Raw genomic sequence first — 72089 nt, forward strand, 5'->3', positions numbered from 1 at the left:
CAGGACTGTGCCTGGAGAATAAACCCGACTGTTTGTCTTTCAACTTTAAAGAGGGTGTATGCGAGCTGAACAACAGTACGAAAAGCAGTGCGCCTGGAAATTTTAAGAATGACACAGGATGTAGCTATTATGAGCCTGTTTTGTATCAAAAAGACGAATTGTGACTGCGAATGACTCAGTAAAAGCTGCACGAAGTTATCGGTCTTTGGTGTTATTGGCGTCTGCCACTGTATAAGAAGACTGAGATTTTAAATCTCTTTATTTGTGTTGTTAAGGACAAATTCACCTCCATAGACATGTGGGTTGAGTGAATGCAGCAATATTAGCAGAACACATCATTGAGAGTTTGAGGAAAAGCGGATAATCTGTTCAACAGTTTTGAATTCTCGAAGTTTCAGCTCAGTCGATCATGGCTGGATGAGAAGACTACTATATATAACTTGCGATGTCACATAACATTGTGTACAATGATATCAAGAAAGAATAAAGAAAAATCAATATATTTTCCCTTTTCTCGCATAACAAAAGAATACTCGACTGCTCTCTTTCAGAAGGCAGGGGAAATAAAATTACCCTAACATATGTCGGTAACATTATTTGACGAAATGTGCACTTCATTAAAAAGGTGAAGTTTTGTGAAATTATCTTTATATTTTCCTTATATCGTTGTACGCATGTGACATCATACACTGTAGTAGTCTTCTCATCCAGCAGTGACTGTGCAGATACTTCAAAAGTTCATAACTTTTGAACGGATTGTCCAATTAAGTATTATTGCATTCACTCAATCCACATGTATATGGTGAACTTGTCCTTTAATCGAAGAGAGAAATTCTGCAAATATTCATCTCAAAATTATTCTTCCTATCTAAGCACGTCTCGGTTGTTTGCACCCTGGTCTATGACTGACAAACTTTTGCGCAACAATTTCGTCACGTCATCACGGTCCACAAGCAGATCGGACATATTTTTCCCTGAATTCTATGGCTGGGGACCTTAGGGAGTGAATCACACCGTTTACGCAGGAAGAAATTCATTCTACCGTGACAATTCTTTCGAAGATATGTGTGTGTGTGTGTGTGTGTGTGTGTGTGTGTGCGTAAGAGAGAGAGAGAGAGAGAGAGGGAGAGAGAACCTTTCATGGATACAGTGAGTCAGAGAGGCGGTCAAAAATTTGATATCATTAGAAATTTACTTTGACCAATGTCTTTCAAAATAATTGCAGCATTATTAACCTCGAGTTTGCCTATCACATAATAATTATATTTCGTCATGTTTATTCCTGCATGTTTATTCCATAAGTTCATATCATCCTACAATCGTACCTGTGTTTATTTATAACAGGTGGCTGAAGATACAAATGACTCGGCTTGTGTAAGCGTGGGTAACACGCGTGTAAATCGATATTTGTGGACATATTTATTATGCACAAGTCGACATTCGCGTTAGTCGACAGATGTCATTCCTTCTCTTGCGTATCGACTTACGCGAGGTTTAATGTTTGCTTTATAGGAATAAAAAGTTTTGATACAATGTGCCGGGATGCAGCATAAATTCATGATTTTAAAATCTGTCTTGAGACAGATTCATATTGAAGGGCATAAGAAAACTAAAAAGACGTTACGAATATTTTATTGGTATAAGGGTATTGCTGGACGATAGAATTTTGCGATTGCTCATTTTATTTTCATTTCCTCGATCATTATTCTATAGTGGTTACGAAATCATTTTCAACTTCTGTAAAATATTTGTACGTTTCTTCTGAAAACAAGAAAAATGCATGAATGAATGAATAAATAAATAAATTATTTACATTGATATACAGGCAAATTTGTTTCGTGGTACAGCCACGACGAAGTCTATTTTTCCTTTTTTTCGCTGTTATGCGGACGTTGACATAACTTCTAAAACTTCTAAAACATGTGGATTGCGTAGCATAAAAGAATCATACAAAAAAAGTAGGTTGTTATATTCATTACCTTAGTATCAAGTAGACTTGTAAACTAGATTGTTTGAATTATTTCTGCTGGCTCTCACGCCCTTATCATTTACATATTGTTACACTGCTCGTATGAATATACAGAAGTGTAAAATGAGCTTAAATGACCAGAGATAGATTAAATCCGCTTATGTTGTTTTCGTGATGAAGTCTGTTGTGTTGGTTATTTTTGTCATTCTGTTTTATCAAAACTGATTCCCTTCATTCGTAGCTATATTTATATGGATAACTGAACATTGACGAATTGCAGCAGTCTCGTTATGCGCTCTTATGTAAATCAAAACGCACACACGAATATAATTCATCTGCTAAACATAGTATCACACACACGCACACACACACACACACACATATAAACATCATACATGGTTATACACGTTGCATGAGTTAATTTGCAGCATTGAAGGGTGTGTACAGTTCTGGTCGAGGTGAGGATTTAGCTTTTTAACGTTTTGCGAGATATTCAGAAACCACTCTATTGAGATGTCAAAGAGCATGCAAGTCTAAGGGGTATCAAAAGTTTATTCGATGAAAATCGGTTTTGAAATGGCTGAGATATCCAAAAACAAGGTGACACAAAGAGAGCTTAAAGTTGTGGCATGTCGCCTTTTATTATTAGCACTTTTTTGGATATCTCTGCCATTTCAAAACCAATTTTCATCAAATAAAACGTTGAATCCTTCTTAAAATTACATGCTCTTTCATAGTTCATAAGAGGCTTTTCATTATCTCACTTAGGGATGTTCAAACATGAATCCCCACCTGAACCAGTACTGTACAGTCCCTTTAAGTGACTGTCATAAAATATGATTTAGTTTCATTCCACATGTATTTCATCACTCTTTTTTTTTTTTTTTTCGTACACGCGTGACGCGGCCATCGTCTGCTCAGGCAGAGTTTATATCAACCACCAATCAATGCTATAACACAATTAAATTTCAATCAATCATAATAGAATAATCTTCTAATGAGTTGTGGGGACGTCGTTACATTCTCACACACGTTTATTTCATAATCAAAATTTTTAAAAAGAAAATCTGTCGCAAGAGAAATGCGTGAAACAGATGGCCTGGTGCCTTTGATTATTTTTCTTCATGTTCCTATGTGCATTCAGGAGCATTTATGGTAGTTGCTAAAAAATAATGTTATGAATGTGTATGTATATTGACTCAGCGAAGGTACTGTATGTCTGTCTGACTGTGAGTTAATGGCATGTTTGTGGTCACGAGTGCATGCACATGTCAAATATCTGTGAAGTTGTCTGTTAATTTGATATCGGTCATGAAGAAAACTAAGGGGAGTCATAGTCACGTGGTATTAGAAGAGACAGCTAATTTATAACACCGAACCAACACGTTACACTCATCTGCCTTGATAGGAAAGACACAGACACTACAGCAAGAGAAAGCAGGGCTGGCGGAATAATTCATACGAAGACATGGTCTAATCACTTGGGGGTCTCTCACTTTTCCTTTTTTTCTTTTTTTTAACCCCGGAAGTGGCACCAACGGAAAAAAAAAAACCCACTGCGTTAAGTTGTGTGTGTATGTGTGCGTGTGTGCCTGTGTGTACTGTACCAGAGGGCTTATTAGGAGTGCAGGTAAGTTTTGTTTTGTTTTGTATTTCTGCTTGTCAGCTGGAGAAATCCGGTATTGGCAGCAGAAATTTGCTTGTCAGCTGAACAAATCGAACGTGCCAGCAGGAGGCAGGATGGAATCTAAAAGAACGTCCATCCCTAAGACAGACCAACAGTATTAAATGCGCCTCGAGTTATATGAAAGATAAAACGTCATGAGTATTGGTTGCCGATATACAACCCAGACTGATTTCGATATAAAAGGCTAAACTAACCCTCCTCAAATAAACAAACAACTATGAAAAAGGAAAAGAAATTTTTCTTATTATTACACGCATATTCACTTTTCCATACGAGTTTTGAAATGTTACATGTAATATGAATGAAATCTTTTATTTCTGGTGTTGCTATCTTATGCAGCAGTCACGTTCCCGACGGATCGCAGCATGCACATGTGGAGTCAAATTTTCTTATTGGGCGGGGGATGGGGTGGAATAACTTGTAAAATGCTGATGTGGACTAATGGTATGTATGAACCAAATCTACCTACGGCCCGGATAATGTCACAGGGATTTACACTTTCTGCATGATACTAATCAACCATAGATCATGTTAATATTCAGTTAGGAAATGATAAAACCTGCAAAATTAGGCTTGATGTTTCAGTTTACTAGAGTAATAACGGCGACTCGTGTTTGTATTCTGTATTCAGTGAACCTAATGTTAATCGGACATTCATCCACATACATCCTCCCCCCCCCCCCGCTTCATGAGAAAGGTATGATTAAATACACCTCACTATAAAGTAACCGTTTTCTTATAGATTCATCTACTGTCTATAGGGGAAACAGTATCCATGGTGCTTCCGGTCACTCACTGAATTTCACTGTTATGACGGCGTCATGGTTAACTTACAGCGGCAGCCTTTTCATGACTTTAATTGTACACACACACACACACACACAAACACACACAAATAAAAAGATAGCCACTACTGGCATAAAGGACCATGTCGCTCCCATTTTCAAAACTGAAAACGATGTTAAACAGTGACGTTCGGTGTTTCCCACCAGCCCCGTCCTGTGAAGGGTATAGTCTCATATTTTGGTCGCGGGAGGTACACCGGTTGTTAAAGATATTCTACAACAGGATTTTCCACGTTGTGACTTCTACCATCGTTCTATCGCGGTCGAGGCGGAGGTCTTCCGAGGAATTCATAGTCACGTGACCTGTTGTGAAGAAAGGAGAAAAATGGAAGAGACGCTTTTGTGTCATGGTATCTCCCTGATACATCATCGCCAACAGTAGTAGTGCATACACGTGGCGATTGGCGCTGTGTTTGACTGATCCATGTAACATTAAGTATAACCCTCTTTACATTTTTTTCTTATTCATCTTTGATAATGCTCTCTTGATTAATTAAGTCATGGTGACCTTCATCGCACGGAATAGGAGGAACTTGACCCATAGCTCATCGAGAGTTGAAAATTCCAATGCATCGTGTTATTGTAAAAAACCCTTCATTCGACAGCCTGAAAGTGACGCCTGAATTAGACCAAAAAAGAAGAAAAACGGAAATACACACTCTCATCTGAAAACGATATAACAGTGCACTGAATTATAAAATGAAACAAAATCTAAATAACTTTTCAAGTTCCTATTTCGATAGAGTTTGTTCGCAAAAACCGATAAGTCCATTTTTTAAGATTTTGAAGTACGGTCTCTGTCATAAAGTACAAAATAATACCTTTTAAATGATATATTGGTCACTACATATTATAAAGGTACATTTTCGAAGTTATGGTCAAAAGAAGCAAAATTTTTCTTATTATTCTCTTTATTTTTCTTGACCTTTAATTGCAAATATCTCCATTTGGCAAATATGGACTTATCGGTTTTTGCAAACAAACTCTTCATATATTAACGAAGGTTCATCATATCAAACGTAATAGACATGCCACCATTATTGCATTCACTATTGGTGTCTACATATGAAAGAAAAATAACAATCTCAATAGGTCCGTAATGGGTACGTATAAGCTAGCTGTACACATACGAAAAGTATTTGACTTCCTGACACACATAAACATGCAGATGAACACAGAAGTACACGCACTTGCCAGGTATGCTCTTAAAATACAATAAAGTTAAGCAAACAGTCAAATATACCAACAACAAAGCACATAAATCAATGTTTTTGGTGTAAGTAAGGCCTACAATGCTCCTTTTTTTCCGACTGCTTGAGGGCTTGGTGTCAGATATGTATCATCATCGACTCCGCCATCGGCGAGGACTTCCATGTACTCATTCTCGACTTGGTCATCCGTCTCCTCATCGAGTGAATTGTAAATAGGCTCTGGATCTCTTTTCCTGGAAGGTGAAGAGATAAAGTATAGAACCACCTGACTTTGTTTAGACTCTACAATCCCTCTCTTCTCGTGTTATTTGGACCCCCTTGTTTTATCGTATCAATGTTACGTATTTTCGATTGCCATTAGGTTCTTGGCAACTGTTCTGTATATGGATATTGATATGGAACGCATGTAATTATTTCTACAGATGTACATTATGTAATGGCAACTGTTAACATCATGCAAAATAATGAATACTGTTTTATTCCAGTTACTTGTACATAATATTCAATGAAATTGTTGAAAATTTATTTAATTCTAAAGCAATGCCATGTTATCATATCAAATCAAATCAAATCAAATCAAGTAATTCGACCCCTATCGTTTACTAATATGGTATTACATACGCAGTGAATTGTCTTACCAGTATACAGTATTTTTATACAAAGGGTCTTACAGTTATCATTACTAAAGCATTGCAAGGTGGTCATTTATTACGTGTCTATCAAAAGGAACACGATGGGCAAAACCACTTGTCCAAGGGTGCAACCACCAGGCAAGATTCGATCCCCGGATCCATGGTATAAGAACACGGAGTCATATCCTCTACACCACAGTGACTCGTCAATGAATATGACAGCACTATAACATGAAAGCTGCTTTGCCCACATCTCCGCAGCCGACCTCTTTCACTTGCAGCAAGAGTAACAGACTGCTAATCAAGAGTTGGCCTATTTACTAGTAGTCACTGCAGGAAATGCTCCAGCAAGAAATAAACTGGTCTTTCTATGCAGTGTATATACATCATTGTCTCACGAGACAGTCGGATGCCAACCATGTCAGGCAGCAACATTGCATGCCACACTATAATTTTCGTCGGTACGAAAATCTTACTGAGAAAGACATCGACGGGCAGTTTCTTCACTCGGAGTGACTTTGGAGCTCAGCATCAAGACAGAACGGCGATTGTTGAATTTTGAAAGTGTAGAAGTTAGGGCATTATTTGTTAAATCCGCTTGACTCGTCCGGTCGGGAATACGAAGTACGGTGTAACAATATGAAATGCCTCCACCAAACACATTCTCTTATCCACGACTCCATGACATTTGCTCCCATGAAATATCTGCATGCTAAGCAAAACATTCATCTTACCCACAAACATAACCCTAACTCCTAATCCTAAGCCCTCACATCAAAATAAACCGTGTCACAACCCTAACCCTAACCCTACCCGAAGTCCTTGGAGAAAAATAAGACCGGAGCAACTGTCACAGGAGCAAATGTCGTGTCGCTCGTATCACGTATCAACTGAATGCACTAGTGGTTTCCATTCTCTCATACACCATGACTGCTTTTAAATCGAGATAATGTTTCGAAGGAAGCACAGATGAAAGAGACATTGTGAATAAAGATAAAAATACTCACGCGACTCTTTTGTCTTTTTGTTTTTGTGGCGTCTTACGAGGGCTACGGGACACTGGTAGATCGATTTCAATGTATTCCGGTTCTTTATCATTTCTCTTCTTTGGGCTTGATCGTGGTCTGGAAGAAAAAGAAAACAAACAAACAAACCTTAACCATAATTCTTATACTCTCAATAAATAATGATAACCAAACTTACGTATCATAGCAACAGTGATGTAAGATTCAGGAACTACACGCCTCGTGGTAGATATTGAGAGAAGGGAATCTTTAGACAGGTAACAGAAAGAACTCGCATTTTTATTTTTTATTTTTTAAGACTGCAGCAGATTTGCGTTGCTACAGGTGACTCCAATCATGCCAATTATAACGAAGTCCTCGGGATCGGCATTTCTATTTTCGATCTAATGAAATTTCGTTATATCCGAGCAAATAAAGTGCAAAAAGATTATCATGCAGATGATAACTTTGGGCCTTGAATTTTACTTAGTACTTCGTTAGATGCGAAATCTCGTAATAACCGTGTTCGTTGTAACGAGAGTGCACTGTATTCATTCTTAATCGACTAATTAAATTATCTTACTATTAGTTTTCTTCTTTTTTTTTCATATTTAAAGTCTTCTTGCTTTTCCATCTTATTGTTCCTTTATACTTCCACATGTAGTAAATGTTGGAACTATATGCAAATAGATTTAAAAAACAAAGTACACACACACACACACACACACTACCAAAAAAAAAACAAAAAAAAATGTGTTGTTCCAGAAGCCTTTCAAACTTACAGCGGCTCCGGTGGACGTTTATACCGGCCAGGCTCTCCGTAGCGGTAGCTGGGATGATAGGGGTATTGGGTGTGTAAGTAGCGCATGTCGTATGGCGAATACGAATCTTGGCAACATGGCTGGCAACAGCAGCAGCTATTCGCCCCGTCGCAACCATAGCAACAGGTCCCTGTCGGCCTGTCGCTGCAACACTCGCCACAACCGCACGTGAAAGACGGGCATATGCTGCTGATTGAAATTTCGATAAGAAACATAAAATACGCTGTCATACACTTTAAACTGCTCTTTTACTTCTATACAGTTTAAAGAGAGAGAGAAAAAAAGTTGTTAGGTAGGTGCTAAAGGTCATTAACGTAACACACACCAGAATGAACGGACAACTATCCCGTAACTACGATTTGTTAATTGTCAGTAAAGTTGTTCTGGCAACACAGTTTATTTTTCATTATAATGATTATGTTTCACCAATGTTACTGTTATACGTAAAAGGCAAGGTATTTCTCCTATACACTTCCCTGAATAATGTATTTTGGCAAGGGATACATTGTTAAATTGGCAAAATTTGGCTTATAGTATTCTGTTTCATTCCATGTTTCATGACATGAATCGCACGTCACACACTTTCGATTTTAACGTTACGCCAGATGGCCATTGGCAATGATATCTTTTGAACCGGCGATATCTAAGTGAGGTTTTAATTGGTTTTGAAAATGCACTTTGAACAGCGATATCGCTGTGCTGGGATCTTGGATCATAGATCTACGACCAGTTGATTACCTTCCATCTGGCTTGCGGCAACCGTAGAGACACGCACACATGAGAGATACTCCTAGGGCAACACCTATCCCGACAAGCATGCCCAGCAACAGGGTGGTTATGAACTGGTCTGGCGGTATGCAACAATTCGGGGAAGGTGTTCAATGTGAAGTAAAAGAGAAAAATTGAAAAATGAAAGTGACGGTAAATTCGCTTTAATGCTTCACTTAACGTCGACAAATGGAGCTAAACCTAGTAAAGCAAATTAACTAGCTCACGGTTCATTTATGTCGAAAATCTCCATTCGCGATCTTGACCGTCATACCGTTCCACGAGAGCGTGTCAACCTCTCAGTTTATTTAACTCTCTTGGACGTTACTTTTTTTGTTAAATGAGGGTATTTTGTCATATTTACATGCCTTCTCTCGTTTCAGGAAATCTACTTCTTCATTTGAGTGGGTCGTTCCTTTAATTCAGAAGTTGCACCAGGCATTATACTTGTTCTGTGCGTAATTTTTCGTCACAGCGTTTTCTGTAAGTTTGTTTGAACTGCGTAGTAAAGTTGCATCCTTGGTTGCATCTAAGTTAAGCGATGAACATGATGTAATGACCGTAATAGTAACCCCAAAAAAGTTGGCAATGATTATCATGACACTAATTTGCTGATATCCTCATCACTATAATTGATGTCAACTAGTCGATTCACAGGTGGCACAAACCCGGGGTACCATTTAGGACCTAATGGAGGAGAATTCACAAGAAGTAAAAGATGTACAAGCCGAGCAAGAAGAAGCCGAGTTGAATCGAGCGCCTCATCTTTCAACGAATGCAAAATCCTGTTCCACTAATAAAGACTGCGAATATGAAATCTTACTCCTCTAATAAAGGAAAATTTCTCGACTTACAGACAATAAGGCATGCAGTAACATCGCCCATTCACCCATCACGGGTGAATCCTCGCTAGCCTGAGAGAGCTGAGGAAGTGATTCGGACGAGTCACGAAACTGTTCTTTCCTTGATTTTCACAAGTAAGTCCAATAGAACTACACACTTTTACCATCTATGTTTGTATCATCCATGCCACATCTCGAACGTTATCGAATTCGGTCAAAGCCAAAGTACACTGTAGGCATATAGCCACAACAATAACGACACAGAGTAGGCCCTAGACGACGAAATTATTTTTATTACAATCTGTCACACATAATTCTTTAATTAAAAGTTATCTTCTTTCCGAATCATTCAATTATTTTTTTGCATGCTTTGTTTTCCAAATAGCAAACAAAGAAAAAAAACACAGAGCAAAATCAAAAAGTAATGTCGAAGTGATGGCAGAAAAACAAATAATTTCATAGCAACTGACTAATTTATTGACCATGGTTAATCGACTCTCATAGTTACCTTGACAACCTCCGGTGAGCTCCTTGACCGTCTGCTGATCACAGTCCATCCCAAGACATCGCCTCCATTCTTCCTCGCGACCTGTGACCCTGTTGCATAGACCTCTGACTTGTGACATTTGACCCCGGCACTGCCTCCATCTCGACTGCTTGCCTACACCGCACGACACATTGCAGTGACCCCATTCCATCCAGAATGGACCCGGGTCAACACGAGCGCGCTCAACAGTCTCGAGTCCTCGAAAAAGCTGATTCGATCCGTGATCATCAAAGCCCAAGCCGTGGTAATGGTAATTGCCAAGGTCATTGGTCCTGCCGATGACTGGAGCGCCGAAATCATGTCGAGCTTCGAATCCCGTGGCCAGTGCGTTCAGTTCGTTCTCGAGATTGTTGTCGTCGAAGTGATTGAGGTCAGCATCAGAAATTCTCGGGTTGCCAATTCGCCCGAGATCCAAATTTATGGTTCGCCTGGAACCAGCGCTCAGCACCCTTAACTGGTTCCCACCGCCGTAAGAATCGGCGTTTAGGAATTGTCCCCTCGGTTTTCCGTCTGCTAAATTCTCGGTTCGATATTGTCCGATTAGAGAGTTGCTGTAGTCTCCGTTTACAGAATTAATGTTACGATCTACGGCCCGACCGATGTAATCTCGCCGACGGACTCGGGCGTCCCGTGGTTGACTCTCACGATGTGATGGGATCGGCTGGGGTACGTCCGCGTCTTTTGTGTCATTGTTTCCTTTTCCTGACGAATAAATAATCCGTGCATAAATTATACGGAATGAAATTATCACGTATATGTGACCGTGCATCACAAAACGAACAAAAAGTCGCACACCTTGATTTTACGCGAGGACTCAAGAAAGGTGAAATGGGTGAACCGGGTCAATTTTGAGTTTTCCATATTTTCTGAAAGAGCTATCTTTCTTCTACACTATTCATGAGTTTTGGATCATAGATTGAAGGGGAAAGTGGGTTTTTAGCAGTTTTGCTACAACCCCTTTTTTGGTAGAGTATTGTGATCAGGTTTTCCTTTCAGAGGCCCCTTTCATTTCCTGAAAATCCTTTGCACCCTCTTCACTTTCAACTCTAATAACTTTTGAAAGGAAAATGCTATTGCTCTGAAAGTTGACACTTTATCATGGTCAGAATGTGGTAATAAACCATGCTTAATTTCAGCTTAATCTGATAATCCCTTAATTGTTGGTACTACAGTAGTTAACATCATGTTTTGTCCCATTCATGGCACAGGTAGCACGGCTTAATTAAGCACTTGAATAGACCCTTACTTCGGAGCCTCTTTCCTCAGTGCACACTTTCCAGAGTGTGTGCTTTCTTTCCAGTATTTATATAGGTTAGGGAATCCATTTGAATTGAGTTATACTAGTACATCATTTTAAAGCTTAGAGTACATGTATGTTCTTTCAGAATCTGCCCTTAGGCCAAAAAAAAAAAAAAAAAAAAAATGTTGCATTGGCGTAACCCGCCCGACCCTAAAAATTCCGCCGACCCCATGTTTTTTTATTATTTTTTTTTGCTATCGATATCAAATATCTTGTTGATTGTGATCGCGATCGCACAAACCCGGAAGTGGAAACGGCTCTGGGGATATCGGATGTACGAGGGAGAGATCTAGCGCCTCACACATAAGCCTTCCTTGATCAGTACGTCATCTGTTTCCAACACGGACACGTACTCTAACAATACGTAGCATTCAGACTGCGATGTATTGTGCACAGTTTTGCCATAGGTTTCTTGTGTAAAGAACTTACACGAATCTGTATATGTGGGACTGTAATAGAGATCGCCGTGTGCGATGAAAAGATCATACATATGGGTCAATTTGCATATATCTTATCTAGGTCAAAATAGTAAAATATGAAGTGAAAACATTCAGGATAGGGATTTCAACATCTTTAAATTCTGTGAAGGGGTATAATTCCAGTAATATCGGCCTCATAAATGATTTGTAGAATAGATGAACACAGCACATTCGGTGTAGCAGTTGTAACTGTTTACTGAGCTGAGCACGAGTTTTACACGTAAAATGCAAGTAGCAAAAAAAGAAAAAAAAAAAAAATCCGCCCGACCGACCCTATTTGAAAATCTCATGTTACGCCAATGCAACAATTTTTTTTTTTTTTGGCCTTACCTAAAAACCCATGTCTGGTGACTTTTTGTTTGTTTTGTGGTGCACTTTATACATAAACCTGTGCTTTGTAACATATACATGACTTGTTGTATATCCATAGTACGGTTCATAATTGTGCCCTTGTAAATAGTGTATATATGGTGTTTTTGTTATTCTACTCAGCCTTATCTTTGATATTATTTTGTCTGTAATCTGTAGGGGGACTACATTTAACAAGCAGTGCTTCTAAGTAGTCCCCTCCACATTTGTACATGGTGTGATTTTATCTCAGAATATCACGATATTTTATATATACATGTAATATACTCTGTATAGTATTGATATTATATCCACCATGTGTTATACCCTGTATATTTTATCATATAATGTCCACTATGTGGAATATGAATAAATTTCAAATTTCAAATTTCAAATTTCAGGGTCATATATATATATATATATATATATAGTATATGCGTAGTTTTGAGAGTGGGCACTGAACAACAGGTCATGCAGTGAAGATATCCTCTGTAATGCTGAAACTAATTATGCAACACTGAAGTTTGGCGGAGGAGTGACATATGGGTATACACTATGTGACGATGTGAGATCCTCGGCGAGGGAGCGAAGCGACCGAGGGGAAGGGGGAGGGTGTGGGAGGGGGTATCCCCCTCCCACGGTAGGGTTTTTTTGAAAAAAAAAAAAAACAGAGTACAAAAGTCGCGTTTATAGAGCATTTAAAAACAATTTGTAGGACATTAAACATAGTGAAAGAAAAAATCAGTGCGAAGGACTATCCTTAAAACACACGGGGGTACATGACGGCGTGAAACCCTCGGCGAGGAAGCCGCAAGCGACCGAGCGGGGGGAGGGTGTGGGAAGGGGTATTCCCCTCTCACGGTAGGGACGTGTCCCGCCCCCTCCCACGGGTAGGGAATTTTTGTAAAAACAGATTACAAAAGTCGTGTTTATAGAGCATTAAATAGAAAACTTCTAGGGAATTAAACATAGTATACAAAAAATCAGTGCAAAGGGCTGTATTAATGCGGGGGGGGGGTACATTATGTGACGGTGTGAGATCCTCGGCGAGGGTGTGTGCTTAGGCTACATGTGTGTGTGTGGGGGGGGGGGGTTACAAAAAAGACTCTGTAAAAACAGAGTATAAAAGTCGATTTTATAGAGCATTTTAAATCAAATTTCTGCGAAGAACTATGATCAAAACTTACGAAAACTAAACTTATGAAAACTAGGCCTATTGAATTCATTTTACTATTTATAGTATAACTAGCAGAGCGAGCGAGCTCCTTTCACTTTGCCATTCGTCTGAAATGTATTCATTAAAAGCTTAAACGTGATCGCATTGCTCGAGCAAAGAAAATTATTCTTATATTGCTAGAAAGTATAGAAGGAAAGGAGTATAAATGAAAGGTTTGGTAAAGGTATGTATCAGGGAGCACAATGGAGGACGCGAGGCTAACACTATCTATACACTAAATTTGCTCATAAGTAAATCAGTTAGTGTATAGATTTATATAATACTAATAGCGTATATTATTAGTGTATTATTTCAAATTGACAAGACACATTTTTTTTTAGACAAGAAATTATTGTTCATTTTGGTCTTTAAATAATTATTTGTTACAGGGGCAGGGGGGGGGGGGGGGTTAAAAACTCGTTTTGCGCCCGTCGTTTCCTGCGCCCTATAGGCCCTATAGGGCCTATTAGGCTCCGTAAGCTACAGAGACAGAGACATTTCAAACTTAATATTGGTACAGTCCTCACAACAGTAGTTATCAGTTAAAAATAAATAAATACTGTCCAGTAATGGTCCAAATCGGTAAGAAGCCACCCCTCCCCCCCCCCCCCTCCCACACACACACACGTTCCGTGGTCCCTGCACTGTACTTTCACCCGATGTGATTTCTGGAGACTTCACTTGTCGGTGTGTAGGGCCTACCAACTTTGTACATAAACTTAGTTTAAGCCATAATATCGTCTAGTTTGGGGCAGATCAAAATACACATTGCGATCGACTGTTTAGCCTACGTCCACGAGTTGAATAAACAAAGTTAATCTTCAACCTCAACTTTAGTCACACTTACCGAATGAAGAAGAAGATAACAACAGATGTATTACAAAGAGACGGAACCATGCAAACTGCATCATTCTTTCACCCCATCAGCGCACATCGTATGGCACAGAAGTTCCACGTAGATTGGATCCTTTTTGGAGACTAAACATAGGGCTTCATGCTGAAAATAAACCTCCCTAGTATATTGTGCAATTGGGCAATAATTCAGTGTTCTGCGCGCGCTAGATGCAAAAAGACGCATAAAACGTATTCAATCAGGCTACATAAAGGACATGTGCAGACACGCGTACTACAGCCAGTGTATCAAAAGCGCGTGAAATAATGGTGAGCGCGCAGCACACGCACAGATTATTGTGAATGGGGGAATTACGTATCCCCCCCCCCCCTCCCGACGACATCACGGGAATAGCTTTACGATGACAGGGGCAAACTTCTACAGGCTTATCATCTGAGCATGAGGCTACTTTGCTGCTGGGGTTGACGAAGAGATCTACGTGTATCTAAATTTCATTTCATTTCTAGATCTGTGGCTCTGAAATTTTACGAGACCTTTCAAGCCATGAATTCTAGGGGCAGGCATCACAGCATTGACAGGTCTTCGCGATTCGCTGGCAACCCCGGGCGGACCCCGCTGGGCGCTGGATCGGAGAGCCCAAGGCGCTGTCTCGTTGACGCTTCGTGTCACACCAATGACCAAGGCGAGGATTTGCCTCTCTGCATGCTGCGTTTGAGTTCCTTTCCTGACGTCACTAAACCCAGCGAGAAGCTTTGTCGGGCAATCGAAAATGGGGACGTCGAGTTTTGCAGATGTTTCCTTTCAGTAAGCAGTTTTTTTCTGTCCGTTTAAAGTCCTACTAAAGTACAGAGATATGTACGTTAAGTAGACACGACAGCAGAATATCTTTGCTTTCTAGTATAGTAGCCCTACTACATATCGACCACCCTTACTGAAACCACCGCGTATAATTCGCGCACTGAACATTTAGTACGCACTTTTCTGCGCGCAAAGCACATAAAAATGGATTGGCTTTGAATGTAGATTAGGATGGTGTGGGAAAACGCGATAATTCACTGTTCATTAATGGTTTTAATCAAGGACAAAATTTCGAATGAATATTTTCACCGAATCGTAATGATAGCACAATGTAATGTCTATGGAAGTTTCTAAAAGGCTTCTAAAAAGCTTCGTACAACACGGTGTTCAATACAACTCGGTTTACGTGCACTGTCAATGCAAAATCAGCGGTCGATCCTAAAAACGCGATTTACCGCGGGGAGCTGAAACGAGGCCACGCAAGTTCGTCGGCGATATTTTTGCACTGAAACTTCGAATCGAAAAGGGAACAACGGCATTTGATAGAGCTGGATTTTCTCAATCACGTAGGTCAAGTTTTTTACGTGAATTTCAGTGTTAAATATTCTTATCAAGCAAATAAACATTAGGCGGTCGATTAGTAGTAGGTCCAACCCTACTTACAAACGGAATACAAGTAGAGCAATCACGTGGATTAATAGTGCAGTCAGCTTCAAAGAACTCTAACGTAAGCTAAAAGAATATTATTCATCTTCTTATCAGAATAAGAAGATGAGGACGTTCAGACTCTCATATTACAGGTTGTCTCTTTGCCATAGGTAGAAAATGTGTCGGGCTTTCTAGGTTGATATTCAAAACGGAAATTTTAGAAATTGTCAGTGTTTAATCATACAGTAAAACCGCTTGTAACGGCATTACTCAGTACTTGACGATGAACAATGAACTGAGCAGTTTCTCTTCCATGCAGTGTCAAGAGCCCATAGACACTTCTATATAAAATGAGAAAGCAAATGAATGGCGTAAACTTCTCTTTTCCCCCGCTAAATCCAAGGAACAGAATGTTGATTTATTCTGGTACGCATAAATTCTATTGATAATGAATTCGACACTTATTAGTTTACAAGGCCCCTATAGCATCGTTGTTTATATATGTGTGGGTGGGACCCACCACCACTCATAATGCTTATCTAGGGTAAGCGTATTAAAAATGTTCGTTCCCTCCCTTTGAAAGCCCCTCCCCCTTCTGACTCCCTCCTTTCGCAGGCTTTTACCTTTTCCTGCCTTGGGGACCCCCTAAATCCAGAACACCGCTCAATGTACCCTCCAGTTTTGAAAGTACAATGTATGCTCTTATTCCAACCCCATATCTCAAGGCAAACATACATAGTAGCTTAACCCCTCTTCATAATGCAGGTGTGATGTATGACGAATAGTAGGCCCTATGCACGGCCGGCGGAACGTTTTCGAAAGTGGGGGGGGGGGCACTTCCGAGTTTCATGAGCTAACAAGCAAAAAAAAAAAAAAAAAAAAAAAAAAAAAAAAGACTTCAGCGCAACTTCTGGTGCCACTTCGGGGTTTCTTCATCTGACAAGCAAAAAAGAAGAAGAAAAAAAAAAAAACACTCAGCATAACTTGCATGTTCCCTCGCCATGTCTTTTGTTAGTCACATTAATAAAATTTGTATTAGGACAGAAACATGCAAGTTATGCCGAGTCGAGAGGAAGGTGCATTCCAATGTCTTTTGTTAAACATTTCAGTACTTTAGCAATGATTGACAGATGAGGTCATCTCAAGAATATTGATATTGATTGGTTTGGAAGGATTTTTTGTGGGCGGCGTTCCCAAGTAATCTGAAGAAAAATAGAAGAAAAAATCGTTAAAAATAAATGAAATGTTTCTGGGTATTTGTTTTACTGCAAAAGTGATGTTGAGGGTATCATAAATCAACACTAATCAACATGCATTTGGATTTCAGGGCCCCTTTAAATAGCTAAGCTACAACAATCAAGTCGAGGGGGACGGGGGAGGGAGACAGGGTGACGGGGGGGGGCAATGTTTATACTTTACAAAATGAAATTATCTTGAGCAGGCAAAATACCAGGAATTCCATGAATTTGATCATACGATTTGATCAATCCTTCTGTTCTTTTCAAGATATTTCATACCCCTATTTAACATTTCTTAGTAGTTCAAAGAAAAAGAGAGAAAGAAACATCCACTTGTTCAAAGAAATCCACGGGTGAAAAGTCAAATACGTCCTTTTTTATAATTCTCGACCAGAGTTCGTTGCGCGAAATTGGCCCTATAAATCGAAGATTTACGCGCCACGCATACCGTACCTTTGACCACGGAAGGGCGGGGGTTAAGGCCTACGATTCAGGGCTTTGATACAACTATGATCCATACACTCATCAACTTTTTTTTTTTCCTTCAATCTATAGCATAAAGTTGACTGGACAGGAATCCTTCTCCGAGATGGGAGAGGAAGATCCAAAACCAACCAGCTTCCGTTCCACACCCTGTTCCTGACGCGTCACTCCTCTCTGGACAGCCCAGTCCTGCAGCTGCTCCTGGACTCTGGCTTGGACCTTAACCTCCAGGACACCTTCGGGCGCACCGCCCTCCACTGTCTCATCAACCGGATCCACTCCGAGCAATCCCACGCCGCCTCGTGTAGCCAGTGTCCTGGGGATTTTGCGACGGCCATCTCCTGCATAGAGATGCTAGCCCGAGGAGGGGCCAACATAGATTGCCGCGATGGTTCGCGCCAAACGCCACTCCACCTCGTTGCCTTCTACAACATCCCCTCGTGTGTGCGCGTCCTGCTCGAATTGGGGGCCAACCCAGACGCTCGAGACATCAACGGGAATTCCCCGCTGCACGTCTGCGCCATGTTTTGCCACACCGAGACGCTGGCAGTTCTCATGCGGAACGGAGCCAACCCTGCCCTCGGGAACGCCCGCGGGGAGACGCCTCTTCACATCGCGGCGAGGAACTACGCACGGTCGGGCTTTGGTTGTGTCAAGCTGCTCTTGACGGCTGTCTGCGACGTGAACCAGGTGGATGCTGCTGGCAACACGCCGTTGCATCTAGCCGTCAGTATCTGTACCCAGAAGGACATTATTTCTAGGCTGCTCAGTCGCGGCGCCGATCCTGACATCAAAAACGCCCTCGGCCAATCGGCGCTCTTCTTGTACCTTAACAGCAAACTGGTGGAGCAGCAGCACCATACGGTGCTCCGCCCATCTCGCCTACGCCGCATCCAGCTGCCGGATCTTGGGAAGAGCATCATGCATTCCGCTGGCTTCTGTCTCATCATGGATCACACCACTTGCATCAGTATCCGCGACACCAGCGGCGCGCTGCCGCGGTTAATGGCGCTCCCGGAAACTGCCGCGCTCACTGACTGGCTCCTCGACCTGGCCAGGAATCCTCGATCTCTACTCTTCCTCTGTCGCCAGACAGTGAGGAAAGCGATGCGTCCCTACAAACTTGACTGGCCTGCCTGCAAGACACTCGGGCTACCGAAGCAGTTGGAAGAGTACGTCTTGAAGCCGGTTTACCAAAAGGACAGCTTCGCCCCATGGTCGTCGCACTCTGAACAACGCGCCAACACGTAACCGCTCTACGTAGAAGCGACACCCACAAAGAAGAGGCTAATGCTTCTTTCAAGATCACACTGTATCAATCTGGATACAATCATGACGCTGTCCAAGACCGACTGGTACTGAACCAAAGTTAAATACATGTAATACCACATCGTACCTGAATTTAAATTACGGCAACGCACGGCCTAGCAGTGTTGCCTATCCCCCCCCCCCCCCCAACCAAAAAAAAAAAAAAAAAAACCACCAAAAAAAAAACCACCAAAAAAAACAATAACAGGGAAGAGGGGGGAAAAAAGAAAAAAGAGGAAAAAGCACGATAAGAAATGGAACATAAAAATACAAATTAAAAAGCACATTGATAGTGCATCTAATTCGGAAGCAATTTTGCGATTGTAAAATGCTATATAATTTGCTTTTACATAAGACAGAACAGCAAATGCCTGCAAGTTAGGGACAAGCAATATCATGTTTTGTGTAATTGTCACATAATGGTGCGTATTAAAAGCAAAATACTATCAGCACTATATCACATCGTCTTACGGTATCACCTTCTTTAAATTGTGACGTCATTGCGAGAGAAAAAAAAAGACAGAAAGGATCTACGAAAAGAGAGATAAAGAAAGAAAGAAAGACAGACAGACAGACAGACAGACGAAGAACAAACTACGTGTGGCTACTACTGTACAACTGGTATAGTGACTGGTAATCACGAGCATGTAAAACTCGATTTTCCCAGTAGCGGTGGTCCGTAATGAACGTGTACTTAACGCTTATAAGCTTTAGATATCAGTGTATCTTATTTACTGATTCTCTTTTATGGACATTCACTTTCCTATGAAATATCTTTGTTTTCAAGAATAACTGGACAGCCTTACGCCTTACCAAACATGAAAAATATTGTTTTTCATGTTAGGTACGGCTTAGGGCTTTGCTTTATAAGCATTTACATCTAAATGTTTCATTCAAATATTGATAATTGCTAATCCCTTACACTCATTTTTAGGTGAAGGTAATTGTGGTAGATATTATTGTATCCATGTCCATGGAAAACTGTGATATCACGACATGATAAACACATCAAACTTGTCGTATGTGATTGTGAGCTAGACCACAACTTCAAGATAAACTGCGAAGCTTGGAAATTGCATTACCCATCTTTAGGGTGGTAAACAGTCACTGTTTTGTTTGTTTGATACCATCCTTTTCCCTGATAAATTTTCATAGTAAAACATCCCCCCCCCCAAAAAAAAAAAAGAAAAAGAAAAAAGAAGAGGCAAGATTACAAAATTACAAAAATAAGATCAGAGCAATCATCGCAGGAGCAAATGTCATGTCACCCATCACGCTAAAGATTTCCATGTTGTCATAATGGCAATATTTAAAGGGGAAAATCCCATCCTGATAGTATGCTGCTTCGTAAGCAGAAAAATCAGAGAAGTAAATCAATAAGATTTTGTGGAAAACAATGGCGTACATCATGAATATTGTAAAAGAGTAACATGAATCTGCAACAATGTGTGATCTATTATAGCTGTTGAGCAACTCTCCATCTGTTCGGTATGCCAAGTTTCACTTACAGCTTTCATTTTCCCCAAATATTTGGGCACAGACACAATATCCGATGAGGAAGATATGCAAAAATGTACTACTCTTATCACATACAAAACAAACAAACCAACAAATCTCAGGTCTGCTGAAAACACTTCTCTAGAAGAACATCTAAATTGGTGAACATTCGTGTGCAAACCGAATGGAGAGCTGCACACGGCAACGTCACGCAGAATTGCGAATTTGTTGCAATCTCTAAAATATTAGTTAACGTTTGTGTATGTCTGATATTTTCCCAAAATCTTCACCGATCAACTTCGTTAATTTTCCTGTTTTACATACAAAGCACCACAATATAAGGATGAAATTTCCTTGAAGAGTCATCATTTTACAATAAAATGAATACACACCTACGCATAACTTGAAGACGATGAGCTAGAGCAAATAAACACAAAACACGTCACACTTGATGTTTTTGTTACAATCATGTTTAATATAACATTTTAGGGCATTAGTCTGTATGAGCCCAGCCGCCAGCCTGTAAAAGCACCATCGATTGCAACAGGCTTACATCTTGACAGCATGCACGGTTTGACAGCTTTGGATAGGCTTTGGGCAAATTATTACTCGCATGAGCAGATCAAAAAACGCATCTGTATGATGTAGTCAATTAATCTCGATAACTAGCAAGGCTGCCCTCTCTTGACATTACAGACTCAATCATCTACAGCCAAAGTGTAGAAACGCTATAAAACGAGTTTTACACAAGACTCATTCTGAATTTCACTGTGTAACTGTTCGTGCGTGGACTTCCTTTTTGTTTCTAGCATTCCTTTTACTTTGAATCTGTGAATTAGTAACCTTCAGTACAATGAATGAAAATGCTTACAACTAGTTACACAAACCTCACAAAAGACCAATTCAGTATTGCAATCAACCCAGTAACATGCTTTACTCGGGCAATGCAAAAACAGTTTGTTGTATCAATGAAATGTGTATTGTCATCACGCTAACATCTTTGAATACCACCACTTTTCACCACAACTGGTAGTTAAAGACGAATGAGAATGAGCTGCACTGAAAAGCAAAATCTCTACGTCTCCATTTTGTTCTGCACAGAATTGTCTGATAAATATGATGATCAGCTCACTGAAGATGAAGAAAAAATAGATACAATTCCATAAAGCCTAGAGTTATACATTTGTATGTGAAGCTTCAAGAACATTTTTTCTCTTTTCAACATTGACGATCTGATTTGTTAAAACACATACACACACTGAAATATGAAAAGAGTGTGTGAATTTCCCCTAGTTTTGGATTTTTTATTCCCCCCCTAAACTGAATTTGTTTATGAAAGAAGATTGTTTAATGGGGCAAACATGTGTAGAATCCTTTCCATAGAAGGCAAGAGGTTATAATAATATAATAATGAAAATACATATAAAGCACATGCCTCGTCAAAATCTAATATATGCACATTGAACTTTACCCATGAAAAGGACTTTAATTATGCATCATCAAAATAACTCACTTCCGCTATGATACCATGCCAGATGAATTGAGTTGTTTTGTGACATAAGTGCCAAGAAAACAGAAACTTTAGTCAGAAATGATCCACTTGGGTGTTTGCAGCAAGATATTTTTCCCCGTTTCTCACCAACATCCCAGTTCACGATGGTTGCCATTCACTTCAGAACCAAGTGTCTATGTGCTCTCCTTATCTAGAAATAATGCACTGTCAGTATGGAACGAGTTCAGATGCCTCCGATAAGTGAATATGGTATGGTACTTCAATACTTCTATAATCCTCAGGCAACAAGGAATCAGTAGAAAATGGAGTATATATGTCTGGATTCTGTTGTAATTTTCTCAATACTTTCAAACACTGGAAAATGAAAAGCTTACAAAAGATGCTCACACTATCAATGGCATGAGAAGAGTAGTTCCTTCAATCCAAATACTGCTTTTATAACAATGAAATTCCCATGAATATACACTTGAGTAATGTAGGACTTTAAAAAACACTTGAATACACTAATTTTGATTGTTACAAATCCAAGTACAGCTGTAATCTACACGACATGTGTTCTGTCTTTACCGTATGGCACTTACAGAGAGAGTGGGATCTTGCGTGTATCAAATCTGCAACCAATTTTGTGACAGAAATGACACACAAGGGGACTTAGAAATAATCTTTCCTTGAGCAGGGGGATGGAAAAAAGCACAGCATCCTACTTTATCGATTACATATAAACAAATTCTGGAGTGGGAGTATGTGATGATTCTGGAAATAAGGAAATAGGGACAGATGGTTGCTTCTACTATTATACTACATTGTAGTAAGTTAAAACAAGAAACCGGGCTGGCTTGATGGGTGACTGGTTGAAAGTTTCCTCAATAGAAATTACCTTCTCCTCCCCTCAGGTATAGGTATACCTCAAGCTTAGATTTCATAGCTTACTGTCAGTAAATCCAGCCACATGTTAAGCTAACTTTAACTGAAGAGTCCAGCTGTCACATGAGATCTATTTAAAAAAACAACACACACAACAACTACCGTTTTCTATTTAAAAATATACATAGCCATGGTTCATCATATATGGATCTCAGGCATTCTTGTCTGAACAACTCATGCCAAGCGGACAGTTGTTATATCACTGGTGCAGGTATAAGGTATATGCTGGGTATACTAAATACAGTAGAGTCAACCGTGCTGAAGTCGAATAATCGCTGAAATCGAAGTACTTTTCAAGTCCTCTTCTCTTAACCTGTTGAGAACGGTTTGGTTTAGCCACAACACACATTTCCCATAGACACCTGCCCCAGTATACTCGGGACTCGTGCTCAACGGGTTAATATTTGACAATACTCGGGCAGGTGCCAATGGAAAATGCATGTTATACCAATATCAGTCCATCCTCAATGAGTTAATCCCACATATGTCATTTTTTTTTTTTTTTTTTGGGTCTAAGTCGAAGCTATTTCTTCTGTCCAAATAGATTTGACTTGGGCAAGGTTGACTGTATTTGGATACTAGGCAAAAAGATAGAAAGGTAGATGATAGATGTATACATAGGTGAATCAGATAGATAGGAGGAAGCAATAGATGGACAGGCAGATTGACTGAAAGACACATGGACAGAGATATGTGAGCCAGAGAATGAGGGAGAAGAGATATACTGCCAACCAAAGAACTCCACTGCTGAATAGATTCTATCACATACAATGAAGCATTTGCTGCTTCATTCCAATACAGTTTGATAAACTGCAATTTCGGAAAATATCTGTACACCAAAATATCAGCCTGTACAGTTATTGGTATGTGCTCTGCATTAATTCTGTGTGAAGCACTAAGATAACAGGGACCAAAGTCTCAACTTAGCCTACACCATATTTAAACTTTAAGCTAACCTGAGCAGAACATTTCTTTATAAAAGATTGTCCGACGTTAATCCAACCAACTGTTTAACTCAGTGAAAGTGTTTTCTTTCCTGACATAAAATTGTAGCATAGAATGGCACGCTCAGAGTAGTCAACACAGAAGCAAAATATGCAGCCAGGAACAAGGGAGAACTTATACAGGATCTACAACTTCTAAACACTGCTCATGCATATCTCCATGGAAAGGGAGAAAAGGGGTAATTCTGGAATCAAATAACCACTTGTTATGGGATCACCGTCATGAAAATTAATTTTCTACACTGATGTAGCATGATGCAGCTGCCATTTTGTCTCTCACCTAAAGATGGAGTTACGTACAATCATGGCCAGTGCTCTGGAACCAATAACAACAGCACTACCAGACACACACAATGTGACACCTGCAACATCATACATGTAGCCTACAAATATACCACTCATGGGGTATTCCCCATTCAGATGTGTTAAAGGACAAGTTCACCTTCATTAACATAAGGATTGAGAGAATGTATCAATATTAGTAGAACACATCATTGAAAGTTTGAGGAAAATTGGACAATCCGTTCAAAAGTTATGAATTTTTGAAGTTTTTGTGCAGTCACCGCTGGATGAGAAGACTACTGCAGTGTATGATGTCACATGCGTACAACAATATAAGGAAAATATAAAGAGAATTTCACAAAATTTCATCTTTTGAAAAAAGTACACATTCCCTTGACTCGTTACTGACATATGTTATGGGCAATATTATTCCCATTGCCCTTAGAAAGAGGCAAGTCAAGTGCTCTTTTATTATGCGAAAAAAGTGAAAATATGTTGAATTTTCTTTACATTTTCTTTATACAGTTGTACTCATATGACAATACGAGCCTCAGTAGTCTCCTCATCCAGAGGTTCCAACACAAAAATTTTAACAATTCATAACTTTTGCATCGATTGTCCAATTTTCCTCAAACTTTCACTGATGTGTTCTAGTAATATTGCTGCATTCTGTCAATCCTTTTGGAGGTGAACTTGTCCTTTAACTGTTTCTTGCATTCTGATACAGTGCCCTAAACCTCTCCTTTGTGGACAGGTATATACTCCTGCATGCCATATATCATACGCAGCACAGCATTCTCTACAACTTCATTTCACACGACTCTACTGACTGCAATATCCTATAAGCCATCCTTTTGCTGCCACACAAGGCATGCATGCCAAAATCATAATCCTTGACGACCAATGAATTACTGTACTTTTTCACTCACAACGATTGTTTTGGAACACCACAGATTTCATCAAATACAACTGCATCAGCATTCTGTTATACCAAATTGTCTGTTCGAAAGTTAGTCACATGATGCCACTCTGGGCATGCTAGCACCGCTGTACTCCCGGGCTAACCTGAGCGTGATGTTGGCGTAATTTGCGACACTGGGCCATGTGTCTTTGTTTGAGACTAGCTCTTGAAGCTTCTCTACACCGCCCTCACTGATCAAGAGACGACAGTATTTATCCCCTGAAAAGAAATCAACATTCAGTAAAAAGTTTGGAAATATTGTCTAGCCCCCTTGATCTATGTGTCAGCATATTTTTCTTTCTGAAACCTTGTTTTCTGGTAATCAAGCCAGCTAAACATCATCATTCTCTTTCTGAAACAAGAAAATATGGCTGCCATGTTACTGACTTGCATAAACTGATAGTTCTTATTTTCATAACAAGCATAAGAATTTTGATGCAACTGAGCCACACATCAAATCACATTAATAAAATAGCAAAATACATGACTGAACTTGATGTGGTATATATGCTGAAAATGTAAAAATGCACCCTCAATGTAATGAACACAATCACTGCATTTCTTTAGGGTGTGGAGGGCAGAGTGGCATTGTTGCACTGTCTAATCTCACAGAATGTCATCCTTGCACAATCTCATGAACTAAATCAGTAAATCTGGTCAACTGGACTTACTTGTAATTTGGAGTAGCAACGTTTCACGTCCTCTCCGGAACGCTTCATCAGGCCGACTGATCTTTGGCGGCAATTGGTTGTTGACCCGGAACAGGGTCGGGGAATTTCGGAAAGCGTTGAGGAATCTTCCGAACTGCCGGGTTGTAGGCTCCGGCTAGGTTGTGTCGCAGGCCCCCTCCTCGACCCTCTCCCCCGACCCTGTTACGGGTCAACAACCAATTGCCTCCAAAGATCAGTCAGCCTGATGAAGCGTCCCGGAGAGGACGTGAAACGTGGCTACTCCAAATTACAAGTAAGTCCAGTTGACTAGATTTACTGATTTAGTTCATGAGATACTCTACCTGGATGACTGAGAACATTCACAGACATATCCTTGCACAATGTTTGTCTAAATTCAGTGAAAACTTTCTTTACTCCCATTTAATGTGCAGCTTTTTGTTTTGACCAGAACCCAGCAAATGATGACCCCGACTGTAAAAACCCCAAAATAATTTAGTTCATTTTCATAGGGCTATATCTAAAATTGAGGTACATATTTCAGTCAGAGGCTCACAACTGATAAGCAGTTTGAATGAATGTATGATATGATAAACAAAAAGAAAAAAAAAAGAAGAAAAAGCCATAATGCCTCTGACATGACCACATGGTTAAGGGAAACTTGGAGAAAACTATGTGGAGATCCAACATGTATGGGTTTGTGGGACTGAAAAATATCACAGTCCTGGTTATTATTTCCTTGTGCAAAATACATGTCCTCAGATAATCCCAAACTGTTAAATGTGGAAAATAACATGAGTTTTCTACCCAAAGAACTTTAATGTACATTCAGGTGTCATATGAATCTTCCATGTGACTGTAAAATCAAATGAAAACAAAAATGTACAACTCATACAGTGAATGCCAGCTCCAAGAGACTGGGGCTGTCACTGTAGTCAGGGAAGAGATTGAACACGAGACTCACGTGAAACAGTGCAAAGGTTGGCTAAGGCCCACGTCGCCCACAGCTGGACTTGCGGTGTGTGGTAGGTATGGACTAGTCTCAATATGGGCTCAAAAGACCTGACATTCCAATGTGAAAGAAAATGACGGAAGACAATCATTACACTTATTCAGCACTGACATAATTACCTAATATCTAAGAGCACAATGTTTTGTATTTTGTTTCTTTTATCTCAGCTGACACCGTCATTTCTTTAACCAAAAAAAAAAACAAGAAAGAAAAGAAAAAAAACGAGAGAGATGGTGATGCTACACAAAATACTAAAGGCTGACAGAAAGCAAGCAAGTAATGGTAATACTGTGCTTATATGTAATGCTCACTGATCTCTACACGAAGTATCTGGACATCTCACTGGCCGATCACTTTGAAGCCACCTCGCAGCCATCTTTCCACACACATCACCATACACTTTGAACAGACTCACAACATCACATGATCTTGGTGATAATCTCTGCTGGAAAATGCGTCCACGTTCCAATACAGTGCGCCTAGTAACATGGCGGCATGGCTGCTTCAATTGTTTGCACAGCATGAATGGGCCAATGAGATATCCACATACCGGTACTTTCTATTGATCAGTGCTGATGCTCAATCTAGAATGGGCTGCTATACACAATGAAATATTGCCCATCTAAGATACTGCAACTGGGATACTAGGGATGTTTGAGTAGGGAGCCTTCCATCCCGTCATCACAGATAGGCCTTAACTAATTGATATTCAAACACCTGAAGTGACAATAATTTCAATCAATAGGACTTACATTATAATTGAATCAAATAACCCTCAAAAATTAAGGTCATATTTAAATATCTTACAAAATGTATATTGTATGTGACAAGCACAGTCTTTCAAGACATATTTTCCCTCCAGTGTAGTTTGCAGTGGCTGAAAAAGCATGTAGCCTTGATAAAAGACACGTTTGACTGATCTAGCAATTAGTTCGTCCACTTTAACACATACACACACACGCACCAACATGGCTGGCCAAATTTGAGCCTTTCACACTGGCAGCGGAAAATGATAGGGACACACAGCATACACATCACTGACCTGTAGTTAATGTTGCGCTGTTCATTTAGCTGCCATGACTGGATGGCACTGGCCATCTGGGCTAGGACTTCATCTCGGCTGATGCTGGTCTGCCACACCTCCTCACCATCCGATGCCATGTGGGCGAGGGCGCCAGCAGCGTTGTAGCTGACCTCAATGCCATCACTTCGGTCTAAGAGCAGCGATCTTTAGAAAGATTTCAGCACAGGCGTAAACAAAACTGAGTTTTTCTCTCAAGTCAACAGTTTGTTTGGCCAATCTTTATCTACTTTATATCGCCATTATTCCTTGCACATCTACCTTGCACTTTATTGTCTTTCTCACTTTTATGGGACTAACCCTTCATGCTCTATGAGTGCGCCATGAAAATACTGAGGCCACACAGCAAAACTTATCAATGCATAATGAGACTATTCACATTTTAAGTCTGGGTCAAATTGCATACAAGAAGCATATCAATATCTATTCAAATTAATTTCAACCACCTCCGTGACAACTGGGTTTCCACAAAGCTGATCAGATGCTGACATGGAAGTTACCATCAGTATCAAGGTAAAATCTTATTCAAATTCGTGAAATTCTTCTGTCGAGATGTTTTTTTTTTTTTTTAAATTGAAACTAACCCTACATCGACATAAATAAGCACTGCTTATTTACGTCAATGTAGGGCAATTTGTCAATCAGTTGCAATGAAAGGTAAATCCTTACTATCCAGAGTTCTTGTACATTACAACCTAACTTCACCTTGCCACTGAGCGTCATTAAACACAAGTTACAGCTCAGGTCCATCTTTGAAGCATGCAGTATGAATATTCATATTTTTGAGAAGTAAATTATCATAAAAATCAGTTATTTTCCTTTTTTAAGAAAACGGCATAGTCATCCTTTTTAACCTTTTCTGGTTACTTTTATGCACACATACTTTAAAAAAAAAAAAAAAATCAGTTGCAATAGGATACTTATCTAGTTATACTATCAAGGAAGCAGTGTAATGCTGATTGTGTGACAGAAAAACCAATTCCTGCACTGGACTGCAAACTTACGCAAAGACGGGCACATGAGGGATGAGTTGAGGTCGTAGGTGTTTAACCTCTGCCACATTACCCATCAGCCCCATCATGTTGCGGAGCAGCTCTGGCTTTTCCGTAAAAGTCTGTCAAGGCAAACAAAGTTAGCCATCCAATCACTGACTGACATGCCAGGGAAGATGGTAGGTGCAATTCACTCAATCACTTACAACTACTTCAGCAAAGACTAGCAGCTGGTCTCTCACACTTCTGGAGTCAAAAGCTGATTTATTTTCACAATGATTACATTTCTATTCTTTCACCCACGTTTTTTTTTTTTTTTTTTTTTTTTTTTTTTTTTTGCTGAAAGAAAGCAAAAAGTGAAGAGCAAACTAAACCACTGGTGAAATTGTCTTTAACAAAATAGTTTGTAAAGTATCAAATATGAGCTTACATAATATATTGCATAATATACATAATAGCACAGCTTTTACAAAATATTTGGCATATACAAAGCACAGCTTTTACAAACAAAGAAAACAAGAATAGAGCCTGCTACGTAGGACAATTAGACTGTGACTATTAAAATCAAATAATAAGATGTGTCCTAGATATGGATCTTCATCTAGAGCAAGAAAGTCTACTCCTACTTGACTATCATTATGTTCCATAGAATGCAGAATGCCACGTTTAGCACACATGCTGGAGTGTTTTTGTTACTTGTTTTACTTTGGGTTTGTTTTTTGCTGATTGGCACAAATGTCTGGAAACTAACTGTCAATTAACTCATTGCAGACGAGTCTCGAGAATACTCGGGCAGGTGTCTCCGGGAAATGCGTGTTATAGCAAAATCAGTTCGTCCTCAAAAGGGTTGATATTGATTACCCAATCCCACTAATCCCTACTGCATCACCATGGCCTTCCTGTCGGACTGAGGTATTAAAATTGCTACACCCTAGTAGGCTTGCTTCAACTCTAACTTTACAACTACATCAAATATCCTTGTATTACTGTACGAGCTGAAATTTTTGCGTACAGATACAGTTCAGCCAGCGATCAAGTTCCCCCTAGATCGCGATCACGGGCGATCAGTGATCGCATACGCGATCATTGATTGTATGCAATTCGGCATACAATCGATTGCGACATATCGCGTATGCGATCACTGATCGCCCGTGATCGCGATCTAGGGGGAACTTGATCGCTGGCCGAACTGTATTTTCGCGAATTGCCGCTTAGAGGACATTTTCACGAGTTGTTAATTTCGCGGTTGCGAGGATCTAACTGAACTTAGTTATTCGCGCATTGTTATTTTCGCGGTTCAACAGCGATTCGCGAAATTCGCGAAAATAAAACCACCGCGAAAATTTCAGCTCGTACAGTACTCTGATAAAGAATCTTGGAAAGTCCTTTGGCATACTAAGGGTTAAAATAGTCAGCCATTGAGCATCTCACCTCTTTGCACCTCAGGAAGAGACGCATGCCGTCTCCAAGGAGGAACATCTCACAGTTATCAGCCGTTTCATCTGTGATTCACAGAGGGGAGAAAAATCATCCATGCCCAAAACGTTAGGCCACTGGTCAGCAAGATTGACCAACACACCAGCAATCTATGACTAGGCACAGGACAAGATGTCAACACAGGAAAACAATCAATACGAGAGCAAAGCTGAATGATAAATACCGCACCTGCTACACTGCATTTCACACAGCAGGTCTTACCTCATTCTAGCCCCCCCAAGTCTAATGTTTTTAGTCTGTTAATTTTTAATATTTATTCATCATTTATTCTTAAATCTATTTATTTATTCATTCATTCATTCATTTTTTTAATTTTTTATTCTTTTAATTAGTGATTGCCAGTATGTCAAAAGTTAAGTATACACTTCTCTCTAATTTGAGCCCAATTTTGGTCCTATATTTATTTGAATTGCACAATCATCAAAAGCCTCTAACTTTCTGGATTTATAACTGCTCCTATAAAGCTGGTAACATGTGTGAATAATGTTGCACTTGGCAAAATTTAGTGTTTTTTTGTCTCCTGATTTCAGAAAGGGTTCATGAATTCAGGATGGTATAGATCCAGTAAGATTCAGAGTTGCCAATTTTGTGGTACTGAGATGATTACTTCTACAGCAAAATTCCCACAGGACTTGATGGGATATGCCACTGATCTATATGGCAAAATATCTGGATATCTCATTTGACAATTCATGCTGTACAAACAGCTGAAGCCGCCCTACTCAAACACGAGTCGCCATTTTAACACGCACACTCTTTGATATGCTGCATGCGTACATGCAACCATTTTCTGGCAGAGATTGTCATCAAGAAAACGTGATGTCGTGAGATCTGTACACAAAGTTTATGCCGACATGCATGGTAAGACGGCGGCATGGTGGCTTCAAAGTGACTGGTCAATGACACATCCAGATAATTCCTATAGAGATCAGTGGGTTATGCCCATAATGATGACCTCTGACCTGTAACATTCCACAGAGTACTCCAGGCTGTCTCCATGACCTCATCACACATGCCCCTGCCTAGACGCTCCTTGATCAGCTTCAGCATGCACTGAGGGAAGAATCAAACCAAAATGCAGTATAGTCAATGTACCATTGCCTTCAAAGGAGAATGAAAACCCTCATGCGGATTGAGGGAATGTAGCAATATTAGTAGAAAACATCAGTAATGCAAAGTTTGGGGAAATTCAGATAATTTGTTCGAAAGTTAATTTAATCTTTAAAAAAAAAGTTCTAGTGCTGCCATTGGTGGATGCAAGGATTGCAACATTTTGTGATGTCGCAAGTGGACACAAATATAAGGAAAATACAGAGAAATTTCGACTCTTGTGGCATAATGAAAGAGCACTTGACTAACCTCTTTCAAAAAGCACAGGGAATAACAATACCCTTTAATAACATGTGGCAATAAAGGAATGTCGACTTTTTCCTTAACAGTAAAATCTTTGCATGAAGACATGGCAGCAACACAGCAGCAATGCATACAATTGGCTAGCAGGCAAGAAAATATCAAGCTTTTTTTGACATTGTGACATCCCTTCATAGGAAGACTGCTAAGTAATGCAACATCCCTCTAAATAGATTATGATGTTGGGGTTTTTTGGGGTTTTTTTTTTGGTTCATTTCACGAAATGTCAGCATTAAAATACATTACCCAGAAAAGAAAGGACTTTATATAATATTGAGCAAGATACATGTACATCAAAGGTGCTTTATGTTCATTCGCACGACTCTGTATCAGAAGGAATCAAATCATTAGTATAAATTACTATGTTCACTTTAATTCAAATATCATTTTCTTTTTAATGATAGGCTGTTAGAACAGGTTTGCTTTGGGCTCTACTGTACGACATTCTTGTGTCCATTCAATGGCATGTAGAGTGACACCCTCATCATTCACAGCCACAATTCATGGGACTTTGGGTGTCCTTGCCTAACAAGACTACAGCAATCTTGGTTCATTTCTTTTCTCAGTATTTACAAGAAGATGCCTCATGGGTGTGTGTGACTCACATTAATGATTCCAAGTTTGCCAACCAGCAGCTTTTGACTGCCCTCGACGTGGCAGACGATGGAATTGCACATGTGGACGTAGACCCTCTGGAGGAGTCCGTCTCGGTCCTCCATCAGCGCCAGCTTGACCAGGTTCCTGACCACGCGCTGAAACTGGAATTGGAAATCATCGGGGATGGTGAAGTTGAAGAGGGTCAGACCGCAGTTCCTCAGCAGTGTCACGCTCTCCGAGATATTCTCGATGGCATCCAGAAGGCAGCTGATGACGGCCCTATCGTGGGAGGAAAGCATCCCATTTTCTTTATTCTGTATCCAAATTCTTCAAAATACTTCCTCATTGGTCAAAAGAAGCTCAAACAAAGGCAAATGACTACCAGAAACAAAAAACTTGTTCAATTTTTTCTGTTCAATATCTATGGAGTGTACTTCTTCAAAACACTTCCGCACTGGTTGAATGGATCTCAAACAGAAGGCAAATGACTCATAAAAAACTTGTTCTACATACATCTGTTCTATTGATAATTCTTGAGGAGTGGGTATGCAATTTTTTTTTCTACATGCTTCCTAATGGGTTGATTATAGCTCAGATACAATCAGCCAACAATCAGCCATGGCAACTGCTTCTATATTTTTTTTTCCTTGTTCTGTATTTGCGGACCATGTATGCAATTCTTTAACATTATCCCCATCAGTTGATTGGAGATCAAATACAGATGACTGTTTGCCACTGAATCTTGTTCTAACTCTGTCTCTTTTACAGATGACATGTGTCCCACTGCTATCACCCTACACAAACCTATGGTTTGTTATAAAAGCATTACTTACCTAAATTGACTAGCAATGAGCAGTTATATAGCAAGGAAGGTACAGGACATCAATTTACCTATGAACACTATCTTTCAACATTTAACATTTTCCCTTCATATGCTATTTTAAACCAGATACTGAAAGCTATAATAGCCACATTTTCACTTCCTGTCGGATTGGAAAGTTATACTCTTCAGCCCCCCCCCCCCCAAGAAAAAAGAAACAAAATCCAATAACATACGAAAGAGTAAATAAGCAGCAAACAAACAAAAAGGCGATCATGCTTTAAAAGTTTTGCATCTATTAAAAGAAAAAGACAAAGTTTGCCATTCTCTTCTAGAGCTTATAGTATAGGACTTTGTGAAATATACATTATAGCCCTAAACCCTAGCAATGACAGAACAACATCAAGCAAATCACTGCAGTTATCGTCACTCAGGAGCTTCCCTACTCAGACATAGTCATTTTTACTTTACCCAGATCACCTAACAACGTAACAAATGAGTCCTAATGCAAAGTGTAGTCTAGAGCTAACATTTTTGTTTTTGGTTTATGTATTTTATGCTGACTTGCCACATAGATAATAATAATAATAATAATAATAATAATAATAATAATAATAATAATAATAATAATAATAATAATAATAATAATAATAATAATACATAATAACAAGAAATTGTAATTACAAGGATAATATGCTTTGCTGTTGTGGGAAAGATTTCACTGAAAAAGCCTATATACACTTCAATTTGATTACGTGTCTCCCTCCAAAACATAACCTGCATCATTTTTCTTTTTTGCAACATCTCACAACAGCATACCACATAAGGCCAACATAACATACCTATTACGTGAGCAAGTGACGATTTCCCATACACACAAACAGGTACACACACACACACAAATACACACACACACACACACACACACACACACACACACACATCCAATCGCATATTTACAATTGGATTTAAAAGAAATGAAATGGGGCAATCTGTTCCACACATTTTAAAATCATCAGCATTAAAGGCCATTTTAAGATATTGGGACTTCATCCAAAACTCAGATAATGTACCAATACTCTTCCACAGGACCCTCATTCCTTTTTCTTATGTCTGAACAAAAACAAAACAAAGAGGACACAAATAATCATTAAAAAAAAAACTCAACAAACTCACTGTCTTCCTTGCTTGGTAAGCTGCTTCTTATACTGCCCTCTTGTGAGGTGGAACAAAGAGGCACTGGAAGAATGAAAAGAAGAAACATATCATTGTTCATTCAATTAGACATTGATAATGATAATCAGATCTTTAAAGGACAAGTCCACCTTCATATACAGGTGGATTGAGTGTATGCAACAATATTAGTAGAACACATCAGTGAAAGTTTGGGGAAAATTGGACAAACCGTTCCAAAGTTATGAATTTTTAAAGTATCTGCACAGTAACTGCTGAATGAGAAGAGTACTACAGTGTGTGATGTCACATGCGTACGATATAAAGAAAATAAAAAGAGAATTTCACAAAACTTCACTTCTTGAATAAAGTGCACATTTCTTTGACTTGTTACTGACATATGTTAAGGGTAATATTATTCCCCCTGTCTTCTGAAAGATAGAAGTCAAGTGTTCTTTTGTTATGCGAGAAAAGTGAAAATATGTTAAATTTTCTTTATTCTTTCTTTATATCGTTGTACACATGTGACATCACAACCTATAGTAGTCTTCTCATCCAGCCTTGAGTGAGCAGATACTTCAAAAATTCATAACTTTGAACGGATTGTCCGATTTTCCTCAAACTCTCACTGATGTGTTCTACTAAGGCCAAAAAAAAAAAAATTGTTGCATTGGCGTAACCCGCCCGACCCTAAAAATTCCGCCGACCCCATGTTTTTTTATTATTTTTTTTGCCATCGATATCAAATATCTTGTTGATTGCGATCGCGATCGCACAAACCCGGAAGTGGAAACGGCTCTGGGGATATCGGATGTACGAGGGAGAGATCTAGCGCCTCGCATAAGCCTTCCTTGATCAGTACGTCATCTGTTTCCAACACGGACACGTACTCTAACAAGATTTATTCAGTGTATACGTAGCATTCAGACTGCGATGTATTGTGCACAGTTTTGCCATAGGTTTCTTGTATGGAGAACTTACACGAATCTGTATATGTGGGACTGTAATAGAGATCACCGTGTGCGATGAAAAGATCGTACATATGGGTCAATTTGCATCTATCTTATCTAAGTCAAAATAGTAAAATATGAAGTGAAAACATTCAGGATAGGGATTTCAACATCTTTAAATTCTGTGAAGGGGTATAATTCCAGTAATATCGGCCTCATAAATGATTTGTAGAATAGATGAACACAGCACATTCGGTGCAGCAGTTGTAACTGTTTACTGAGCTGAGCACGAGTTTTACACGTAAAATGCAGGTAGCCAAAAAAAAAAAAAAAAAAAAAAAAATCCGCCCGACCGACCCTATTTGAAAATCTCATGTTACGCCAATGCAACAATTTTTTTTTTTTGGCCTAATATTGCTGCATTCACTCAACCCACATGTCTATGAAGGTGAACTTGTCCTTTAATGCTGACCACCGAAGCAAAGCATGAGGACTTGGTGGGTGTAACTCTGTGATGAGTGTGGGTTAATGTCATGCCAACGACAGAGATACCAAGGACAGAGGGCATCTACAATGATCATTGTAGGTCTGAGATTGTGTGCCAAGTGCAGCCTGAGAGAGTGAAGCAACCTCACGGGGAAGGATGTGTCCCACCTCCCCCAGTGAGGAACTTTAGCTGTAAATTGAGCAAACTGAAACATACTACATACTTGTTGGGTCATTCCAATACAAAGAAAAAATATATATCGTCTCAAAATGTGACACTTCTGATTTTGGGAAATCTATGTTTTTGTGCTTTTTGTGTATTTTTTGTGAGGTCCATGAGGCACTCACATCTAATGTGTCAGACTTGATAGGTTTGCAATGAACTCCATTTCATAATGCAGTTTGAGTTGAAACAGCTAAATTAAACAAGTGGCTAAATATACCCTCATCTGCACTAGAATGTGGTGTTGATTAAAAACCATGGTGTATTTATTTCATGGTTATGATATGACAGGAGTTTGAATTTTAGTCTCAAGTTTAACCATGATATAAAGTAATTGGCATCCTAAATGTAAGAATAATTTGAATTCAAAACACTTGTAAGAATACTGGCCAGCATTCAGCCATTTTGTCCAGTATGAAAACTATGTGACATTCCACTGGAGACAAGTGCCCAACAAGTGTGCTCCATCAAACAGTGATTACTTCACTACAGATTAAAGGATGGCATGAAAGATACCAAAGTCATGACACAAGAACATTTCCAAGATGCAAGACAATATTGGGTAATATGGAGGAGTGAAGAAATAGACAATCCAAGCATTTAAAGAAAAAAGAAAAAATCTTATGGTTCATCTGTAAGATGGACTTAGGAATCTCAGCAGTAAGTTCTCAAATCAGAATGCTGTAAATTAATTTTAGCAAAATTCAACACCTGCTTTCGTTTGAAGATGACTTTCAATTCAGAAATCATCGAGTTTACAGGTGTTTCAACTGAGAGCAACCCTGTAGACAAAAAAATAGTAAAGCGAGAGACCATGTCCAAGGTTCTCCATCCTATATATTTACACTTTTTAATACATACTCCTGATTAAAACTTAAATGAAAGCAAGAGATAATCATTACCTTCCGGATATTTGAATTTGGTTGTCATGGGGATACCTCTTCATCGCTGCGATAATGCCCTGCAGAAAACAAGAAATACTTGTATTGTAACTGATTGACAAATTACCCTTTATTGATCATAAACAGCGATTATACAACACATACTAACCACCACTGGTCATCGCACAGAAGCTTGGTACAATTTAGTCCAGTGGATATGACATCTTTCTAGCAATTAGGAGGTTCTTGGTTCAAGTCCAAACCAAGTACAAACACATATGCCCATGAGTTTTTTTTTGTTTTTTGTTTTTTATTGCTACTACTAAAACACTGAATAATTTGTCTTAATTCACGTCAATGAAGGAGATTTGTCAATCAGTGGCAATAAGGACAACTTGACTAAAGTACCTGTTAGTAGTGAATTTGCAGAAATGTTTGGTTACTGCCACTCAGTGCCAGTGTTAGGCAGATGTGTAGCCAGAAATCTCTCATTCTCCCATCTCTGGTTCTCCTACCCTTAGTATCACTTCCTCCTATCATGCAGCTACTGTACATGTAAGGTGGTGAGTCTTCTCACAGTAGTTTGTTTGCATTGACATATAATGCAAGATTGACAGAAAGATGGCACATGGATGAACACTACCCAGCTGTCGTCTTGGTATGATATTATAATTTTATGCAAGTTTGAAGTTGAAGTTTGGACTACCAAGTAGCCAAACATCATAATGGTGCCATGGTGACAATCAATACCTTCCCTATTTCTAGTATTCTCTCCAGAACTACTGTATCTTTGCTGTCATTCACAGCAGAGAATCAAAACATGCCATCATTATTGAAGTTGAAAAATATTGAGGGGCATTATGAATTAATGTTGCATAAAAAATGAGCTCCAGGAATCTGAGCTACCACCATGAAGAAAGGGAGCACGAAAGATAAACAAATAATTTGGACAAAGTGACAAAACATACATCACTTGTTATGGTGAGTCTGCTTCACAATGTAATATTGTATTTTTTATTTTAACTATGCCCATTGTATTTGATACAAAGATATGAGTCCTGTTCGGCCACGAAGTACAACTGTTATGGTGTGTAAAAGATTGAAGAAAAGAGTAATGTAGTCTATGTAGAAGTCATTACATTTACAATGCAATACTCAGAGCAGCATAAAAGGTATGGAACATTTATCACTGGTACAATTATAGGCCTAAATGTAATCATATATTTCACAGCAGCAGATGAGAATACATTATGAAGCACACTAGAGGATGTTTCTACTGCAAACAAGAAAATGTTTCCAGCTTTATTATTTTGAGGAAAGGTCTGAAATATCTCCCTCTTTTATATACTCAGCTTCTGAAAGGAATCTACTTTTCAGGGTTGCAAAAAGGACACACGAATTTTCAAGAGGGACACTGATCTGTACTTACGTCCACTGCTCTGACAGGTACTTGACAGTTGATGACCCGCTGGATGTCAAAGTAGGCATTAAGGCCTTTCAGTAGGAAACCCCTCCGCTCTAAGTACAGCTCTATCGTAGTCAGGATCTGGTCCTCGTTGGCAAGACCCGCCACCTAGTCCAAAGAGATCAGATCCAAAATTTGAAACACATTGGAAACACAGCAATACTAGGATTAATTTCCTGCGTATTTTCTTCTAGAATGTAGAGGATTTCTTTTTTTCTATTCATGTCCTTGCACTTCACAACAACTGTTTTGATGAGAAAGACCCCGTTAAAAGTATACAAGAGTTGTATCGGCTGATTCTGACTTGAAATGAAGGTTGACAATATCAAGTATCATTTGACAAAAGGCAAAGTAAAGAATTTCTTGGCTGTGTGAATTCATCACCATTTTGAGCACTTGCACTAATTCATTCCACTTTTTGGCCCATTGCCTCCACATGGGCAAAACCTTTTCTCCTTCATGTACTCACCTTTTCTTGATAATTGGTGTTGCACTTCAGTTTGCATATCTTTCAGTAGATTAGTAAACCAAATTTAATATTTATGTATCAACCTTTTGGGGGGAGGTTCAGAATTCTCTGAAGTACAGTGCTGTTCATATATTGTTGTTGTTGTTTTCCAGAATTTTCAAGCTTTGTAACAATTGAATCTTAAAATGTTAACTCAAGTTCTTGTTTCTCTCTCAAATTTGCAAGTTTTTGTTAATTTCTTTCTGATTTTGTGCTGACATAATGGCCCAAAATCATGAAGGTGGTACCAGAGACTCCAACTCTCCTGCTTTCGACGGGAGATCTCCCGCGGAAAGCCCATTTTCGCAAAATCTCCCGTTCTCCCGCCTTGAGATTCAATTTCTCCCGCCCCGGATCTGTGTCTCCCGCTTGAAATGATTTCTTACTTAGTAGTGACATTGTATGTTGAAAAATAAGCCTGAGATAGCACGAGAGAGCATCTAGAACAGTCGCACTTCAAGCTCGTGATGTGCGCCAAGTTGGAGTCTCCCGTTTGCTAGGGGGTTTCAAGCAGGAGAATCTCCAGATCAGAAGGTGCTTGGGGATGGAGTCTCTGTGGTACAGATTTAAACCATGGTTTATGCAAATTTTCTTCTGCATACAATTGACAGTATGCAAACGCCAACAGACATCCAGTAACAAACAGGCATGTCAAAGATGTGCTTTATTTCATACTTATTTTAGGCCATGGCCTAAATTTGTACCATGATCTAGGTTTAAACCAGGTTTAAATCACCTTCGTGAATTTGGGCCAATGTTTTTAATCCGGCAAATCTCACTGGTAATGCATTAAAGGTGTTAAGCTATTTGATGTCAAGATGATCAATTCTGCAGAGAAATTAATCCTAACGAGTTGGTAGGTTTACTCTGATCTGTCGAACCTGTTGGAAGAAGAAAAACAAAGGTTCATGTCGGCATGAAAGAGAAACAAAGGATCATCATCACCTGGACAGCTGGTATGTGCTCCGCCTCGCACTCGTCCATTCCAACCAGACCAAGGAAGTTCAGTTTATGCCTCAGTCCCTTGAGACCAGTGATGCTACTGGCAACGCATCCCCTGTCATCCTCTTCTTCCGTCTCCTCCACCCTCTGTTTCCTCCTCTTTTCAGCGCCCTGTTTCCCCTCTTCTCCCTCTTGCCCACCAGCACCACCAGCACCAGCCCCACCCTCCGCCCCATCCCCATTGATGTCCATGGGTCGCTCTGGGGGCACCGATGCACTGTCTGTTTCATCCCCCTCCCTATTATCATCACCCTCCTGTTCCTCCACCCCGTCAGAGTCCTCCGCCACATCCGAGCCTATACTGTCTGACGATGCGTCGCTATGATCGTCATCGCCGCCTTCGACTACATCCTGCTCTTCCATTGCATCCTCTGAATCTCTCTTGATGCCATGTCCAGGATTCTCACTGGCGGAAAAATGCATTTTGCATTAGATATATGTGACCGTGCATCACAAAACCAACAAAAAGTCAACTAGGTAAATCTTGAGTTTTTCATATTTTCTGAAAGACCTGTTCTTCTTCTATACTACTCGTAAGTTTGGGATCACAAAATAAATGGGAATGTATATTTCTAAGTTTTCCGACATTCTTTTTTATGTAAACTAGTGAGATCAGGCATGTGTTTAAAGAGGTTCCTTTTCATTTCTTGAAAATCCTTTGCACATTGTTCGCTTTCAACTCTCATAACTTTTGAAAGGATACTGCTGCTGCTTTTAAAGTTGGCCTTCATCATGGACAGAATGTGTTAATAGTGCATGCTTGATTTCAGCCTAATCTATTAATCCCTTCACTGTTGTTAATCCGATGGTTTACATCCATCCTGTTTTTGTTTTTTGTGGGTTTTTTTTTTTTTGTCCCATTAATTGCACCGCTAGCATGGTTTGGTGAAGATTAATGCTTGCATAGCCTGTTCTTCAGAGCCTCTTTTCTCAGTTCACACTTTTCAAGAGTGTGTGCTTTCTTTCATGTAATTATTTGGGTAGGTTAGGAGAGTCCATTTGAATCGAGTCCTACATCCTTTTAAACCTTATAGTCTGCTCTTTCAGAATCTGCCCGTAACTAAAAATCCATGTATGGTGACATTTTGTTGGGTTTGTGATGCAGGGTCACATATATATCATTTGTCTCTGCCAGGGAAGAAGAGATGCATCTACAAATGTATGGTTGAAAGACCTGGTATTGTGGGGATACCATGGAGTGGAAAGGCTGGCCCAGCTTGCATGAGAGTCCCTGAATTGTGTACAGCTTTATCACTGACCTCTAGGTTAGACCGTTAGTACACATCAAATACAGCCAAAAACTCTTGACTGGAGTCAACCGTTACCGATGAGCATATACTTTGATCCACATTATGCCAACAGTGCTACATATGTATTTATGATTTTTGAATGTACCCGATGGATAGTGAATGAAGATTGATTCAATTGGATCATCCACTTTTCCCCACAGGCTGTTGGGTCTTTTACAAATTTCGCCAAGTCAAAGGAAAAATCACTTATCATTGAAATGGCAAGATCTGCAGATATATTTGATTTTATGACATAGTTTACATCCGACCCACATCTCATAAAATCCCTTGCATGGGTGTGCACTCAGTCCCCAACTCTGCCATATTCATGATGGCTTTCGCACGGTGTAACATTTAAGGGGCACTATTTTTTTCCACACAATAGCAAGTTTTAGATATGCCACTCGAACGCTGTTAAAGATGACACAGCCTACTTGGTTAGATAATGGACATTTTTTGCCTGTAGCATCATCTTTAGCACTCATGTTGGAGATCTACATTTGCTATCATTACATCATAGAGGAAATATCTACTTGTGATATTATTTTTGAGAACTACTTATCTATGTGATTCATGACATAGTTTTGAACTAGTTTGAACCTTTTCAACACCCCATGAGGCTCTGAAGGGGCATGTAGGCTTAACTGAGTCACCAACTCCACCTTACTTTTGATCATTATCACTGGTATGATCTTTAATGTCGTTCCCAGAGAGATCCAGCGACAAGAGACTGGGCAGGCATCTTATCAGACGTCGTAGCATGGGCGTGGTCAGTTTAAGCATGTACCCTTCATTGTTGACTGAAATATCAAGATGCCTGTCAACAAACCAAAGAAGCAAACAAATAACACAATATCAACAAAGTTATGATCTTAAAAAGAGTTTCCTTTGTATTGCAATGGTTTCAAGCCAGTAATAAATAACATCAGTATGCACGTAAGGCGCATACAAATTGTACTGTTATGACTTACAGTACACCATACTTGCATATTGTGTCATGTACCATCCATGGCACCTAAAAATGTATGCTTTCAACAAAACATAAGAAATAATCTCACTTTTATTTTTACAAACTTTAATGTTCCCAAGCACAAATGCCAATCAAAGAAGCTTTGAACTGCAAACATGGTCCACACAAATTATTCCAATTTGGTTTGCTGTCAGTGAGCTTCCCAATCACATTGCAGTACAATCATCTAATCAGCCAAATGGCAGAGTACCTATTGCTTTGGAGAAATTGTTAAAGGTAGCTGCACTCATTCATGTTATGCTCTTTCCATGGACCATAGATTTAATGTTCCGACAAGTTCATCACTGAATTACACATTCTTCTTCATGACACTATATATGCATGCCAACAGTAAAACTTATTTCAGAAATGTATGAATATCGACAGTGAACATATACATGTTAGTGTTTGTATTGTACAGTGCATATACAATGTATTTTAGTTCTGACACATCATGTACAATTGTATGTGTACACATGTACGCATAAAATACATAAAATTGTACATGCATACTTATCATACAAACATGTATGTCATACATGCACAGTGCACTTGCACACATAGTAAAATCATTATATACGACTGTATGTAAGCTGTTATTTTCGCGAGGGTTCAATTTTCGCGAATTTTGCAAATCACTGTTGGACCGCGAATTTAACAACACACGAAAATGTTGCCATTATGCACTAGGCTAATAGAGTGCTTACATTCAGCCTCAGTGTCAAAATGGCAGAAATATCTCGTGAAAATGTCCGTGACTTCTCCATTTGCAAAAATATCTGTACACGAAAATAACAGCTTATACAGTATATATTCACACTACCTCAGAGCTGGCACAAGACAGAGATAGTCTAAACTGCTTGCAACGAGAACACAGTCATGAAGAACCAGAGACCTCAGTTGGTGTTTGACTGGCTCAAGAAATGACAAGTCCCCATTTTTGACAACCTTAGACACATCCAGAGAAGTCAGATTTGGCAGTTGTTTGATGAGGCAGTGCAACTGCACCCCACTCAAGTCAGTGAAACCAATGTTCAGACTGCGAAGGTGCGTCAGTGGGAAGTCGAAGAGGGGTAGGCCGTACTTCTCTAAGATGTGCCGGCATCGGTGCAGATTAAGAACTTGAAGGGAAGTCAGTTTGAGAAGGTGCGGCAAGCACTCTTGGGAGAGCTGGTCACATTCAGAGACGTCCAGCTCAATGAGTTTGTGGTAAGAGAGCTGATGCAGACCATCGTCTGATATCGAACTCCTGCTAAGGTTCACTTTCTTGAGTTGGACTTTCCCCCTCTCACACAGCGCTTGCAGCTTTGAGTTGTCCAGCGTTCCCCTCCTAGCGAGAGTGTTTAAGATTCTGTCACTGATGATGCTTGGAAGGTATGCGTCTTCCCTCAGCCGAACCACACATCCATCTGTATCCATCACACACACTGTCCGAAGGTCGGTCAGGGTGTATTCAATCATAAGCTCCAGTAGGGTTGGAGGACCAGTGTCTGCTTGGACACCCAGTGCCATACTGGATCCAGACTAAATGTGTTTCTGTATCCAGTTCTTGTTTGACTAGAAAGACACAACATATTTCAAAACAAAAACAAAAAAATAAATATATTATCACATCATACTGGAACCAAATGAATATAGCCAAGGCTAGACTAAACATAAAAATCTGGATTGATGCACATTGTATTCACACTGATCTTGATGTTCACACATACACTTGTACCAGCTAGGCCTACTGTAACTTCAGCCTAACTTATTAAACAAAAAGAAGTTAAAAATATCTTTGCTATGCTGATAGTGACTTTAAACATTTCATTCAAAGGAGCTAGCAGAAGCACTTTTTTGTTAGGAAGTGTATACAACCACACGTGTGTGGACGTGTGTCGTGTGGTTGTGTGTGTACATGTTGCACACATGGGGGCTTTATTGCGTAGAAATGTGATATATTCACACTTATGGGGGTCCATTTCTTATAAACTCAGTCATTAAAGGACAAGTTCACCTTCATAGACATGTGGGTTGAGTGAATGCAGCAATATTAGTAGAACACATCCGTGTGAGTTTGAGCAAAATCAGACAATCCGTTAAAAAGTTATGAATTTTTGAAGTTTCTGCTCAGTCACCGCTGGATGAAAAGACTACTATAGCTTGTGATGTCACATGAGTACAACGATATAAAGAAAGAATAAAGAAAATTCAACATATGCATTTCCATTTTTCTCCCATAACAAAAGAACACTCGACTTCTCTCTTTCAGAAGGCAGGGGGAATAATATTACCCTTAACATTAATATGTCAGTAGCAAGTCAAGAACTGTGCACATTATTCAAAAAGTAAAGTTTTGTGAAATTGTTTTTATTTTCCTTATATAGTTGTACGCATGTGACATCATACACTGTAATAGTCTTCTTTTCCAGGACCTCGTGACTGCGCAGATACTTGAAATATTCGTAACTTTTCAACAGATTGTCCAATTTTCCTCAAACTTTCACTGGTGTCCTACTAATATTGCTGCATTCTCTCAATCCTTATGTACATGAAGGTGGACTTTGTCCTTTAAGTTGGATTTTTTTTTTTCAAATCTTGTTGCAAACTCTTACTTTTTTCATTCTTCATTTTCATGAACTGTTCTGTTCTGTTTGATATAGATTCTATTGAGTTATGTTAATGTCACTTGTTGTGCTAACCCCAATTCGGCAATCGGTACGGGTTGGGGTGGCTGGTGCGGTTATTGTTGTGCATGATTGTTATATTGTATACCGCCATTACCGGTACTCATTACAGGGCCCCCTGGAAAACAGTACATCAAGTGTAGGTTCTACTTGATTACTGTCGGGGCCACCTTGAATAGAAATAACGACATGAGACCTAATGTAGATAATATTTTTAGTATAATAAATGTATGGATTGAAATTATATATTGTGCCACTTCTTTTTTTTCCCACATGTGATGATCAGATTATCATTATTAAAATATTCTGTCAAGAGTCATAAAATCAATATTGACCGATTCGGGTTCGTTGAGGGCAGCAGACATTTTACGGCATAGGGCGCAGCCATAGTGGGTGTATCAGCCGACCCCCCCCCCCCCCCTGCTCTCCCCCACCCCGGGGCAACATGTTTATCACGCACTTGTAACAAAGGTTCGCGCACTAAGCAAGCATTCCCGCACTCAGTACGAGACGCCTATTGGCTAAAGCAGTTTTTCATTCTGCGCGCGTGCTAATGTAGGGAGAGGGGTGGGGGAGTGCGGAGGGGGGGTCGGCTGATACACCCACTATGGCTGCGCCCATGCCAAAAATACACATAGCGCGTCACAGAATCGGTCAATACCGGTATATTACTGAGGTAGGCCCTAACGTTACACAACAGAAATAGAACCTACATGTACCTGTAGTTAAATTTACAGTGACAGTAACTGTTACAGTATTAGACAGATTGAAATGGGAATGAGATTGCCAAAGGCATAAATAAACTTACAAACAGAAACAATTAAATTAACATATCAGTGTCAGCATTGAAGAGAATAGATTTCTATCCTGTCTATTAGACTTTAATAGGGTAGTAGGCCTAGAGTGTAATAAAAAAAAAAGACTCTAGGCCTACTTAGTTCATGTTAGTTACTGTAGCCTTACCTAACGATCACGTCAAAGGGGTAGAAATCTAGCTACTCAGAAGTCAGATCATCAGAATCAGATCACAGCTTTACTAAAACAGGTACAGCTATGTCATTGATGTGAGATGATGACGCCACTCCACAATCAGCTGACGAGGCAAAGCCAAAGACACAGTACAAAATACTGTAGAATTTTATAGGCAGTCTGCAGTCCAATGAGCTTCGTTTACCCAGTCAGTGCCGTCAGTTCAGGGCAGTAGGGAGGAAACACTGCTCTAAGTCGACATCTTAAACTTTTCATTACTGTCGTTTGTTGTAGAAGACGGCTAGAAACGGCCGTACTCTGTTACTTGAAAGCACACAACACTGCACCACCATACACATTGAAATCGTCTCGTACCTTCTAATTATCTCCGAGCTCCGTGTGTTTTTCTACGTAACAACTACACATCGGTGGGTCTACCCACCATCGCACGCATCCGGGAATACCCATATGTACAATGTCTGATCATGTTGACTGGACTGTGCACCCAAAGTGGTGGGCGCTTGATGTACGTATACTGTACACCATACCAAACACCGGCTGAGTCACTTGGATATTAGACGACATTTCTGTACATGATTTGCGCCTGTTGCCAATTTGAATACGACAAAACGAAAGCAAGGACTTCCTAGTACATACACCGTGCTTGACGGGCACACGAAATGGGCTATCTACGAAGCCAAAATCTCCTTGTTTCGGCCAAAACGGCGACAATGCGATTTTTACAAATCGCCAAGGCGCCCTGATAGCTGATTAGACGATAAGATGAACCACGCGACTTGTACAAATTTGCCAGGACGCTTTGATTAAAACGAGAAGACGTTAAATGGATGATACAGTCAAATTGGTGGAGATGAGAATTGGGCTTCTTAACTTTTTGCAAGATACCGAGAAAACACTTATGATATAGTACAGAGCATACCATTTTAAGAGAAATTCAAAATTATTTGATGAAAATCGGGTTTGGAATGACTGTATTATCCCTTTAAAACTCGAACAAAAAAAAAAAAAAAAACCTGATAATCAAGGAAGCCTAATGATGTAAAGGGACTCGGAGACAAAGGAGAACTAGTAGATTAAGGAAAAGAATATAGAAAAAGAAATAGGAATTATAAAGACGAAAGTTAGTTAAGCAAACATATCAAAATACTGTTTTCATTTGATTAGTTGTTCGCAAATTGTTTGTTGTACCGCCCCCCCCCCCCCGCACTGTTCCCCAGTGCGTCCTTCGTAGTTGTTTTTTCGTGTGTATAATGTATGCATGCAACATAGTCAGGGGTAAACCAAATTGATATCCCCCTCCCGCGTCTACAAATTCTGTACACGTCAGTGGCACATACAGTGCACTTCAATTTTAGCCTGGTCCATACAGTGCAAGTTAAGGTAAAAAAGGAAACCGAAATTCCATCTAAGATTATTCCTAACCTAACAAAGGCATTACATTAGCAGGATTGGTATGGTAATCATATATTCAGTTACGCATGACTAATTAGCAAAAAAAAAAAAAAAACCAAACAAACAAACAGAAAGTGTTAAATATGCTCTTGCCCGAGTTTTTGGCTTCAGTTAAGAAAAAAGTGAACTCCAGATTTAATCCGAAATCCTAACATACGATAATATAGAACTCATATCCTGATATGAAAGCCTCATCACTAGACCTTCATTTGGTACATGAATCATTTACATCTGGTAATGGATGACTGCACAACAACGAATTTTCAATTACAAAAGTTTTCTTGTCCAGTTTGCGGTCGAATGGGCTGCATGATGGACCAGTAGGTGCTTTTTGCACAAAACTTTGCTTATATGCAAGCTCCCCATACCCAAAACTTGGACAAAAGTAAAATTGAAAGCTATTATGAAATCAAATTACTATATTCTTGAAATTGAAAGCTATGAAATCGATTACTATATATTCTTGTTTAATATCTCTAAGATTTATAATGATTGTTTTATATTAGTAGGGCCTACTGTCTGGGGCAAATTATTTGTACAGCGTGTCCAAGAAAAAACGAAACCGAGTTTCATTGTAATTCTTTAGGATCATAATCACATATTTGCTTTCTGAGATGTGCATGGATTGAAATATACACTTCTCTTCTTTCATTTGATGCTGAGTTAGAACAATAGTCAGTATAAATGCTACTAAATTTTCATTTGCACGAGCAAATGGCGACTTTGAATGAGTTTTTCAGACTTTTTCAGCAATCTGTTGTAAAAAACTAAAATCATAGCTTTAGTATCCATTCCTTTTCCTTTCATATGACATCTCATGCGTAAAAAATGACTAACGCCTGCTCGAGAAAACTTAATTTGAAAATACGCTTCCATTTAATCAGTGCATGGTAGTTTATAGATAGATAGATAAGGAGCCAGTTAGCTTTCCCGACGCCTGCCCAACTTGGCAGATGACAATGGCCTTCATGCTTCAATGAATTTACACAAACATAAGGGGGGGGGGGGGGTAAAAAGGATTGTTACAGACGGTTCGGTTGTGAATAGGGTCATAAATTAGCACATGATCATAAGCTTGCCTGACCATGCAGCTAACTATACAGAGCAAAGGGTGTTCATCAGCGGAATGTTTGGGAAGGTGGGGTGGGAGTAGCGGACCGAAAAAAACCCTTTCTCCCCCCCCCCCCCAAAAAAAAAAAAGAGACGATTTTCTGCCCTGCACTTGCACCTGATAATGTTATAAGCGCAAGTTCAGTGATAAATAAAGTGATGTACCCTCTCTTTCATGCTTCACCTCCCCCTTGAAAAACTTCAAAACCCTGTCAGTGATGAAGGACTAACCACGCGTGAGGGAAATGTAGAGAGGAATGAAAACAGTGAAATAAGTTTGAGGTACAAAATCATCGAAATGTGTATCATTGTTGTAATGTTGATTTCCCATAGCCATTGGACTGCGTGCAGCCTGAGAATACTCACGATATTAGTCTTCAATTATTGGTTATGTCTCATAGCTTATTCTAAATAAATGACAACAAAGGGCTTTCCGTCTCATACAGCATTCTCTGTAAGTATCCCCTCCCCTCCCGAACAACATTCACTGTAACACTGCGGTTGTTTTGTGTGAATTCAATGGTGCAGATGAGCCCATTTGTCTAATGCTAAGTCGGGAGAGCTGAATGCTTGTTTTTCGACTATCCGTATCGGTAGAAATGAAGCATGTTTTCATGCAAATTTTCCTCAAGCATGCGTTATTCATATTTGACGCGTAAGGTCTCATAATATGAAAGAAGAATAAAAAATATGAGTATTTGGGTTATGACCTTTGTTTTTCGAAAACGTAAGAAATGTCTGAAAAACTCACTTACCAAAAGTCACCATTTGCGCACTAGCGTGCAAATGAAAATTTGGTAGCACCACTGTTCATTGTTCTAACTCAGTCATACATGAACGATTAACTTAATTGTACATCAAATGAAAGAAGAAAAGTTTATCTTTTTATTGATGTATATCTCATAATGAAAATGTATGATTTTGATGGTAAAAAGTTGCATGGAAATCCGGTTTCGTTTTTTCTGGGACACGCTGTCAGGGACCAAAATTTTCTCTTCTTTCTTTCGTTAAAACAACAACAACAACGATTATAAGAGTAGTCACCCATGAATGCAATGTACGAAAAATGTATCAAAATCTCCTTTCTCGCTTTAAAAAAGGCGCCTTGGCTTTGTTTGTAAAAGTCGCCTTCTCACCTTCTCGTCTTAATCAAGGCGTCTTGCCTTCGTGTGTCTTAACTCTATAAAGCCCAAGGGGAGGGGGGCACATTGTGCCCCCCTACCAGATTTTCATTCGCCACTCCTTCGCCCTTAATCCAATTTTAACCAAATTTGGTGACTTTTCCTAAAATCTTATTCCAAACATTTTGATACATAATTTAGCTATATTTGATATTGCTGGTTGCCATGGCAACCATAAACTGACAACCATGTCAGTCAGATTTTGCGTATTTTTCTGTTCCAATTCCAGTTAACAATATTATAATGTATAAAATGGGCGTTTCTTGGCTGAAATTTGCTGAAGAAGCAAAATGTGAAGTAATTATGGCCCTGAAATGTTTTTCCTATTATTTCCTTTGTTTTTCTGTCACAACAGCATAAAACAATAGATATAATAGAGATACTTGAAAATAACAGTATTTTCCAAAGATTGCCGTTCTATTTTGTGTCATTTTGATTCCTTCACCCAAGTTATACCTCTCTTGTTTATCACATTATCAATCTGCAAACTTAAAATTCCAATATTATGGGAATATGAAATATGATAACTATGCATGTACCTATCCCAAACAATACATCACAGGTCTCATAATGTATTTCTTTATTTTGTTATAAATAGCGCCCCCATGTGGTGACCTTGAGAAATTTCAACCATAACAAATAATGAGCTTTGACTTGCACATCATTTGTGGCAAATATGAAAAATATTTGTCTGTGATAAGACATATATACTGGGGATAAAGAAATTATACAGAAAAAACTATGTTTTTAGCATATTTCCTATATGTATTTCTTTATATTTTGGTAAATAGCGCCCTCTATAGGTGACCTTGAAAAAATTCAAGTATGCGGTCACGTAGAGTATGAGTTGCTCTACCCATGTGCCAAATATAACGATGAAACATCAAACAATAACAAAGTTAGATGGGGGGCACACATTATGGGAAGGGTATATGGGCTTTTATAGGGTTAAACAAAGCGCTCTGGCGAGTTTAACGAGTCGCCTTCACGCCCTGTAAGCGCCTAGGCTACTTTTGTACGTCGTCTGTCGCCTTCTCGTTTTAAACGAGGCGTCTTTAAATCAGTGAGTTTGTTAAAGTCGCCTTGTCGCCTTTTTGGCCGAAACAAGGCGCCTTAGCGAGTTAAACAACTCGCATTGGCGCTGCACATAATCAATCATATCATAAGCTTCCGTACAAAGAGTTCACGAGACCCACCCACTAGGCAAAGAAGGCCCACGAGGCCCGACACAGAGTCTTCGAGGGCTTTGGACCGACACAGAGCCTTCTAAGGCTCTGGACCTACAGGGTGAACAGCGCCACCTAATTGTATAGGGTGTCCAGATAATGGCATTAATAAGGAAGATATAAAGATGAGAGTTGGAAAAGGAGAGTTGCTAAGACATTACCCCGTCAGTTGCCCTCCCTCACCCCCTTAGTTCAAAATTTTTAATTGTGTTTGAGTGTGTGAGTGTTCGTGAAAAAATAAACGAAATTCAGTAAAAGTGTGCCTGAGATGTTTCCACATTAATTATTTCAAAAACACCCTCGTTGCCCTTTCCGCAAACACACCACTATACCGGTATACACCTACGTAGAAAAAAAAAAATAAATGATGTGGACATTCAGATCGATCAACTAGAAAGATACCCAGCTGTGAAATGAAGTTTACAAGAAAATATTTTACAAAATGGTAAATGTTGCAGTGCACACCTGCTACTTTACATGATATGGAGGGGGAGTAGCAATCTGCAAAGATGTTGATTAAGCATAAATTTACAGAAAATAATGTAATCGTCTATTGAGGTAGCGTTAAGGATTCGGAAAAAGAAGATGCATCCATGAGAACAGCTATACTATTTCATAAAAAAAAAATGTGTACCGTTGTGAGGAGAATAATTTTACAAACACAAGCCACAAATCGAGGTGAATCGCTGCGATATGAAACGTTTTCAGCCTTTGAATGTCATACATTTTAGTTACAGAGAAAATTACAAATTGAAATCGAAACAAGCATGTAAAGCAGGCGGATATCTAATAAGGCTTACGCTGTAAAAGTGAAGCAAGAAAGAAAAGGGCGAAAAAAAAAAAAAAACATCTTACATCCTGTCCACCGTCTAGCTATTATAGAAAATGGGAAAGCCTAAAAAGTAGTACGATGGTAGATCGTTCTTGTTCACTAGACTATTTTTTTTATACAATTTTTATTTGAGGGGGTCCCATGAAGAGGACAATTTATTGAAAAAGAAAATTGGTAACAATGTCGCTCCCCGTAGCGTGACAGAACTGCCTCCTACAGGCCACACGTGTAGAAATATTGACTTGATGTCGTTGTGATGCTGGAGTGTTCAATTCGTTACAATGGGCCGAATGCATAAAACAAGCAAGTTGCTTGTAAGCAATTGCTTCAAGCAAAAGCACCATGTCTAGCAAAAGGTCTAGCTCAAGCAACTGCTTAAATCCATATGCATAACCTTTTGCTTGTGCTTATACCTTTTGCTTGTCCCGCACAAGTAATATATTGCTTGCGTTTCAACAGAAGAGACGCCTGTGCGAACACAAGAACAAAGGCAAGTGTGACAGCATGTCTTTGAAAGGGCATGTGTGTGCGGAAACATTTCCTGACATGGCAATTAAGGAGCTATGAAATGTGTTACAAGTCATTTCTCCCCTGATTTTCCTATTGCTATTGTTACGCCCTACTCAAGAATCTGGGCTACTACCGACAGACAAAAGGGAGTTATCAAATGAACACCTGGACAGAACATTCCTGTGTATAGAAATCTGGCCTAGCAACAATACATTGCTGAAATCATACAGTGTCTGGCTGCCAGTGTGGAGCAGCACTGTGCAGGGGAAGCTACAGGTGTTTGCATAGAACAATGTTAGTTGATTTAATACATAGGGGCAAATAGGTTATACAACCACATGTCATACTGGCTTCATAGAAGCAACCTCAGTGGCTATGCAGCAGTTGCAGGGGCAGCAGTTAGACTGCAGGGTCTGCTGGAAAAGGCTTGAGCAGGCAATATGAGGTCGGATACCGGCAGTTTTTAGTCACCAAACTAAGTTAATAGTTTTATTACGATATCCTCTTTTTTCCAAATACCAGTTATTATTTGAAGTTGTATTCTACAAAGGAAAAGTGATTTTGGTAAACCGACCACGTGTTATATTATGTGCACAGCTTTTTGTAGTCTCTGGTATAGAGCAAGCTAGTTGAAAGCAGGTTGAATTATATACCGTCTGTGATAATATGTTGATGAAAGTTATTGTTTGTGATAATGTGTAATGCAGAAAAGTTATCCCCCCCCCCCTGTTTAATAACACCGATGCATGTGTAAGACGATAATTAATAGATTATACATGGTGGTTACTGGCGTAATGATTACTTTCAAGCAGAGTGCTGAAGTGCTTTTATGTTGATATTTGATATACAGAAAGGAGCATTATGAAGCAAGATAAATGCCCAACCGAAGTCAAAATGGTTGTGTTCATGCAATGTAGACTATAGACATGAGAAAATGTTTAACTCTTTTCTGTAGGCACCGAAGTGATAGCTGTGGTGTTAAATCCGTGTGGATAGGTGTTTACTGATATAAAATGGTGAGAGAGTAAGTAGTTGTTATGTTGTGGTAATTTCGTTACTGTACTCTGTAGATGGCGTTAACTTGGGTCATTCGGGTGTACGTAGACAACCCGTGCACGCCGTGCAAAGATAACCCCAGCTCGTGACAATGTGTTCGGGTCACTTCGGACAAGGAAGGATCCCGCCGTGTACTACACATCCAGTTGGAAACCGTCCCTTCGACGAGGTCTTAGCACTCCGTCTTCGCAGCGAACTGTTTCGCGTTCGACTTCGACGATCACGTAGACAACTTCAGCATGACAATACCAGGTTTTGTTTATCCCGAAAGAAACACTTTGGACTGTTAATAATCAAACCCTAATTGTAAACTGTGCGCACAGGTAGTATAAACTGACGAGTTATCGTAATAGTGTTGAGTTTAATTAAAGAAGCTTATGTAAAATCATATCTGTAACCGGAGTAAAGTTTAGCCTCAGGCAATATTCATGGCCATAATGCGAAGCATTTGTTAAGTTTTCTCTATGCTTTGAATAGTTAGGAGATTGATATGAAGCCGGCGTTCAAGCATAACGTCGTTAGATCGAGTGAGATTTGAGGTGTCATGATAAGCATTGACTGAACTGTGTGCATGGGCGTATGTGACGTGTCTGTGTGTTGTTTTGTCTCTTGTACCACCACCTTATTTGTATCTAAATTGAAAGATCGGAAATAAAGCTTATAATTTCCGGAATTACGGTGTTTTGTGCTTACTTTGTCTGAGTTCTGTATTCAGGAGTCACACTGGACCAACAAGCAATCACACGCTCTCACCGGCTGTGACAAAATGACACTCATAAATGCACACACATACGCACACACACATCTTATATACACACACACGTACTGGCTGATTCCCATCACTGCTTATAGTAGCCCGGATGTGCCAGATCGCACGTGGAGCGAGGTCTCCTTGCCATCCACCGAAGTCAGACATCCTACCTGTTTTTCACCACATTTTGCGTGCTAACCACCGGACATTTCCGTTGTTGAAACGAAAAAGTTTCTTTCACTACTTAGGAGTAATTTCTTGTAGATATATACCACTCCTGCACAAGTGTGGTCTTTCTGTTATGAATCTGAAAATGATACTTAAAAGGGAACGTCCCAGTTAAGCAAAAGCTCAAGCTCATTTTACAGAGCTTGGAAAATCGTAAGCAATATTATTGCTGGCAAGAACAAGCAAAAAGTATGTAACTTTTATGCATACGTTTTTGAGCAAATGCTTGGTCTCTAAGCAATTGCTTGCGGGCAGCAAGCAATTGCTTGTGCTTACTAGAAAAAGCTTATGCTCGCAAGCATGTACAATTGCTTGTTTTTATGCATACGGATTCAAACCTCCCACACTTTTTGGTATTGAACTCCGATTTTTTTTTATTATTATTATTATTTTTAGTACAGCACATCCCTCACCGCTTTGGCAGATATTTATCCTACTGTGAACTGTCCGAAAAAAAAAATCCCTTTGTTCTACGAATCACCTGTTGAAACTCCGAACCCATTGATAAGACGTCCGTATTATACATGTACAGTAAGCAGTTTCCATGAATGTATAATCGTTCACATGTTGTGTGTCGACACGAGGCGTGGCTGCTTTTTCGCGCCACGACCGACTGATCTCCAATGGTAATTAAGCCACTGCAAGTAGCACCTGCGTTTGACGCATGTTAAACGGGTTGCTATCAACACCCTGATTTCCATTCAGTATTTGTACTGTTTTTTTTCCTCTGATACGTGTGTTAATGGGTGCATGGTTAAAAGTCCCACATTCAATAGCCAATACAGATGTTGCAAGAAATGAACCTTTACTGTTTACTCCCCTTTACTCCCCCCCCCCCCCCCCCCCCCTGTATACGGGAAAGTCTCCCTGAACTTTAACTGAGCAATTGTCACGGTCCTTGAATTCTCTGTCTGTACGTGTTTTAAAGCACAACACCTTTATACTGAGTGGTCCGGCTATCCCCTGGTGATCTGTTGTAATTGCGTACTAGTAATTATTGTAAGTGTGACCAAGATGGGTCTAATTGTACCAAATTTTGTATTGTATATTGAAACCCCACACACATTTGCACTTTGTACACACACCTGCACAGTAGTATGCACTTGCAAAATGCACATTAGCACCTATGCAGTTGTTGTCTCTCAAATCTCCGGTAATTTACATTTCTGTATTACAGAATGGCGTCACATATGAATACCCCCGATATTCCTGATGACGTTATGCCTGTGCGCGACAGTAAATATTACACACCCCTTGAATTCAATGATATTGTATCGTATAGTTCAGATAATATTTCACTTCTTCATATAAACTCTAGGAGTTTGAATAAAAATTTTGAATATTTGGAAAATCTTTTGCACTCTTTAAACAATTTTGAATTTTCTGTTATTGGAATAAGTGAAACTTGGTTACATCAAAACTCCCCAGATATCTTTAATTTACCCAATCATAAATTAGTTAGGGCTGATCGTCAAGGAAAAAGGGGTGGCGGTGTTGCGTTTTATATTGCGCAAAATTTACAGTTCAAAATCCGTTCTGAAATCACGTTAAGATATGCAGAAACGTTATTTATTGAAATTGAGAACCCACTCTCTAAAAATGTTATTATAGGTTTAATCTATCGACCTCCTGATCTGAATTGTGAATTATTTTGTGATGAATTGGATTTATATCTCCATAAGATAGGTAATGAAAGTAAACATGTTTTTATTTTTGGTGATTTCAACATTAACTTTTCGCCCACATCCGATAACAATAATTCCCTTAATTTTATGCATTTAATGTATTCATATGGGTTTATGTCAATTATCAATAAACCCACCAGGATAAATCCACACTCGTCAACTCAGATTGATAATATATTTTCGAATGTGTATAATAATACAATTATGGGGGGTATATTATGTTCTGAAGTTTCTGATCATTTACCAATATTTTCAATTTGTGAATGTAAAGTGGGTCGTAATAAATTACATGATAAAATATGGTATTATAAAGAGTCAAAACGTAATGTGGAATTATTGAAACAGAATTTATTTTTAGAGGAATGGACAGATATTTATAGTATTAACAATGTTAATTTGGCATATAAATGTTTTAATGATAAATTATTATATTATTATGAAAATAATATTCCTTTATGCAGAATAAGAATTAACCGAAATAAACCAAGAAATCCTTGGATTACAAAAGGTATTTTGAAATCCATAAAAACTCGTAATTTTTTGTATAAGTTACACATTCGTAACCCAACTGAATATAATTTGAATATGTATAAAGTTTATCGAAATAAATTGACAAAATTGATTCGTTTATCCCGCAGATTATATTTTTCTGACAGAATGAAAAAGGTTTCTTCGAATATTAATGCAACATGGAAAATTATTAAAGAGGTCCTAGGTAAAAAGCCTGATTCTCCGCCAGCGGATGATATCACATTAAACGGTATTAAAATAAATGATCCCAATATGTATGCTAATTCATTTAACTCATTTTTCGTTAATATCGGTCCGGAACTTGCTACTAAAATTAGCAATACTTCTGCTCATTTTACAGATTATCTTTTTGACCAAAATCAAGAGTCTATTTATCTTAATCCAACAAGTCCCAGTGAAATCATTAGTATCACTAAATCTTTAAATAGCTCTAAATCTTGTGGCTCTGATAAAATAAGTATGATGTCATTGAAAGAAATAGTTTATCCACTCGCAGAACCGTTAAGTTATATATTTAATCTTTCTTTATCACAAGGTATTTTCCCTGATCTGCTGAAAATAGCGAAAGTAAATCCTGTACATAAAAAAGATGATCCTCATGAAATTAGCAATTATCGTCCTATTTCTTTATTGCCTAGTATATCCAAAATCTTAGAAAAAATTGTTTATAATAGACTTCTTAAATTTATTAATAAGTATGATTTACTTATTCCCAATCAATATGGTTTCAGAAAAAATTATTCAACTGATTTAGCACTAACACAAATTTATGACAAAATTACGAGTGCTTTTGCAAACAAAGAACATGTTGCAGGTATATTTTGTGATTTGAGTAAAGCATTTGATACTCTTGATCATTCTATTTTACTCACGAAACTTAGTCATTATGGTATTCGAGGACAAGCACATTTATGGCTTAAAGATTATCTAACTAATAGAAGACAATATGTTATTTTTAATGGTTGTGAATCTGACCCCCTTTTGATTAAATGTGGTGTTCCTCAAGGCTCAATTCTAGGCCCATTATTATTCCTTCTTTATGTTAATGATATTATAAATACATCCTCTCTTCTCTCTTTTGTTCTATTTGCTGACGATACGAATATATTTTATTCTCATAAAGATCTTAAGATTTTAAATGACACTCTAAATATTGAAATTAGTAAAGTATCAAATTGGTTTAAGTCTAATAAACTTTCTTTGAATATAAAAAAGACTCATTTTATTCATTTCAAACTTCATTCTCATAATGAAGATACGTTGATACATATTAACATTGATGATATCCCACTAGAAAAGAAAATGAATTCAAAATTTCTAGGAGTATATATAGATGAAAGTTTGACTTGGAATGAGCATTTACATCATGTTACAACGTGTATTTCTAGAAATATAGGGATAATTTCCAAGCTGAAGTTCTTTCTTCCTCGTTCAACTTTATTTCTATTATATAATTCCTTAATTCTCCCATATATAAGTTATTGCAATGTTGTATGGGGTACTTGCGGCTCTACCAAAATAAATTCTATATTTAAATTACAAAAGAAAGTTATACGTATTTGTACAGGATCGCATTTTCTGGCTCATACTGATTCTTTATTTCATGAGCTTAAAACATTGAAGGTTTTTGATTTGAATATTATTCAAGTAGCAGTGATTATGTTCAAATATATACATCATCAACTTCCATCATCGTTTGATAACATGTTTAGGTTCAATACTTCTGTCCATTCGTACCCTACTCGTATATGTAGAAATTTCCACCTTTTGAATCCCAAATTATTAGTGACACATAAATCTATAAGATATTCGGGTCCGGATATTTGGAATAATCTCCCGGATAATATAAAGTCTTGTTCAAGTATTTATTCTTTGAAAGCTTCACTTAAACGATATTTGATACAATTATATTCTCCAAACCAATTGAGCTAACAAATATTTATAGTATAGATTGTCATCTTATTGTCAATCTCTATTTTCTTCCTTCAACTGCATCTTGCACTCTCACCTGCAACTGCACTGCACTCACCTGATCACCTTCCTCCAAGAGAGTTATGTCGTTGGATAGTCATTTTATGAGGCCTCCATCCATTTCAAGTTTAATCGCTTATGATGGTGGTCTCCTGCATTCAATTATCTCTGTTGTTTACTGAAAAATACTGTACATTTTATTTCATGTTTCTGTGTATCAACATTGCTCAATGCAATCACCTATGTGAATCTATTTATGTACTGTTATCGATTCATTTCATTGCACTTGTTAGGTGATACGCTATCAGCGTATCACCTATTGTGATTGTCAAAATCTCTCTTTATTTTTAGGTGATACGCTATCAGCGTATCACCTATTGTGATTGTCAAAATCTCTCTTTATTTAGGTGATACGCTATCAGCGTATCACCTATTGTAATTGTCAAAATTTCTCTTTTTTTTTATTCTTCTTTCTTTCTGCCACATTTTGTGTCGTCAATATCTCAACAATGACATCACGGAATGACATGACATTTTCAGTCAACATGTCTCATAACAATATCTAGCCACAATAAGGTTTTCATGACAGTAACATATCTATGACGTCATCTAGGCGCCATTTTGTGATTTTCGGACCTTGTCACATGATCAATCATAACTTCATAACTAGATGTCATTTCTGTATCATTTTCGCTGGACATAAAGTTCAGGTCACGCTCTATCTTACTTTCTAACGCTAGTTACCCAGGTCATCATTAGGCGCGCGTAAGCGCGCGTCAAAATTTTAAAAGGCTCAAAACGACTTCCCAATGGGAAATCTGGAAGTTTCAGACAATTATAAGCGTTTCAAACATTTTCTCGCGTGCGCGTCCGTCCGCGCAATTTCGCGCGCAGAGCGCTTAAGAAACATGGAAATGCAATTTTTTTGACTGATTTGGATTCCTGATACTTTGAGTAACAGTATCCATTGATTTCCGATCGATTTCGACCCATAACAAAGGAATGCACAGGCGTCAAAGTTGAAATTCCGCACGCGCGTCTTTCTGCAAATATAGTGAAAAAACATGTCTTTGTTTATTTCGTCATAGCTCTTTAAATCGTCCGTTGACCCTATATTTCTATTGCATATTACAAAAGCATATGAATTGTAAATAACATTCCAAGTATCAATATTGCCAGAGAAACGCGATGACGTCATCAAATCGTCATTTTATATAAAAAAAGTGGAATTGATTTTTTTGAGGTACTGTTTCTGACATTCATTTGCTCGTATCTCTGTTGTTTAAGCTCAATATTATCCCAAATTCAGATATGTTGTACTTTGAACATTTGCCTCTCAAGTCCATGTGATGGTTTTGATATATGATGACGTCATCATACTAGAAATTGTGATTAAAGGTAAAGACTCAAAATCAGACAAGTTTACGTGTTATGTCTATGGGAGGTGATTTTTTTTCAAACCATGCATTGACTTGACAACGTTTAAGCACCTTTACCTCATCTGATTTTGCTCCATTTCCTCTGAAACATAAATATGTTGTAGCTGAGACAATAAGCTGCAGTCATCATGCATTTTATATTTTCAAATCTCCTCATCAGGTCGACAATTTTGTAGTTAAAAACTGAAAATGAGAATGCAATCTGTACGGAATGATTCCCGATTGTTCTTTGCAACTGTATATTGGTCGAATCCACGCGGCCACTTGTGGGAAGTTGAATAGCGCCATCTCAGTCAGCACTGTCACGACAGTATTATCATACATTTAAGTTTCGCATAGAATCTCCAGGACAGCCATATGGCGTAATCGCTTAGCGCGCTGGGTGTTCATAACGCCATACCGGAAGGCGAGAAGTTCGACTCCCGCGGAAGTTTTCTCTTTTTTTTTTTTTTTTCCCGGCAATTCAGCTTTACTCCGATGTCATTTATCGTATTATTTTACCAAGTATTCGTAACCCGTGAACACGGCTGCTCTATTTCCCTCGTTTTGTATTGGAGTTTGGAGATTGGGTTTGCTTCATTAATTTTGTCACACTTAATGTTGTAAATTGCCCCTTGTTACAGTGTCCCGCTTGCCACCTTTCGTTTGCTCTTTCCTTTTCTCTTCATTGGTTCTTGTAATATTGTAACAGGATAGGTAGGAACATGTACGTTTAGATAACTGGCAGGAATGGGAGCTGAATTGATTAACTCTAGTCCAGGTGTATGGCGTCTCGCTCATCTCTTTGAAATTCCAGGTTGTTATTGTTTGACTCAATAACGGAGTTGTAGACAGGTTTTATGTTGCTATAGAGGTATCTTGTGCCACATGAATGGAAGGCATCACTGTGTAGTAGTAGTAATGAACTTTTTCATGTTGTAAATGATATAAAGATATGAATTTCACATCCAATCTTCGGGACAGCCGTGTGGCTTTATAGTCGCTTAGCGCGCTGCATGGTCATTATGCACTACCTTAGGACGAGATGTTCGGGACCCGCAGGACGCTATTATTTTTTTTTTCTCTCTCTCTCTCTTTCTTTGTTTTTCTTTTGGCAGTTCAGCCTCATTCCGATGTCATTACCCCACGACACACAGTCACTCAAGTTCCCCCTTTTTTTTTGTCGGAGGCTGGAGGTTGGATTTGCTTCATTTATCATACGTAATGTTGTAAATTGCCCTTGATATACAGTGCCCCGCTTGCCACCTTTCGTTTTCTCTTTCCTTTTCTCTACGTTTGTTCCTGTTACACTGCACAAGACAGGTCGGAAAATAATTTACATAACTCAACTGGAGCAGGAATGGCAACTGAATAAATTAACTCTAGGACAGGTGTATGGCGTCTCGCTCGTCTCTTTGAAATTCCAGGTTGCTATTGTTTGACCCAATAACGGAATTGTAGACAGGTTTTATGCTGCTATAGAGGTATCTTGTGCCACATGAGTAGAAGGCATCACTGTTTAGTAGTAGTAATGAACTTTTTCATGTCCCTCCATGTCAATTATAGTGTGTTCAAAGGGGTTGTGTGTCTATCTGCCAAAGAAAAGGAAAACCTTATTTTCGCCATGGCTATTTCTCTATACGTAACCGTAGGTGATGAGTGTTGTTGGTATCTGAGCAGTGAATAACACAACATCAGGCTAAAATCCCCCTTTTATACGCGCTAAGCGTTCAATTTGATATATCTTTATTTATGTAGTCAATCACTGCTAATGGCGTTACAGAATTATGTTATAACACCTTTCACTGAAAGTTTATAAAGCAAAGTTTATGGACAAGGCAAGCAATTGTACATGAATAATACCAATGATTTCAGAGGGAAATTATGGTATACCTAAATGTAAGGGTATCATTGCTTTGGAATTGCTGAAACAATATCTTGGCACGAGGTCTTCCACCTCTAATAACTGATCCCTTTAAAGATGTGTCGGTCACGGGTGATCGTCATGATTCATCTTTCACGTAGAAGCTTCCGTTCCACACTCTTAGTTCGAGAAGACTTACCATCATACTTCAAATTGTGATTAAAGGTAAAGACTCAAAATCAGACAAGTTGACGTGTTATGTCTAAGGGAGGTGATTTTTTTTTTTAAACCATGCATTGACTTGACAACGTTTCACCACCTTTATTTCAGCTGATTTTGCTCCATTTCCTCTGAAACTTAAGTATGTGGTAGCTCAGACAATAAGCTGCAGTAATCATGCATTTTATTTTTTCAAATCTCCTCATCAGGTTGATAATTTTGCAGCTAAAAACTGAAAATGCGAATGGAATGTGGACGAAACGATTCCTGATTCATCTTTCACATACATAAGTTTACATTCCTCATATTTTCTCGTCGAGACGTATGGCCGAGAGGATAAAGGCGACGTCACGAGATACGTGAGGTTGCACACGTACGGGTTCGAACCCCATAAGAACACGAAACAAAATACTTACATCTTTTGCTTTTTTTCTTTTATGGAGTATTCACCTTCGTCCATGTAGAAATCACGTTTTCATGTAAACGTACACACACACACACACACACACACACACACACACAATATCCCTTTGTTTTGTGTTGGAGACCACATTGCTTTGACTGTCAACTTGGACTTGAAATTACAAATGTTAAAGTGAAGATGGCTCTTGAAAGACCGCATGGCCATGTTTGATTTTTTTTTTTTACAATATAAAGACCTATTGGTAAATATTCATTCACATATCCTTTCCAATCAACTTACTTGGACACGCCGACACCACACGAAATTTTCAATTGGTTGCATGACAGAAACAATTTCATCTGAATTATGTAGGACTGCATAAAGAATTGGACTTCACGAATATTTCTCAATATTATATTATACTTCAAGTCGCTACTTAACATTATTTTCGTTGTCGATCACTGAAAATGAGAATGGAATCTGGTCGAAACGATTCCCGATTTATCTTTGTAACTGTATATTGATCGAATCCACGCGGCCACTCGTGGGAAGTTGAACAGCGCTATCAGTCACTTGACGTATATCGCCAAAAAACTGAATATCAATGTAAATTTGTGTTGTGTATAGCATACATAGATAGATTTAAGTTTCGCACAGGATCTCCGGATCTTCCGTGTGGCAGAATCGCTTAGCACGCTGCGTGTTTATAATGCCCGACCGGAAGGAGAGAAGTTAATCGAGTCCCGCAGGACTTTTTCCTTTTATTTCTTTTTTCTTTTCTTTTTTTCAGCAGTTCAGCTTCACTCTGACGTCATGAACACAGCTACTCTATTTCCCTTGTTTTGTATTGGAGTTTGGAGGTTGGGTTTGCTTCATTAATTTTGTCACGCGTAATGTTGTAAATTGCCCCTTGAAACAGTGCCACGCTTGCTACCATTCTTTTTCTCTTTCCTTTTCTCTTCATTTAGATTTTGTTCTTGTTATACTGTAGCAGGATATTTAGGAACGTGTACGTTTACATAACTAACAGGAATGGGAACTGAATTAATTAACTCTAGTCCAGGTGTATGGCGTCTCGCTTATCTGTTTAGAATTCCAGGTTGTTATTGTTTGACAAAAACGGAGTTAAAGACAGGCAGGGAAGGAAGTGACTTGACATTGCTTCATATTATATGAGGAATTTCGGGCAATACCTTTCCAATTAGTGTAGTGATTTTGACAGGGTTCTCTGTCGTTTATTTTCGTCATGGCTGTTTCACTAGTTTAGCCATAGGTGATATGTGTTGTTGGCATCTGGGAGAATAGAACAGATCAGTACCAAACTGGAATAGCCCTATAAGCAATGTGGTAAGCATTCAATTTGTTGCATTATCTTTCTTCTTTAAAGTCAATCACTACTGATCGAATTACACCATATAATATGGCACGTTTCACTGGTAGTTTAGGAAAAGGGAGCTAATTCAATGCAAGATACAATGATATGTGCTACCATTGATTTTAGAGACGTCATTGTGGTGTGGTGCTGGTGGTGGTAAGGGAATCATTGCTTTTAAATTAATGAGACAATCCTTGGAACTTTGCATCAAGAATATAATGCATGTTCGTGCGGCGTTTTTTTTTTTAATCCTGACGTGGACATTATTTTTCTTTATCTTGTTTTTAATTCAAGAATGTTATATCTGAATATGTTCGATTTAGTTACGGTTTCAATGCATCTTGTTTACCATCTTCTCTGACATTAAATTGATGGTTTTTAAATTTGACATTGTCTGTCTATTTGTCTGTTTATGCTCATAAAACACTGCTATAACAACTAAAACATTTGTTTTACTTGTCACACGCAATGCTATGGATTGCAGTTGTGCATGCAGTTTTCCTTTTGCCACCTCTCGTTTTTCTCTCCCCTTTTCCCTCACTTTGGTTTTGTTATACTGCAGATGGGAATGATTACAATAACATAACCCAACTTGAAGTAGGAATGAGAACTGAATAAATTAACTCTAGGCCAGGTGTATATAGCGTCTCGCTCATCTCTTTGAAATTTCAGGTTGTCATTGTTCTATCAACGGAGTTGAAGACAGGCTTTATGTTGCTATAGAGGTATCTAGCTCCACATGAATGGAATGCATACGCTGTTTAGTATTAGTAATGAACTTTTTCATGTCCATCCCTGCCAAGAAAAGTGTGTTTGACGGGGTTCTGTGTCATTGTGCCTATGAGAAAGCAAAGTTTTATTTTCGCCATGGCTGTTTCTCTATGCGTAGCCGTGAGTGATGGATGTTGTTGGCATCTAGCTGGGCAGTAAAAAACCGAGTATCATGCTATAATTCCCCCCCCCCCCGTTAGCTTCTAAGCGTTCAATGTGATATATATTTCTTCTTCATTATGTCAATCACTGCTGATGGAATTACAGAATTATGCTATGACACGTTTCACTCAAAGCTTAAAAAGCAAAGTTTATGCACTATACAAGTAATGGTGCATGAATCCTATAGACCATTGATTTTAGATGAAAAATTTATGATATGCCTATAGTAGGGATGTCATTGATTGGGAATTAATGACACGATTAAGCATTTTCATAATCCTTATCCTTCACTCTAACCTCCGTGAAAATATCATATTTGAATTCAACCAATAAGATGGTAAAAAATGCATGCATTCATGTTTTATCAATATACAATGTATGGACTTTCCAAACATTCAACAGCGATTATCTCAAAATGAACATTGTGTGGGTTAGCACTATATTGCATCGACCCCTTCAATTGTCTATCAAGTTCATGTCGATGTTTTCTAATTTGATGACGTCATCATACTAGAAGTTGTGATTAAAGGCAAGATATCAAAATCAGCGAAGATTACTAATCGCTGCCTCATGTTCCTGTGTTTGATCGTCCAGTCAATACCAAACTGACGACATACGTTGAATATGTTATACTTTGAACAATTGTCTATCAAGTCCATGTCGATGTTTTCTAATTTGATGACGTCATCATACTAGAAGTTGTGATTAAAGGCAAGATATCAAAATCAGCGAAGATTATGTGTTATGTCTATGGGGGGATTTTTTTTTTTTAACCATGCATAGACGATAACGCTCAAGCACTTTTACCTCACTTGATTTTGCTTCATTTCCTCTGAAACTTAAGTATGTTGTAGCTGAGACAATAAGCTGCAGTAATCATACATTTTATTTTTTTTCAAATCTTCTCATCAGGTTGACAATTTTGCAGCTTAAAACTGAAAATGAGAATGGAAGGTGGACGAAACGATTCCTGATTCATCTTTCACATACATAAGTTTACGTTCCTCATATTTTCTCGTCGAGACGTATGGCCGAGTGGTTAAAGGCGACGTCTCAGAGACGTGAGGTTGCACACATTCATTCATTCATTCATTTTCATTTTCATTTCATTTATTTCATTCCTTCTTTCTTTTTCGTCAAACATAACACGAAATGTATCAGAAGATATAACATAGGCATGTATTCGACTTTACATGGTAGATAATGGTTAACAAATACGAAATTATACATGCATACCGGCAAAATACAAAGTTATGTTTGGAGGATAAAAAAAAAAGAAAGAACTGAGAGGTTCACTGAAAAGCATGCTTGTAAATTGTGAACCACTCAAAAGGATTCTTGTGAATACATTAAACTTTTTTTTTTGTTATTACAAAGACAGGAGAGAACAAGACAGTAGAAACACAACGACATTACATGACTTTACAGTAGGGTATACCATGACACATGCGGGTTCGAACCCCACAAGATCACGAAACAAAATACTTAGCCATTTTACTTTTTTTTTTCTTCAGTGGTGTATTACATATTCGTCCATGTAGAAATCACGTTCGTATAGAAACGCACCTATACACACACACACACACAATATCCCTCTTTCTTGTGTTGGAGACCACATTGCTTCGATTGTTGCAAAATTTTGCAGGCTGACTTTATCAAACCGATTATAGTATAAGTAATGACGACTACGGAGGTGTTGTACTTTGAACAATTGTCTTTCAAGACCATGTCATTGTTTTGTACTTTGATGACGTCATCACACTGAAAATTGTGATTAGAGGTAAAGACGCAAAATCGGACAAGTTTACGTGTTATGTCTATGGGAGGTGATTTTTCTTTTAAACCATGCATTGACTTGACAACGTTTAAGCACCTTTATCTCAGCTGATTTTGCTTCGTTTCCTCTGAAACTAAAGTATGTTGTAGCTGAGACAATAAGCTGCAGTAATCATGCATTTTATTCTTTGAAATCTCCTCATCAGGTTGACAATTTTGCAGTTTAAAACTGAAAATGAGAATGGAATGTGGACGAAACGATTCCTGATTCATCTTTCACACACATAAGTTTACGTTCGTCATATTTTCTCGTCGAGACGTATGGCCGAGTGATTAAAGGCGACGTCTCAGAGAAGTGAGGTTGCATACGTGCGGGTTCGAACCCCACAAGATCACGAAACAAAATACTTCGCTATTTTACTTTTTTTTTTCTTCAATGGTGTATTACATATTCGTCCATGTAGAAGTCAAGTTCGTATATAAACGCACCTATACACACACACACACACACACACACACACAATATCCCTCTTTTTTTTGTGTTGGAGACCACATTGCTTCGACTGCTGCAAACTTTTGCAGGCTGACTTTGTCAAACCGATCATAGTATGTAATGACGACGACGGAGGTGTTGTACTTTGAAAAATTGTCTTTCAAGACCATGTCAATAAGCCAGTTCGGGGTTAGCTCATGGGCACATGGGTACAAATGACCTTTCTTCTTTCTCAGTTGATTAGGCACTCCACTAGTTTCAAGCGACAGAAGGCATGAGCTTGCCCAACGTAACAATTTATGGAATTCATCAGTCATGTTCAAACAAAGGATGAACTTGCATAGACCAGGTGACCAGAATGATCCTTCCATTGACATTTTGGAAAGCATCCATTTCATTATTTTGCATTGAATGTATTAACAATCTCTTTCTATTGATATTGTCAGACACCGCTTTTGCTGTCATGTGGATGTGCTGGCAAGCACCACTTATAGGGATCAGTTGAATAATCATTACATTACAGATGTTTATCTCAGTGAATTTAAAAACCACCATGCTCTGCTGGTACAGATGACCTTTTTCTGCTCATGCTCAAAGTGGAACCCCGAACTGGCTTATTGTTTCGTACTTTGATGACGTCATCACACTGAAAATTGTGATTAAAGGCAAGGTATCAAAACCAGCCGATTATAGGTTTTATGTCTACGGCACGTATTTTTCCCAAGTCGCCAGAAATGGCATAGCGACATCAGTCGTTACAAGGCCGCATTTCCGTCTAGCAATGCAATACATGTTCACGCGGCCCCGTTTGTTGAGTGGGCATTGACTTTTTCCCCCTGTAATATCTATACATTTTTTTTTTGCCTAACCATTTCCGTGGATGTCCCGTGGCCGAGTGGTTAGAGAAACGGATTTGCATGCACGCTGAATTTATTTCAAGGTGCCTATATCACATTCTTTTCTTTGTCGATCACGGATGACCGACATCTGATGACCCCAAGCGTATCACCTAACTCGTCCTTAGTGTGACGAGTTTCATATCTCGTTTCTTATTCTTCTTTCTTTCTGGCCTATTTTGTGTCGTCAATATCTCAAGAATGACATTACGGAGTAACATGACATTTTCAGTGAACATGTCTCATGACAATATCTAGCCACAATAAGGTTTTCATGACAGTAACGTATCTATGACGTCATCTAGGCGCCATTTTGTGATTTTCGGACCATGTTACATGATCGATCATAACTTCATAACTAAAGGTCCTTTCTGTATCATTTTTTGTGGACATAAAGTTCAGGTCACGCTCTATCTTTCTTTCTCTGATGCTAATTACCTAGGACGTCATCTAGGACGCGTAAGCGCGCGTCAAACATTCAAAAGGCTCAAAACAACTTTCCAATGGGAAATCTCGAAGTTTCAGACAATTTTAAGCGTTTCAAACAATTTTGCGCGTGCGCGTCCGTCCGCGCATTTTCGCGCGCACAGCGCGTCAGTAACATGAAAATGCACATTTTTTGACTGATCTGGATTCCTAATACTTTGAGTAACAATATCCATTGATTTCTGATCGATTTTGACAAATAACAAAGCAATGCACTGGCGTCAAAGTTGAAATTTCGCGTGCGCATCTATGTGCAAATATAGTGAAAAAACATGTCTTTGTTTATTTCGCCATAGCTCTTTAAAACGTCAGGTGACCCTATGTTTTTATTGCATATTACAAAAGCATATGAATTGAAAATAAAGTTTCAAGTATCATTATTTCCATAATTACAATATGACGTCATCATATCGTTATCTGAAATCAAAAAAGTGGAATTAATTTTTTTAAGGTACTGTTTCTGACATTCATTTGCTCGTATCTCTGTTGTTTAAGCTCAATATTATCCCAAATTCAGATATGTTGTACTTTGAACATTTGCCTTTTAAGTCCATGTCATGCTTTTGATATTTGATGACGTCATCATACCTTAAATTGTGATTAAAAGTAAAGACGCAAAATCGGACAAGTTTACGTGTATTGTCTATGGGAGGTGATTTTTTTTAAAAGCATCAATTGACTTAACAACGTTTAAGCACCTTTATCTCAGCTGATTTTGCTTCATTTCCTCTGAAACTTTAATATGTTGTAGCTGAGACAATAAGCTGCAGTAATCATGCATTTTATTCTTTGAAATCTCCTCATCAGATTGACAATTTTGCAGTTTAAAACTGAAAATGAAAATGGAATGTGGACAAAACGATTCCCCATGTATCTTTCACATACATAAGTTTACGTTCCCCATATTTTCTCGTCGAGACGTATGGCCGAGTGGTTAAAGGCGCCGTCTCAGAGACGTGAGATTGCGGGTTCGAACCCCACAAGATCACGAAACATTTTTTTTTTATTTTACTTTTTTTTCTTCAATTTTGTATTACATATTCGCCCATGTAGAAATCACGTTCGTATATAAACGCACCTATACACACACACAGACACACACACACGCCATATCCCTCTTTTTTGTGTGTTGGAGACCACATTGCTTCGACTGCAGCAACACTTTGCAGGTTGACTTTGTCAAACCGATCATAGTATGTAATGACGACGACTGAGGTGTTGTACTTTGAACAATTGTCTTTCAAGACGATGTCATTGTTTTGTAATTTGATGACGTCATTACACTGAAAATTGTGATTAAAGGCAAGGTATCAAAACCAGCCGATTATAGGTTTTATGTCTGCGGGACGTATTTTTCCCAAGTTGCCAGAAATGGCATAGTGACCTCAGTCGTTACAGGGCCGCTTCTCCGTCTAGCAATGCAATAGATGTTCACCAGGCCACGTTAGTTGAGTGGGCATTGACTTTCCCCCTGTTATATCTATACATTGTTTTTTTTTTTGTCTTACCATTTCCGTGGATGACCCGTGGCCGAGTGGTTACAGAAACGGTTTCGCATGCACGCTCAATATAACTTCAAGGTGCCTATATCACATTCTTTTCTTTGTCGATCACAGATGACCGTCATCTGATGACCACAAGCGTATCACCTAACTCGTCCTCAATGTGACGAGTTTTCATGTCTCGTTTCTTTTTATTCTTCTTTCTTTCTGGACAATTTTGTGTCATCAATATCTCAAGAATGACATTACGGAATAACATGACATTTTCAGGGAACATGTCTCATGACAAAATCTAGCCACAATAAGGTTTTCATGACAGTAACATATCTATGACGTCATCTAGGCGCCATTTTGTGATTTTCGGACCATGTTACATGATCGATCATAACTTCATAACTAAAGGTCATTTCTGTATCATTTTCTGTGGACATTAAGTTTAGGTCACGCTCTATCTTACATGTTAATGCTAATTACCTAGGACATCATTACGCGCGCGTACGCGCGCATCAAACTTTTAAAAGGCTCAAAACAACTTTCCAATGGGAAATCTCGAAGTTTCAGACAATTTTAAGCGTTCCGCGCGTAGGCGTCCGTCCGCGCATTTTCGCGCGCAGTGCGCGTAAGCAACATGAAAATGCAATTGTTTTGACAGATTTGGATTCCTGATACATTAAGTAACAATATCCAATGATTTCCGATCAATTTTGACTTATAACAAAGGAATGCGCTGGCGTCAAAGTTGAAATTTCGTGTGCGCGTCTATGTGGAAATATAGCGAAAAACATGTCTTTGTTTATTTCGCCATAGCTCTTTAAAACGCAGGGTGACCCTATGTTTTTATTGCATATTACAAAAGCATATGAATTGGAAATAACATTTCAAGCATCAATATTTCCCGAAATACATTATGACGTCATCATATCATCATCTGAAATCAAAAAAGTGGAATTAATTTTTTTGAGGTACTGTTTCTGACATTCATTTGCTCGTATCTCTCTTGTTTAAGCTCAATATTATCCCAAATTCAGATATGTTTTACTTTGAACATTTGCCTTTCAAGTCCATGTCATGGTTTTGAAATTTGATGACATCATCATACCTTAAATTGTGATTAAAGGTAAAGACTCAAAATCGGACAAATTTACGTGTATTGTCTATGGGAGGTGATTTTTTTTTAGACCATGCATTGACTTGACAACGTTTAAGCACCTTTATCTCAGCTGATTTTGCTCCATTTCCTCTGAAACTTATGTATGTTGTAGCTCAGACAATAAGCTGCAGTCATCATGCATTTTATATTTTAAAATCTCCTCATGAGGTCGACAATTTTGTAGTTAAAAACTGAAAATGAGAATGCAATCTGTACGGAACGATTGGCGATCGTTGTTTGCAACTGTATATTGGTCGAATCCACGCGGCCACTTGTGGGAAGTTGAATAGCGCCATCTCCGTCAACAGTCACGATTGTATAATTAAAAATTTAAGTTTCGCAAACGATCTTCAGGACAGCCATTTGGCGTAATCGCTTAGCGCGCTGGGTGTTCATAACGCCATACGGGAAGGCGAGAAGTTCGACTCCCGCAGGACTTTTCCCTTTTTTTCTTTTTTTTTTCGGCTGTTCAGCTTTACTCGATGTCATTTATCGTGTTATTTTATCAAGTATACGTAAGCCGTGAACACGGCTGCTCTATTTCCCTTAATTGTTTTGTATTGGAGTTTGGAGATTGGGTTTGCTTCATTAATTTTGTCACACTTAATGTTGTAAATTGCCCCTTGTTACAGTGTCCCGCTTGCCACCTTTCGTTTGCTCTTTCCTTTTCTCTTCATTGGTTATTGTTATATTGTAAAAGGATAGGTAGGAACATGTACGTTTAGATAACTGGCAGGAATGGGAGCTGAATTGATTAATTCTAGTCCAGGTGTATGACGCCTCGCTCATATCTTTGAAATTCCAGGTTGTTATTGTTTGACCCAATTACGGAATTGTAGACAGGTTTTATGTTTCTATAGAGGTATCTTATGCCACATGAGTGGAAGGCATCACTGTTTAGTAGTAGTAATGAACTTTTTCATGTTGTAAATGATATTAAGTTATGAATTTCACATCCAATCTTCGGGACAGCCGTGTGGCTTTATAGTCGCTTAGCCCGCTGCATTGTCATTATGCACTACCTTAGGACGAGATGTTCGAGACCCGCAGGACGCTATTATTTTTTCTCTCTCTCTTTCTTTGTTTTTCTTTTGGCAGTTCTGCTTTATTCCGATGTCATTTATCGTATTATCTTATCAAG

At 38.8% G+C, this 72089-nt stretch overlaps 4 protein-coding genes across 4 annotated transcripts; 2 read left to right on the forward strand and 2 right to left on the reverse strand.

Moving 5' to 3' along the window:
* Positions 1 to 2956: 2956 nt before the first annotated feature.
* Positions 2957 to 14783, reverse strand: LOC140240464 (uncharacterized). The gene is made up of 7 exons (XM_072320234.1): positions 14517 to 14783; positions 10288 to 11028; positions 8908 to 9016; positions 8131 to 8355; positions 7352 to 7468; positions 5793 to 5945; positions 2957 to 4804 (listed from the first exon to the last, which is right to left on the reverse strand). Exons 1-7 carry the CDS (start codon positions 14578 to 14580, stop codon positions 4756 to 4758), a joined length of 1458 nt encoding a protein of 485 aa, XP_072176335.1. The 5' UTR covers positions 14581 to 14783; the 3' UTR covers positions 2957 to 4755.
* Positions 14784 to 14901: 118 nt separating this feature from the next.
* On the forward strand, positions 14902 to 19786 carry LOC140240358 (ankyrin repeat domain-containing protein 61-like). Its single transcript, XM_072320123.1, has 2 exons — positions 14902 to 15326; positions 17762 to 19786. The coding sequence occupies exons 1-2, from the start codon at positions 15066 to 15068 to the stop codon at positions 18938 to 18940; spliced, it is 1440 nt and encodes a 479-aa protein (XP_072176224.1). The 5' UTR covers positions 14902 to 15065; the 3' UTR covers positions 18941 to 19786.
* A 5099-nt stretch (positions 19787 to 24885) lies between these two features.
* On the reverse strand, positions 24886 to 45958 carry LOC140240782 (protein zer-1 homolog). The gene is made up of 14 exons (XM_072320554.1): positions 45874 to 45958; positions 43065 to 43798; positions 41900 to 42049; positions 39887 to 40349; positions 38398 to 38541; positions 36990 to 37048; positions 34432 to 34494; positions 32444 to 32714; positions 31391 to 31481; positions 30363 to 30433; positions 28944 to 29053; positions 27901 to 28086; positions 26811 to 26908; positions 24886 to 25397 (listed from the first exon to the last, which is right to left on the reverse strand). The coding sequence occupies exons 2-14, from the start codon at positions 43751 to 43753 to the stop codon at positions 25228 to 25230; spliced, it is 2565 nt and encodes an 854-aa protein (XP_072176655.1). The 5' UTR covers positions 43754 to 43798; positions 45874 to 45958; the 3' UTR covers positions 24886 to 25227.
* A 9466-nt stretch (positions 45959 to 55424) lies between these two features.
* LOC140241166 (uncharacterized) lies at positions 55425 to 56925 on the forward strand. Its single transcript, XM_072320927.1, has 2 exons — positions 55425 to 56556; positions 56921 to 56925. Exons 1-2 carry the CDS (start codon positions 55425 to 55427, stop codon positions 56923 to 56925), a joined length of 1137 nt encoding a protein of 378 aa, XP_072177028.1.
* Positions 56926 to 72089: the final 15164 nt, after the last annotated feature.

The sequence above is a fragment of the Diadema setosum genome, chromosome 17 (assembly GCF_964275005.1).
Source record: "Diadema setosum chromosome 17, eeDiaSeto1, whole genome shotgun sequence".
Taxonomy (NCBI): Eukaryota; Metazoa; Echinodermata; class Echinoidea; order Diadematoida; family Diadematidae; genus Diadema; species Diadema setosum.

What these genes read in the sequence shown, in the direction of transcription:
- LOC140240782 (XM_072320554.1), bottom strand. Translation starts at nt 43,753, where the DNA reads ATGGCACTGGGTGTCCAAGCAGACACTGGTCCTCCAACCCTACTGGAG. An exon ending in AGCACATACCAGCTGTCCAG is followed by an intron (nt 38,542 to 39,886) that starts GTGATGATGATC and finishes TCTTTGGACTAG; the next exon opens with GTGGCGGGTCTTGCCAACGA. An exon ending in CCTCATGTGCCCGTCTTTGC is followed by an intron (nt 28,087 to 28,943) that starts GTAAGTTTGCAG and finishes ATCTTTCTAAAG; the next exon opens with ATCGCTGCTCTTAGACCGAA.
- LOC140240464 (XM_072320234.1), bottom strand. Translation starts at nt 14,580, where the DNA reads ATGATGCAGTTTGCATGGTTCCGTCTCTTTGTAATACATCTGTTGTTA. An exon ending in GCTCACCGGAGGTTGTCAAG is followed by an intron (nt 9,017 to 10,287) that starts GTAACTATGAGA and finishes GCATACCGCCAG; the next exon opens with ACCAGTTCATAACCACCCTG. An exon ending in AAACGTCCACCGGAGCCGCT is followed by an intron (nt 7,469 to 8,130) that starts GTAAGTTTGAAA and finishes TTTTTCTTCCAG; the next exon opens with ACCACGATCAAGCCCAAAGA.
- LOC140241166 (XM_072320927.1), top strand. Translation starts at nt 55,425, where the DNA reads ATGGCGTCACATATGAATACCCCCGATATTCCTGATGACGTTATGCCT.
- LOC140240358 (XM_072320123.1), top strand. Translation starts at nt 15,066, where the DNA reads ATGAATTCTAGGGGCAGGCATCACAGCATTGACAGGTCTTCGCGATTC. An exon ending in TTTGCAGATGTTTCCTTTCA is followed by an intron (nt 15,327 to 17,761) that starts GTAAGCAGTTTT and finishes TTCAATCTATAG; the next exon opens with CATAAAGTTGACTGGACAGG.